Source organism: Aotus nancymaae, unplaced genomic scaffold (assembly GCF_030222135.1).
Source record: "Aotus nancymaae isolate 86718 unplaced genomic scaffold, 86718_ANA_hifiasm-v0.15.2.pri h1tg000058l, whole genome shotgun sequence".
Classification (NCBI taxonomy): domain Eukaryota; kingdom Metazoa; phylum Chordata; class Mammalia; order Primates; family Aotidae; genus Aotus; species Aotus nancymaae.
The window spans coordinates 2,390,804-2,462,892 of record NW_026988472.1 but is presented as its reverse complement, the minus strand read 5'-3'; the positions used below and the strand labels follow the sequence as shown (position 1 = coordinate 2,462,892).

The 72,089-nt window shown below is 37.1% G+C and overlaps 1 pseudogene; it reads left to right on the top strand.

The window, feature by feature from the left end:
• The first annotated feature begins 47,949 nt into the window (after window positions 1–47,949).
• Window positions 47,950–48,155, top strand: LOC135269888 (putative zinc finger protein 56; annotated as a pseudogene).
• Window positions 48,156–72,089: the final 23,934 nt, after the last annotated feature.

Sequence of the window (72,089 nt, the reverse complement as noted above, 5' to 3'; positions counted from 1 at the left end):
TGGAGGCAACACGCTACCTGACTTCAAACATACTACAAGGCTACAGTAATCAAAACAGCATGATACTGGTACCAAAACAGAGATATAGACCAATGGAACATAACAGAGGCCTCAGAAGTAACATGACACACCTACAACTGTCTGATCTTTGACAAACCTGACAAAAACAAGCAATGGGGAAAGGATTTCCTGTTTAATAAACGGTGTTAGGACAACTGGCTAGCCATGTGCAGAAAGCTGAAATTGGACACCTTCCTTACACCTTATACAAAAATTAACTCTAGACGGATTAAAGATTTAAACATAAGAACTAACACCATAAAAACCCTAGAAGAGTATATATCCAAAGGATTATAAATCGTTCTACTATAAGGACACATGCACATGAATGTTCATTGCAGCACAGTTTACAATAGCAAAGACCTGGAACCAACCTAAATGCCCATCGATGATAGACTGGACAGGGAAAATGTGGCACACATACACCATGAAATATTATGCAGCCATCAAAAACCATGAGTTTCTGTCCTTTGTAGGGACATGGATGAACCTGGAAACCATCATTCTCAGCGAATTGACACAAGAACAGAAAATCAAACACCACATGTTCTCACTCATAGGCGTGTGTTGAACAATGGGAACACATGGACACAGGGAGGGGAGAACTACACACTGGGGTCTGTTAGGGGGAAATAGGGGAGGGTTCAGCGTGGGGTGGGGAGTTGGGGAGGGATATCATGGGGAGAAATGCCAGATATAGGTGAAGGGGAGGAAGGCAGCAAATCACACTGCCACGTGTGTACCTATGCAACAATCTTGCATGTTCTTCACATGTACCCCAAAACCTAAAATACAATAAAAAAAGTAAAAAAAAAAAAAAACACTAGAAGAAAAGTTAGGCAATACTATTCAGCACCATAGGCATAGGCAAGGACTTTATGACTAAAACACCAAAAGCAATAGCAACAAAAGGCAAAATAGACAAATGGGATCTAATTAAACTTAAAAGCTTCTGTACAGCGAAAGAAACAATCACTAGCAAGAACCAGTAACCAACAGAATGAGAAACAAATTTTGCAAGCTACCCATCTGACAAAGGGCTAATATCCAGAATCTATAAAGAACTAAAAAATGTTTACAAGAATAAAACAACCCCATCAAGAAGTGGGTGAAGCATATGAACAGGTACTTTTCCAAAGAAGACATTGATGAAACCAACAAACATGAAAAAATGCTCATCACTGGTCATTAGAGAAATGCGAATCAAAACCACATTGAGATACCATCTCATGCCAGTTAGAATGGCGATCATTAAAAAATCTGGAGACAACAGATGCTGGAGAAGATGTGGAGAAATAGAAATGCTCTAACACTGTTAGTGGGAGTGTAAATTAGTTCAACCATCATGGAAGACTATGTGGCGATTCCTCAAGGATCTAGAAATAGAAATATCATTTGACCCAACAATCCCATTACTGGGTATATACCAAAAGGATTACAAATCGTTCTATTATAAAGACACATGCACATGTATTTTCATTGCACCACTGTTTACAATAGCAAAGACTTGGAACCAACCCAAATGCCCATCAACGATAGACTGGATAAAGAAAATGTGGCACATATACACCATGAAATACTATGCAGCCATAAAAATGGGTGAGTTCACGTCCTCTCCAAGGACATGGATGAAGCTGGAAACCATCATTCTCAGCAAACTGACTCAAGAACAGAAAACCAAACACTGCATGTTCTCACTCATAAGTGGGTGTTGAACAATGAGAACACATGGAAACAAGGAGGGGAACATCACACACTGGGGTGTGTTGGGGAGGTGGGGTGTTAATGGAGGGATAGTAGGGGGTGGGGAGATTAGAGAGGGATAACATTAGGAGAAATACCTAATGTAGGTGTTGGGTGGATGTATTCAGCAAACCACCATCACATGTGTATACCTATGTATCAATCTTGCAAGATCTGCACATGTACCCCAGAACTTAAAGTAAAATAAAACTAAAAATAAAGACTGGAAACTATGAAACTAAAAGTTAACATTGTTGAAATAGTCTGGGCAAAGATATGTTAGATAAAACCTCAAAAGCACAGTCAACAAAAGCAAAAATAGAGAAATGAGATTACATCAAACTAAAAAGTTTCTTCATAACAACAGCAAAAAAAAAAAAAAAAAAAAAAAAAAAAATCAAGAAAACAAAGAGATAACCGACAGAATGGGAGATAATAATTTCAAGCTATCCATCTGACAAGGAAGTAATAACAAGTATCTATAAGAAACTCCAACAACTTATTAGCAAAAAGCAAATAAATAAACTGACTTAGAAGTGAGCAAAATATCTGAGTAAACATTTCTCAAAAGAAGACATATATATATAGCCAAGAAGTATATAATAAAATGCTCAACATCATTATTCATCAGGAAAATGTGAACTCAATCCACGATATTATCTTCCCTCTTAGATTGGCTATTAACAAAAAGACAAAAAGTAACAAATTCTGGAAAGGATGCAGAGAAAGATGAACACTTCTACATTGTTGGTTTAAATTTAAATTGATACAACCACTATGAAGAAGAGTGGGTAGGTTTTTCAAAAGCTATAATTAGAACTACCATATGATTCAGAAATTGCACTTCTGGGTATATATTTAAAGTAAAGGAAATCAGTATGTCAAAAATAAATCTGCACTCCTATATTCATTGCAGTACTAGTCACAAAAGCCAAGATATGAAATAAATCCATGTGTCCATCAATAAATTCATGAAAAGACAAAATATGGTATATATGCACAGTGGAATGTACTTCAGTTTAAAAAAAACAAAAATCTGGTCTTTTGCAGCAACTTAGATAAAACTAAAGGTAATTGTTAAGTGAAATACGCTAAACACAGAAAGACAGTTGTTGCATGTTTTTACTCATATTATGGAGCTAAAAAATTAAATCTCATGGAAGTAGAGAGCAGAATCATGATAACCAGAGAGTGGAAAGTGAAGGGGTATGGCCAATAAAGAGAAGTTTCTTAAGGGGGTACAAATACAGTTATATAAAATAGATAAGTTCTAGTATTAAATAGTACAACAGGAAAATTACGGATAACAATAGTTTATGGTATATTTCAAAATACCTGAAAGAGAAGAATTGTTACATTTCCAATACAAAAAAATATAAGTGTTTGTGGGAATGGGCATCCCTAGTACCTTATTTGATCATTACACATTGTAAACAGATATTAAAATGTCTCCTGAACCCCAAAATATGCACAAATATTATATAACAATATTTTTAAAAGACAGGAAAAACTTTTTTGTTAAAAGGAGGAATAGTAAGGATAATCATCCCTTTTCTAAATAGGTGTTACATAATGGATTTCACTTTTAAAGGCCCTGTTTCCTTCTCCTTGAAGCATATTATCTATTTTAATAAGAGGACATCCATGGTTCTTATTTTTCCAAGGTAATTTGTAAGTGTCAAATCTGTAATTTAGTATTATTATTTATTGGATCAGGGTATCTATGACAACTGTGGGATATATTAGGGCAATGGGTGCTATGACCATGGGTAATTTAGGCAGGATTATAATTTCTGTGATTAACTTGAGGCACACTTGATTGTCTTCTATTATATCCTCAAAATTACAGTAATTTCATTGTTTAAATTTAGTGGGATCCAAAGGTATAATTGTAATATGAGTCTTAGTGTCAATTAAGGTCACAAAAGTTTGCCAGTTGATGCATTTTTAATGAAAGTTAAAGTTAACTCAAAACTTATGTTTTAGTGGTGCAAAATCCAATAAGTGTCCTTTTATCTTTTGTTGTATTCATTCTTTTATATATTTGAATTTCCAATTTGATGAGCTTAATTTATTTTCTTGCCTCCTCCACTATATCCAATTTTCCCTTCCTTCCTTCCTCTTTCTTTTGTTCTTTTCTTTTTTCTTTCTTTCACTCTCTTTCCTTCTTTGTCTCTCTTTCCCTTCCTTATTTCTTTCCTTTCTTCCAGCCTTCCTGCCTTCCTTCTTTCCTTCCTTCCTTCCTTTTCTCTCTTTCCCTCTTTCTTTCTTTCCTTTTTTCACTCTTTCCCTTTCCTTCTTTCTGTCTCTTTCCCTTTCTTCCTTATTTCCTTCCTTCCTTCCTTCCTTTCTTCCTTCCTTCCTTCCTTCCTTCTTTCCTTTCTTCTCAGGTGCTTCACATAGAAACAGAAGCAACACAGAAATCCCAAATCTATAGTAGGAGCTGGCAGACTTGAAAACCAGGAGAGATGATAGTGCAGTTCCAGTCCAAAGGCTGTCGGCAGAGACAGGAGAGTTGATAGTGCAGATGAAGCTGAAAGCCAGTCTATTTGAAAATTGCCTCTTGTTCAGGAAGACTAGTTTTTTGTTTTTGTTCTATCTAGGCCTTCAACTGATTGGATGAAGTACACTCAAATTATAGACAACAATCTTTTTACTCAAACTTCACTGATCTAAATGTTAATATCATCTAAAAACACCTTCCATCTTGACATATAAAATTAACCACCATACTGTCTTTCTCTTCCTCCTACTGTTTTTTGATAGTTACTGGATATATTTTGGGGAAAATTCCTTTCTGTTTGATTATAAGTTTCTTACTTTAGAGAGCCTAAAATTAATATTGTAAAGGTTAGGGGATTCCCTCATGGGAAGGGTTGAATAACTCATTGTTTGTGCCACAAGGATGCCATGAATAGTTTTCCATGTAATCCTGAGGATCTTTTTTATATATGAGATATATGCAGCCACAACAGCAGCAAAGGTATTTTGTTGGGTCCTAGTGAGCCATCTGTCTTTAGGAGTATGGATTTAAGTAATTAAAATGTTCAAATAATAATCTATCTTCCAAATAGTGACTTATCTTCCTACACATGGGTCACTATCTAATGGGTCAGTATATTACACAGAGTACAGTCTTTCCACTGAGTAGAAAGAAGGGAGTGCAATACTTGTTTGAAACAGACAATCAGTCAGTCATAGGGTAAGAAGTTTTCCCCTGATATTTTTGTCAGTATGACTCAGGGACACTTTAAGGAGGAACCCAGCCCCATACTCCTGCCCATAAGTGCCAATTAATTATCAAAAGTTCCTACTTAGATCTGTTAAATCAATAGTAGAAGTGAAGAAGAACTGAGAAAATGTAGGATAAAGCATCACAGCTTTACGCTACAAGACAGACAAAAGGTAGAAGCTCAAAGTGCATGATGACCATCAGGCAGTAGAAAGGGGCAATTAGCAAGCCAAAGCAAGATATGAAAGAGCCCTGTTGGTGGTAGCTATCACTTAGACTATCCTGCTCACAATACAAATTGTTGTAGCCACGCTATATAGACAGAATGGAACTCCACCAAACATTTGGTTTGAATATCAAAATGATGATGCTATATACACACCAAGAAGATATGCGAAAGCTGATTACTTACATAATGGAAAATGCCTCTGAAGGTGGTCACAAAATGGTTTGATAGAGTAGAAAAAGATGACTGACTTTGGGTTTTTATGATGGTTAAGACGTAGGGCAGGGGTTAGGGTTCCTATGTGCAGTCAAATGTCAAAAACTAAAGTCAAACTCTTTCTTACCACTTATTATTAAAAGATATTGAGTGTGTTTTTATGGGGTTCTTGTTTCCAGCTAGGCAGAAGATTGGGAAAAATGATATTAGAAGTGTTTTTAAGTAGCCTCAGTTGTTATCTGGTACTAAGTATTAGGATATTGTCTTGAGACTTGCTTCAAGCCTTTCTCATTACTGAGGTTTCAGTTTCTACATCCAAAACTGAGTGATGTGTTAGATTCCAAGTTTTTTCCAGCATTAAGATCTTAAAATCCTTTTCACAAACTGTGGCAAAGACAAATAATGTGTGTTCACCACAGCTTCATTTTTGTCTTAGTCACACAAGAGGACTAGATTAAAATTGTCCCTAGCATCTAGATAAGGCAATGCAACTTATTTCTGGCCAATGGAATGTGTTGAAAGTGATGTGTATCCCTAAACTTCTTCATGTAATCTTCTGTCCACATCCTCTTCTTCATATCTGCATGGTTGGAAGCTAAGTGATGGAGTTACATAATGGAAGAAACCCCTATCCTCAGTTCACAGCTGGGAGTAGGGCCATCTAAAAGTGCTTTCTGATAATGTATATTCATATCAGACTTTCAGCAAGTGAGAGATCCATATAATGATAAGGCACTGCAATTTTCAGATAGCTTTTACTCCGGTTAATGGGCTTTATCTTGGCTAATACAAAAACATTAAGTAATATCCACTGTCATAAATACTGATAGTAATGAGAGGAGTTAGCTAGTTGCTTTAGGTAGAGAGTAAAGGAAGGGTCCCTGGAGATCTTATGACCCATTGGTCAGTGCCTCATTCCCACATAACATAAAAAGCAGCCTGGGGAAAAAATCAAGCTGTGGGCACTGATAAAGGAACTAGCACAGGGGTTTGTGCCTAGAGACATGCCCACAGCTGCACAGATAGGAGAGCCTCCAGCACACTCAGATAAAAACTTGCACAAACCTCCAGCTCACTCAAATAAGGGAACAAGAGCCAACATAAAAACGCCTTTTTCTTTTGTATAATCAGTGGGCTTCCAGGAAAAAGTTTCTTCTTCTTTTGTGGGCATAAACACGGTGGGCTCCAGAGGGTTCAAGTGAGCAACTTCCTTTCCTTTTTGGACTTTGAGCTCAGCCTCTATGAATCATCACTTCAGCTGCTGATTGGTTCTGGGCCAAGGTTCTGAGCCAAGCTTTCACTTCAGCTCCTGATATATCCTGTGCCAAGCTGAGTAGCTCCTATGAATCATCACTTCAGCTCCTGATTGGTCCCAGACCAAGCTGAATCACTTTCTTCAAGACAGTCCACAGATTAAGCACATTCTTCCAATTCCCAGGTGGTAAAAACCCTGGATCCCAGCATCATAGGGGGCAATCCATTTGAGCCCCAACTCTCCACTGGTGAAGAGCTTTCTTCTTTCACTTATTAAACTTTTACTCCAACATTACCCTTGTGTCTACACTCCTTAATCACCTTGGAAGTGAGACAAAGGACTCCAGGCATTATCTCAGACAATGAGAGACTGTTACATCTCAGTGCTTTGCTGAAATGACAACAGTTAGAAACAGAACAAATGATGTATAATTGTCAGGGAACTTAAGTTGGTGTATGTAATCTTTATGTATTTTAGGTACAACCAAGCTTTAGAAAAAAAATCAAATATATGGTAATGCCAAAAATAGCAAACAGCATCTGGTTATTTTATTTAAAACTTGGTTTATATTGTAAGTTTTATAAATTCAAATAATTATATTGTGAATTTGTATCAAAAGAGAATAATTTGTATTTTAAAACTAGCTGTCCTTGTGTGAAATTAAAGTAGGCTATATTAAAGTATAAAGTACAGACCAAGAACGTTTCGTACATGTACATGATTTTCAAATATATCATAAACTAAAAATTGAAAGTTATGCCAAATTTTCTACAAAGTTTTCTCTTAAAAGGTATTCTTACACGTAAAAATTGGAATTCTTATTCCCAGTAATGGGATATATTAGGATATATTTATCATTCTCATTTTTCTTTGTTTCTATTTAAAATTTTATAAAATTGATGAATTTAATATTAATATTAATAGTAAATAAGCTATATTTTATTATATTAATATTAATATTAAATTAATATTAATATTAATATTAAATAAGCTATACAAAATAACTTTGAAGTGCCATTTTATAATCTCTATAAAACTTCATATACCAAGAAATAGAAATAATTTAGAAATAAAATTTACTAGTATTTATTGTATAAAATAATATTAAAATCACAAAATAAATATTGAAGTTCAACTAAGTCTTACATTTGTTAATGGGAAAATAGGGGTTTATTTCACTTCTTATTTTCATTTATGTTGGAAAATTTTCTTATGAAAATGTTTCTTAAAAAAATGTTATTTTTGACTATCACCCTGTGGTATATGATGGTATATGATATACCATCATTTGGTATATGATGAATCTTCTGACATATACCAAAGTGGCCCTTGAGCAGGATTACCAAATGACTGACCTACAGAATGCCCAGTTTAATTTTGGTTTCAACCCAGCTTCTCTCACCTCTTCTTGCTTATAGTTTTCAGAATAACTGTATAATGTGTTAAAAATGCAATGCCAGGAGAGTGAGAAATGGCCCAAAGAACACAAATCTTGTCCACATCTCTTACACAGCATGTAATCTTTTAAGACAGTGAGACCAAATTGAGACAGCCCAGGCTCTGTTTGTCTCTCCACTAGAAATATGATATTCTTCAACACTTTAGTCCAGATCAACATGTAAATCCTAGTGTATATAATGCAGGACAGGCTACCTTTCAGAATCCTTTAGCTGTGGTACAACTGAGGCATGTGCAGTCAAGACTCCATCCATGACAGAAAGTTTTCCTGAGTCTTGGGTAAGTGACTAACAATGAATCCTAGACTTCTATTGTCCCTTGTTGCCTGTCTGTACATAATAAATACACTTCACATGACTTGTTCCATATGAGTGTGTTCTTTCTCACCTGTATCAGGAAAGTTGCAAAACTGCAATCCAAGATGCAATGAACAGAAGTGTTCAGACTCCTATTCCTGGTGGTTGCATAGTGATAATCTTTGCTGTCATCTATGTAGTGGGAGTTCTCCCTTGAGATATGTAATCATTGAACAGGTTTCTTATAGACAAAGTTTACACAATAAATGACTTGGGAGCAATAAACATACATTTTATTCAGAGCTAAATTAAATCATTCATACGATATATCTCTTAGAGTTATGGCCATATAAACTTAGAAATAAAAATTATTAGAGCTGGACTCCTCCTAAATACAGGTTGTGTAGACACTAAGGAGTATATTGGAGAAGTGCAAATAGGGGTGAGTTTTGCGTCATTGCTTTGTGTCACAGGACTGACATATTACAAATGAGATCTCTGGACATCAAGAGGGAGCTTGAGGTTAGGGTTGTGTCTCATGTACACACTGATAAGTTGTTTTGCCGAAAATAATCAATAGCTGAACACCGAAGTAAAAATAATTCATTAGCCTATGCTCTCCAAGACAAACAAATGCCAGCCAAGAGTTTTACCATAATGCTGGCAAAATTCACCCATTTCTTCATTCCACAGGTTCTCCTTGCTTTCAAACTATCTGCTACTCTGATTTACCTTTTTCACACTCTAGCAATTTTTCTCTGTAAATGGATCCCCATCACTTAACTTTGTTGAGTTATTTTACCTTTCTATGCCCTCCTAGACTTCTGGGCCTGTGATGGGAGAGGGTACCACAAAGGACTGTGGAATGCTTTTAAGGTCTTGTTTCCACTGTCTTGGTTATAAGCATTTGGCTCCTTCTTAGTTATGCAAATTCCTCTAGCAAGTGATTGCTCTACAGCCTGCTTGAATTTGTACTCTGAAATTGGGCTTGTCTTTTCTACCACATGGTCAGGTTGCAAGATTTCCAAACTTTTATGTTCTGTATTCCTTCTGAATATATGTTCCAACTTTAAGTAATTTCTTTGCCACTGCATCTGAGAATAGGCTGTTAGGCAACATCTTGAACTCTGGTGCTTAGAAATTTCTTCTGTCAGATACCCTAAATTATCACTCTAATGTTCAAACTTCCACAATCCCTAGAGTATAAACACTATGCAGTGAAGCTTTTTTTTGAGGCATAACATGCATGACCTTTGCCCCAGTTCTCAACAAGTTCCTCATTTCCATCTGAGACCTTGTCAGCCTGGATTTCAGTGTCCATATCACCCATCAGCGTTTTGGTCACAATCATTTAACTAACCACTCAGATGTTTCAAACTTTCTCTAATCAACCTGTCTTCTGAGCCCTCCAAACTCTTCCAACTGCAGCCCATTACATGGTTTCAAAGCTGCTTTCACACTTTCAGGTATCTTTATAGCAATATCCACTCCTGGTACCAATTTTCTGCATCAGGTTATTCTTGTGTTGCTATAAAGAAATACTCAAGACTGGCAATTTATAAAGAAACAAGGTTTAATTGGCTCACAGTTCAGCAAGCATTACAGAAAGCATTGTGTTGGCATCTGCTTGGAATCCAAAGAGGTCTCAGGGTGCTTAAACTCAAGGCATAAGGTGAAAGAGGGAATAGGCATGTCACATGGTGATAGCAAGAGCAAGAGAAAGAAAGAGTTGGGGGAGGAGGTGTCACACTTTTAAACTACTGGTTCTAGGCTGGGTTTGTTGGCTTATGATTATAATCCCAGCATTTTGGGAGGCTGAGCCAAGGCAGGTAGATCACTTGAGGCCAGGAGTTTGAAACCAACTTGGCCAACATGGCAAAACACCATCTCTACTGAAAATACAAAAAGTAGCAGGGCATGGTGGTGCATGTCTGTAATCCTAGCTCCTTGCAAGGGTGAGGCATGAGAATCACGTAAACCTGGGAGCCAGCGGTTGCAGTGAGCTCAGATTCTGCCACTGCACTCCAGCCTGGGTGACAGAGCAAGACTCTGTCTCAGAAAAATAGAAAATTTAAAAAAATTTTTAAATCCTGCCAGGCACAGTGGCTCACACCTGTAATTTTAGCACATTGGGAGGCCAAGGTGGGTGGATCACTTGAAGTCAGAAGAAGTTCGAGACCAGCTTGGCCCACATGGTGAAACCCCATTGTATTTTCAGTCTCTACTAAAAATACAAAAAAATTGCCAGGCATGATGGTGGGTACCTGTAATCCCAGCTACTTGGGAGGCTGAGGCAGGAGAATCTCCTCAATCCAGGAGGTACAGGATTGCAGTGAGCCAAGACTGTGCCACTGCACTCCAGCCTGGGCAATGAGAGTGAACCTCCATCTCAAAAAAAAAAAAAAAGAAAATTAAAAAGAGACTAGATCTCATGTGAACTCTCAGAGTGAGAGCTCACTGTCATCATCACCAAGGGGATGGCCCAAACACCTCCTACAAAAGCCTACCAGCAAGACTGGGGACAACATTTCTACAAGGTACTTGTGTGGGGACAAATATTCAAAGTGTATCAGGGAGTAATTCCCTACTTCTAAAGAACAAAGAAGACTTCCATCCACAAACATTTTCACTTGAATAGAAGTGCCAATAAATGTTCTGCTCAAACAGAAAAAAAAAAAAAAAACAGGAAGAAATCCAATAACAGAAAGCAACTCTCTGTTATGCTACAACAGACAAATATCCAGAGCACTGGATTAGGAGTTGTGCTTTACCATCATAAATCCCTATTTCCCAGCCAAAAAGACACAAAGGGTCTAAAATGCCACATTTATACTGGGTAATAACAATGAGGTGCAAGGGTTGGTCATGGCTCCATTAGAGATAAAGCACGAGAAAACTGTCAAATAAAAATAATTTCCAACATAGGGAATAAGCTTATTCAGGAGAAAGTCTATTGCAACAGGGAGAACACTTCAATCTTGGAAATCTGCAAGGGTCTCAAAATGTAATAGAAAAAGATTTTCTTTTATCAGGTAAGGAGAAAGAATCAAAGATTTCTGTAACTTTTAAAAAGACATTGAGCAAGTAAGGGGAAATAACCAATGGAATCTGACAAGAAAATTGCCTCTCTGTGTTAAGTGATTGCCAGAAAAAAACCTGAGAAATGTGTACATTCTAGTTTTTGGTGCTTGCCTAGACTTGGGGGCAAGCAAAGTTAAGGGGCCTGAAGGAAGGTGACAAGCTTGACTCAATCTGGATCAAAGACAAAGTAGAGGGTAAGAAATGAGAAACTGTGACTATTTGGTTAGATCAATATCATCATACAGCTCAAGAATACATATGTTTCCCTGATTATTAGTAATGTTGAGCTCCCTTTCATGTGCCTGTTGCTCATTTGTATCTTCTTCGATGATATTTATTCAAGTTATTTGCCCATTTTAAAAATCAGGTTATTTGTTTGACCTATCAACTCACATCTGTTACAATGGCTATTATAAATAGACAAATAAAACCCAACAGATAACAACTGTTGGTGAGGATGCAGAGAAAAGGGAACCCCTGCACACTGTTGGCAGGAATTTATAAATTGGTGCAGCCACTATGAAAGACATTGTGGAGATTCCTAGAAATGTAAGAAATATAGTTAACCATTTGATCCAGCTATCTCATTTCTGGGTATATATTCAAAATAACTGAGGTCAGGATTTCAAAGGTATAGTTCTACTTCGATGTTCATTGCAGCATTATTCTTAAGTTTGGATCATAATCCCTGAAGACAAAATCCCAAACACCCTAATGTTAAATGTTGAAATCTCAAAAGATTAAAATTCCTAATGTCTAAATCCTGAAAGTCTAAAATGCCTAATGTCTAGATTTCTGAAAATCAGAATTACAGGATATCAGCATCATGTTAAGCAGAAATATTACCTTTTTATTTCCTTTATTTGGAAATTAAGTATGGTTTAAAGACACGCCATGGTGGACTTAAGTTTAGGTATCAGGTTATCTAGATTAAGAAATACCTAAAAACCTGGTAAAAATTATTTTGGGTCTATCTATATTAGGGTATTTCCTGAGGAGATTAGTGAGTCTGAGTGGAATAAGTGGGGAAGACTTGCTCTCAATGTTAATGGGCATCATCCAGATAGCTAGGAGCCCAAAAAGAACAATTATAGAAGGCAAATGGGTCTCTCTCTGAGAGCTGGGATAGACTTCTTTTTGCTGTATTTGACATCAGAACTGCAGGCTCACTGACCTTTGCACTCCAAGACTTACACCATTACTTCCTGGGATTCTGAGGCTTTCAGCCTAGGATTCAGTGTTACACCATTGGCTTCCCTTTTTCTCAATGTAAAAATGTTGAAATTTCTTTAATAAATAAATATACATCCTTTTTGCACATCTGTGTTTGCAAAAGACAAAATACCTAGATATCGCAGCTGTTTTGGGCCACTGAAAATGCAGTGGTGACCCATTATGGTTTTTGATCAATCTAATCAAAAGACTTAGGTTGCTCGTCACTGATGGAGCAGGGGCACTGTCATCTCGGATGAACAATGCCATTTTAAATTCCAGCTCCCTTTCTAGCCTCATGCATTTCAATGAAATCACTTCTCTTTATTTATTTATTTATTATTTATTTATTTATTATTGTACTTTAAGTTCTGGGGTACATGTGCAGAGCGTGCAGGTTTGTTACGTAGGTATACATGTGACATGGTGGTTGGCTGCATCCATCACCCCATCATCTACATTAGGTATTTCTCCTAATGCTATCCCTTTCCAAGGCCCCCACCCACCAACAGGCCCCTGTGTGTGATGTTCTCCTCCCTGTGTCCATGTGTTCTCATTGTTCAACTACTAATTGTGACTGAGAACACTCGATGTTTGGTTTTCTGTTCTTGTGTTAGTTTGCTGAGAATTATGGTTTTCTGCTTCATTCATGTCCCTGAAAAGCACATAAACTCATCCTTTTTTATGTCTGAATGGTACTCCATGGTGTATATGTATTACATTTTCTTTATCCATTCTATCATTCATGGGCATTCGGGTTGGTTCCAAGTCTTTGCTATTGTGAACAGTGCTGCAATAAATATATAAAATTTATAATATATAAATATATAATATATAAAATTTATAATAGAATGATTTATAATTCTTTGGGTATATTTCCAATAATGAGATTGCTGGGTCAAATGCTATTTCTACATTCTAGATCCTTGAGGAATTGCCACACTGCCTTCCACAATGGTTGAACTGATTTACACTCTCACCAACAGTGTAAAAGCATTTCTGTTTCTCTACATCCTCTCCAGCATCTGTTGTCTCCTGACTTTTTAATGATCCCCATTATAACTGGTGTGAAGATCTTATCTCAATGTGGTTTTGATTTGCATTTCTCCAATAACCAGTCAAGATTAGCTTTTTTTCATATGTTTGTTGGCTGCATGTTTAAGTTCTTTGTATATTCTGGATATCAGCCCTTTGTCAGATGAGTAGATTGCAAAAATTTTCTCCCATTCTGTAGGTTACCTATTCACTCGGATGATAATTTCTTTTGCTGTGCAGAAGCTCTTTAGTTTGATTAGATCCCATTTGTCTATTTTGGCTTTTGTTGACATTGCTTTTGGTGTTTTAGTCCTTGAAGTCTTAGCCCATGCCTATGTCCTGAATGGTATTGTCTAGGTTTTCGTCTATGGTTTTTACGATTTTCGGTCTTACCTTTAAATCTTTAATACATCTTGAGTTAATTTTTGTATAAAGTGTAAGGAACGGATCCAGTTTTAGCTTTCCGTATATCACTAGCCAGTTTTCCCAACACTATTTATTGAATGGGGAGTTATTTGCCCATTGCTTATTTTTGACACATTTGTCAAAGATCAGATAGTTGTAGATGTGTGGCATTATTTCTGAGGCCTCTGTTCTGTTCCATTGGTCTATATATCTGTTTTGGTACCAGTGTCATGCTGTTTTGATTACTGTAGCCTTGTAATATAATTTGAAGTCAGGTAGCGTGATGCCTCCAGCTTTTTGTTTGTTTTGTTTTTGCTTAGAATTGTCTTGGCTATTCAGGCTCTTTTTTGGTTCCATATAAAATTTAAGATTTTTGTTTTGTTTTCTTTTTGTTTTTGTTTTTTTCCAATTCTGTGAATAAAGTCAATGGTAGCTTGATGGGGATAGCACTGAATCTATAGATTACTTTGGATAATATGGCCATTTTCATGATATTTCTTTTGCTGTCAAAATACAGGTAAAGTAAAATCTATTAAAACACAAGTAAAATAAAATTTATCTCCAAAGGTAAAATAAAATGACTTTCAGTCTATGTGTGTAAAGCACATAAGAAACATAAACAAATTTATTGTTCAAATTTTGGTCTCATCCCTAAAGTATATAATTATGTATATGCAACTATTTCAAGATCCAAAATATTTAATAATCCAAAAATACTTCTGATTCCAAGCAATTCAGCATTTCAGATAAAGGGACACTCAACCTGTATATATATGGGGGTGTGGGTGAATATATACACATGTGTGTATGTATAAAATAAAATGTCATTCAGCCTTAAGAAAAGAAAATTGCGTCATTTGTGACAATATGGACAGACCTTGAGGAGATCATGCTAAGTAAAATAAATCAGAGAGGACAAATAATGCATGATCATATTTTTATGAGGACTCCCAAAAAGTCAAAAATAGTCAAACTCATACAAGAGAGTGAATAGTGGTTACCAGGAGCTGAGGAAAGGAAGAAATGAGGAGGGGTGAGTTCAAGGGCAAGAAGTTTCAGTCATGCAAGATGACTAATTTCTACAGATCGATTGTATAGAATAGTGCCTATAATTAACAATACTACATTGCATACTTAAAATTTTGCTGAGAATAGATTTTATGTTATCACAAAACAAAACATTTTTAAAATTAAATAAATAAATGGAGTAAGAGAAAATTATTGGAGATAATGGATGGTTCATGGCTTTGTTTATAGCGATGATTTCACAAGTATGTACTTATCTTCAAGCTAATCAAGTTTTATGTATTAAATATGTTCAGCCTTTTGTATATCAATCATGCCTCAATAAAGTGGCCTAAAACAAGACTGTCTATAGAAAATGGCCATATCAGGGGTGACAAATTGACAAATAATTTCACTGGATTCTAGTGTATCCCACATTGTCAATGTAAACCATAGTGGTTCTATTCATAGTCTAAGTCATGCAATATTTAAACTTCAGACCATTGGCATTTTACAACAGGAATTCAGGGTTAGTCTGATTTTATTTTGTACTATTATCTCTAGCCAATAAATCAGTTTTCTTAGCTTGGGTAATTATATTTCACAAGGGGTGGAAGCAAGACATCAATTTATTAGTTTTCCAACGGTTCTTCTTTGCTGTAAAGCCAGCATCCATTCCTTAGCAACGATTTATTCACCTTGTTGAATATTAGCATTTTATTAAACATACATTTAAATTAAGAATTTAATATGTTGGAATTATGGCAATAGGTAGATTAGTTCAACTACTGCAATTGCCTGACCTATATTAACTAGTGGTATATGGAGAGCAAAGGGATCAACATAATGAACTCATTATTCTGAAGCAATGATGAGTGGCAAAACTTAACAGATTCTTTTTGCCTTTGAATATTTTCAATATATTAATAAAGCAACAATGATCCACTACTGTACATGAGTTGCTGATCCCAGGGTGGAAAAGGGTCATTGTTATCATTCCAGTATTGCCCTGATTTCCTGGGATTGCCTTAAAATGATGCTTTGGAAAAATACCATTTGGTTTCCAAGCCCCATAAGTACCTTTGGCTATTTTTTTTTAAAGAAAAATTCATAAATGACTTCAGTCATCCAAAATATAATGGAATTTAAACTATAGTAAAACTATAGGTAAATTCAAAAGTTATTTGAAATGTATCCTAGGGCTATTAAACTTGAGTTAGAAATAACCTCAGTGGCAAAAATCAGATGAACAGGAGTGTGTACCAGATGTCTTTGTAACGTCACCTAGAAAATTGGTTATGTGATAACAAATTTAAGAAAGACCAAAGAAATTCATATCACATCTGACTAAGGTTAAGAAAATGAACTCTCCCCCACAACTTATTTGCAATGATTGTTGAATTTTGTCTGTATCTATTACTTAGCTTTTCCCTTCCTACATCTTTCTTACCACCCAACTCGGAAAACACAATTGCTAAATCCTTCTTCATTTTGGGAGAATCACAACTCCACAATAGGTCTAGAGTGTCATATCCTCATCATTTTAAATATTAATAGTTTAGTCTTCTTCACAAATGAATAAATTTTTTAAATGCAAATGTTTGATAAAAATTCTAAGTAGCTGATTTTCTGGTTGTAATTTTTTAGAAGCAAGTATAATGAAAACAGACATAAATGTTTTTTAAGTATGCAAATGTTTTTAAGTTTGCAAAACAGATAAAACAGACAAAAATATTACAGTAGAGTCATCATTAGTATATCCACAAATGTCTGTCTTTTAAAAATGTATTTATACTAGAGAAACATAAACTCATAAATAACATCAATATAGTATGACGGCAGAGTGTATTATATCATTCCAATATAATTTAATATCAAACCAGAAATTTTTGTTTACTCCTGAACACATTAAGTTGTAACTTCAGACTGAAATGTAACTTCCACATGCAGTGACATTAATGGTATGGAATGTGAAGGTAAATAAATTACCCACTAAAACTGCTCTGAGCCCTATCTGTAGCCTTTGTTTTCCGCCTTGTGTACTTTAGTAAGCTTAAAAATGTTTTTGACTAATTAATCACTAGGCTATAACCAAAAAGGAAGGGGCACAGTCATTAAGCATCACTTGATACAATTAGTGGAAACTCTTTTTCTCCATGGCTTTCCACTATAAAAATCTGTTTTTCTTTATTTTCATTTAAATTCCAGCTTTTACTTTAGATAGAGAGGGTACATATGCACGATTGTTAAATGGGTATATTGCACTCAGGTTGTGAGCACAGAACTTAATAGGTAGTTTTTCAAACTCCCCTCCCTCCTCCTTCTAGCAGTCAGCAGTGTCTATTATTCTCATGTTTATGTCCATATGCACTCAGTGTTTAACTCCCACTTATAAGTGAGAACATGTGGTACTTGGGTTTCTATTCCTGTGTTAATTTCCTTAGGATTATGGCCTGCATATCCATCCATGTTGCTACAAAAGACATGATTTCATTTTTTTTTTTTTTTTTTGAGACGGAGTTTCACTCTCGTTACCCAGGCTGGAGTGCAATGGCGCGATCTCGGCTCACCGCAACCTCTGCCTCCTGGGTTCAGGCAATTCTCCTGCCTCAGCCTCCTGAGTAGCTGGGACTACAGGCACGCGCCACCATGCCCAGCTAATTTTTGCATTTTTAGTAGAGACGGGATTTCACCATGTTGACCAGGATGATCTCGATCTCTTGACCTCGTGATCCACCCGCCTCGGCCTCCCAAAGTGCTGGGATTACAGGCGTGAGCCACCGCGCCTGGCCTGATTTCATTCTTTTCATGGCTGCATAGTATTCCATGGTTTATATGTACCCCATTTTATTTATTCAGTCCACCATCGATGTACACGTAGGTTGAGTCTATGTTTATTTTTTCTATTGCAAATATGACAGTGATGAATATATGAGTGCATTTGTCTTTTTGGTATAATTATCTATTCTCCTTTGGGTATATGCCCACTAATGGGATCACTGGATCAAGTGGTAACTGTTTTAAGGTCTTTGAGAAATCTCCAAACTGCTTTCCACCATGGCTGAACTAGTTTACATTACCATTAAGAGTGTACAAACATTCCCTTTTCTTCATAGCCTCACCAGAATGTGTTGTTTTTTGACTTTCTGGTAATAGCCATTTTGATTGGTGTGAGATAGTGTCTCATTGCAGTTTTCATTTGCATTTCTCTGATGATTAGAGATTATTCATTCTCCCACTCCTCCTTATTGCTTCTTTTCTCTATTTTGTACTTTTTCTTCTTCTCCTCCTTATCTGGGATGTCAGTATTTTTCAAACTTTTGTTTGCAGCCAATTAGTAAGTCATTGTTGTCTTCAAGATTTCTGGACCCTGGTATATGCACATCTTTCCCACGTTATTAACAAAAATACTAATTTAAATACTGCAGTGAAGGAAGCTGGCAGCTGGTTTAGCCTGACCTAATCAAGTGAGCCCAATTAGGCTTTGCTTGGTGAAGACATTCAAATCTAGAGATACTTTCCTGCTAATTTTGAAAGAGAAAATATCCATTGTTTTAGAGAGGGCTATCTGTCAAAGAACAGTGGATGATCTCAGGAGCAAATAGCAGACACCAGTTAGTTGACAGCTAGCATGAAACAAGAACCTCAGTTACACAACCACAATTAACAAAATTCTGCATACAAAGAAAAACCAATGCATTTGAAAGAAGACTCTGAGCCTCAGATAAGATCATAGCCTTTGCTGATACCTTGATTTTCAGCCTCATGACTCCTGAGCAAAAAGCCCAGCTTAAACTATGCCCAGACTTCTGACCTAATGTGATATACCGAATAGTTGTTGGTTTAAGCTACTAAGTTTTGGATGATTTTCTATGTAATAATAGAAAACTAATGCAAATTTTGGTAACTGAAATTTTGGCTACTGTAACAAAACCTAACAATATGAGAATAATTATGGAAATGGTCAGTGATCACAGGTTAGAAGAATTTTGAGAAGCACAATAGTAGAAGCCTATGAGAGAGTTCAAAATATACCACTCTGTCATATAGACTAAGTTAAGGGCATCTGAAAAACAACAGGAGAAAAAAGATTACTATGACATTAATATTGTTTCTTAAAAGCAAAATATGAAATTCTTATGTGAAAGATGTAACAGTCTTAATCATCAAGAATGAGAAAGTTGAGGCCAAAGTCATTCTGCATAAACTAGCCTTGTTAAACTAATCCTTATCTTCCTAGCTACTTCTCTATGCAATTAACTTCTCTATACAATTAACTACCGTAGCTCAAGCCCCTTTGCTTATCACATTTTCACAGTCTACTTTTTCCTGTACAATTCAGTATATAAGCAATATATAAGAAACTATTTCTTCGTGTCTTCATTTCCCTATGAGGACTTCCATGCCACTTGAAATATGTAAATAAATTTATATGCTTTTCTCCTATTAACCTACATCATGTCAACTTAATTCTCTGACCTTGCCAAGACCCTACGGGGCTGGAGGTGGATTTTGTCACACCTATATCTTGAATAGACTGTTAATATAAATCTGGACTTTAAGGACAATACTGGTTAGGGCTATCAGACTGCTAGAATAAATCTGGATGTGAAGGGTGCTGCAAATGAGGGCACACAAGGAATTGAGGGACTTGCTATTGAAAAATGCTACATAGTAAAACAATTATTCATAAAACTTAAATCTTCCCATTATTTGGAAAGCAGAACTTGTAGACAATGAACTTGGCTATTTAGTTGAGGATGTTTCCATACAAATTGTTGAAGGTATGGCCTAATTTCTTCTTGCTGCTTCTAGAAAAACACATGAGAAATAAGTTAAGGGAAGAACTGTTGAATACTGATAAAAATAAACAAAGACATGTACTAGTAAACATGGTACAAACAGATTTAATCACTAATAACTATTGCAATAGGAAAAACAGTTCAGTGCGAAGTAAACTCAACTTCTATTTGTACTAAAGTGACAAGAATTTTAAAGGGAGAACAAGGGAGCAGGGAGTGGGGCAAGTGGAGATATAGAAGAGTCTGAAAATTTAAAAAAAATTACAAAACATAGGATAATTGGATTTGTCTATGTGAAACCCATTTGGTTTCCTACGCTCTCTATACAAACTGAGTTTAAGGTGTTGGCTGGAATAAATAGTAAACTCTTTGGAGCCTCTACTTTTTTCAGGCAGGTGCTTTGAGGGAACTTGGGGTCAAAAGATGCAACCTTAAGCTATTAGAAACTGTTAGTATTCAGAGTTTTTATAGGCCAAGGTGGAGGCCTAGTTGAGAAAAGGGCTTAGAAGAGCCTAGCTAATTTGGTCAAAAGAAGAACACTTGTCAACACAAAGAAACAAGGACCAATGATTTTGAAAATTCTTAGCCTCTCCAGATGGAAAACAAAACACTAAAATTAAGAGATTGTTTCCCAAAGTGTATCATAGAGGAAAAGCTGAGGATGTGGCTGTACAAACTTCCTGAAAGCTCAGAAGGATAAAGCTACAAGTGTGTTCAGTAACACAAAAAAGGCTCCTTCAGGAAATAAAAGGTGTACCTCACAGGTCTTTTCAACCAAACCAGAGAGTCTCTCAGAAGCTTAAGGGTGCTGTTCTTGAGCTGTCCTTGAGTCTCAGCAGAGGTCAATGATAGAGAAGGTGTTATATCAACAATAATTGTGGGTGTGGCTTTTGTCTAATTGAGTGAATACCAGTGAAATCTATAAAGACCCATAAGGTTAGTTATTTAGATGAGACATTGTGCTTGAGCTGATGAAATTTAGATAAAATATTTATTTAAGTGTAATGAAATTAAGCTTTGGGGGATACTAGAATGAGGTGAATGTATTTTATAATATGGGGGTTGTGTTAGACAAAATTCTATGATGACTTCCAATATCCCTGGCCTCTTGTTTACAAGCCCTGCATAATTTCAGAGACAGTGACTATAATAGATTTTACTCTCATTATTAGTGTATGTAATAAGGCACAGGTGACTTTAAGAAAGAAAGATTATCTAGGACAAGCCTGACCTAACCAGATAATCCCTTAAATGCCATGGGGCTTTTCCTGAAGTCAGAGATTAGAACTGTGAGGACTGCAAACAAAGATTCTCCATTACTGGCTTTGAATATGGAGAAGCTCATGTGGTAAGCCAGGAACATGTAATACCAGCCTTTGAGACTCTGAGCAGAGAATCCATCCACATTGTGGCTGGACTGTTATTTCACCTTCAAAAGTGAAACAACAAATGGGTGTTGTTTTAAGTTGCTAAATTAGAAATCAATATAGTAATAAAATCAATTTATTGGGACATGCTTATTACTTCTTTTAAAGAAAGTATACTAGAATAGAATAATAAAATGGAAATAGTACTTTTTAGAGTCCATGACTTTTGGCAAAATTAAATATTGTTCCATAAAAGTCTTGATTTCTGTGTGTTATTCCTAGGTCACTATGTAAAATACATTTTAAAAATAAAAGACAGCAGCAGTATGCATAGCCTGGCTCCATGGGGCTCAAGAGGTTGCATGCTGCAGAGAATTAATATTATCACAGCAAGGTGTCAGGGAGCCTGGGATTGCACTGCTGTTCCATCACCAAGTAACTATGTAAACTCAGTCTTATCCTTGAATCTGTCCTGGTTTCAGTTTCTTCATCTGTTAAACAAGAATGGATATATTTGTCTTTCTTAGTGAATACAATGATCATTAGGTAAAATTTTTAATGTACATTAATTTTCTTCAATTCTCCTGAGTGTTAAATAAATATAAGGTGCTATATGCATATATATATATATATATATATATATATGGTGTTTTATATATATAAATATAAGGTGTTTATATATATATATGTATATATATCTGTACTACATATACTGGTACAAATAGCCAACTATTCGGAAAAATCTGGGTAAAATACATATTATTTTAAAGATTTTATCAGAACATTAGTCTTATTGTAGCTCCAAATTAAACTAAAAATATTTTTATAATACTGATTATAACATAGCATGGTCTCTTATCCCATTTAGATTAAAACTTTGCTACTTTTCTCTCTAAAATTATGCTTCACAAAAATTATTTCTTCTAAAAGTGGATTAAAGAATCCTGTAGTTCTAAGTTTTTCTTCACATCTGTGTATCACTTCACAGGTTTCAAATAATTTTATATACATCAAATCTTTATTGACTCTGCAAAGCTAGTTTTTATTTCCCAGTTTCACACATGGGAAATGTATAAATAAAGCTTAGACAAGTAAAGTGGTTTGCTCAAGGTCCTATTATGAATGAGAAGCGGAGCCACAGTTTGAACCCAAGACATTGGGCACCTAAGATTTGGTTATGAGAGTGATTAAGAGTTAGTCTGCTTTAGTGATGTCACCAAAATAGTGGAATAGAAGCAATATTAGTTTTTACTCTTCCCTCCTCTTCTGTCCCCCAGGACACCAAATAAACTATCCAGTGTCAAGATTGTTTCCACCAATATCCCAGAACTTAAAAGTGAGGCTATGGCAATCCCTGGTGCCACAGGAAAATTCTAAAAAATGCATGAAGAAGGTAAGAGAAACGAACTTATCTATCTGCAATGCTCCTCTCCCAAGCTTCCAGGCACCATGTGAAAAAATACCTCTGGACTCCAATTATTTACAATAGAAAAAGGGAGACTGAGGCAGATAGCAATTGTCCCCATCACCTTGGATTCCATCACAGGAAAGCCATTTATGTCTCAACCCACAGGAATCATCATGAGTCTCTTTAAGGAGGAAAAAAAAAAACACTGAGACAGCAAGAGACAAATGGTAGAGGCGGGAATGGCAACCCCAGTGTGCAAAACTCATGAGTGCTCTACATCTCAGCCAAAGGAGATGCCAAATCAGAGAAGTGATTTAGCAGCACCATGCTGCATTATAATTTGGATGTTTCTCCCTTCCAAATCTCATGTTGAAATGTAATTCCCAATGTTGAAGGTAGGGCCTAATGGGAGGTGTTTGGGTCTTGGGGGCAGATCTCTCATGAATTGTTTGGTGCCATCCTCGTGGTAATCAGTTCTCTAGTAGTTCATGCAAGATCTGCTTGTTTAAAAAGGAGTCTAGCAATCCCCGTCATTCTCTCACTCCAGCTCTCACCATATGCCGGCTCCTCCTTTGCCTTCTGCCATGACTGTAAGTTTTCTGAGACTCTCATCAGGAACAGATGTCAGCCCATGCTTACTGTACAGTCTACAGAACTGTGAGCCAAATAATCCCCTTTTTTATTATAAATTATCCAGCTCAGGCATTCCTTTATAGTAACACAAGCAGGCTAGCACACTGCAGAAGGCATGTGCCACGGATCCTCTGGGCAAAAAGCTCCTAGACAACTTTCTAACACAGCTGGAGAATCTCCTATAGTATACTTCATCCAAACTGGGATGAGCATCACTCTGAACTTTTGTGAAAAGCACAGCAGGTGTACAATTAGGGAATCATTTACTTCTGAAAAGGAAGTGGTGATTCAAGGCCAAGGGAACTCAACAGGCAAACTACACAGAACCACAAAACACACATGTGCTAGACAGACCTAATTAAGCCAGATAGAGGAGACTGGAAAAAATAATTCTTCAGTGTGAAGACATAAACATACTTTCATAGGAAACCACAGTAAACATGGAATCATGACCTCCTCACCCCCACCAAAAAAAAAGCAAGGAGACACTGACTAACCCTAACTTGATGGTGATGTGGAAACTCTCAGATCAAAAATTTATAATAGAAGTTTGAAGAAACTCAGTGAATTCTATGATAACACAGGAAAGTAATTAAGAAATTTATCAGAGAAAATTAACAAAGAGATGTAAATAATTTTGAAAATCAAACAGAAATCCTGGAATGGAGAATTATATTGAATGAAATAAAAGAAATCCATCAGAGGTTCTCAAAACCAGAATTAATCAAGCAAGAAGAAAGAATCAGTGAGCCCTAGGACACAATATTTGAAAACACAACATCAGAGAAGAAAAAAATTATTAAAAGGAAAAAGAACAGCTATGAGATATAGAAAACAGCCTGAACAGAGCAGATTTAAGGCTCATTGGCTTTCAATAGGGAGTTAAGGTATATCAAGGGGTAGAAAGCTTATTAAAAAATAATAACAGGAAACTTTCTGAATCTACAGAAAGGTATACATATATAGGTATGCAAAGGTCAAGACATCTTTAAAAAGAATAAACCAAAATAAGACTGCTCCAAGATACAGAATAATCATATTCCCAAAGCCAAATAAAAAATAGGACCCTAAAAAAAGCAAGCAAAAAATTATTAATACATAATGAAGTTCCAATTAATATGGCAACAGGATTCTCAGTAGAAATGATACAGACCTGGAGGGAGTGAGGTGACATTTTCCAACTGCTAAAGAAAAAAATTCAACTGAGGTTACTGTAGGAAACAAAGCTATTCTTCAAAAATGAGAGCGATAAAGAATTTCCCTGAAAAACAAAAGCTAAGGGAATTAATTACTACTAGATTTTATTAGAAAAAAAAGATAAAGTTCTTCAATCTAAAAGAAAAAGGGAAAGTGTGCAATAATAAAGCATCTGAAGATAAAAACCTCACTGGTAAAAGTAAGTACACAGAAAAATACAGAATATTCTAATATTGTAATTGTGGTATGTAACCACTCATATCTCTAACATGAATAAAAAAATAAATGTATGAAAGATAATACTACAAAAATTTGGTAAGAGATAGGCAATATAAAACATATATAAAAGGCGAAAATAAAAAGCCAAAATGTGGAGGGCATTTAGTTAAAGCATTTTTTGTTTCCTTGTTTCTTTTTTTTTTGTAGTGATTAATGTTAATTTGTATTCTACTCACCTTATTAAAAATGCATCTTTTTCAACTTTTATTTTAGGTTCAGGCGTACATGTGTAGGTTTGTCATATGGGTAAATTGGGTGTTGTGGGGGTTTGGTGCACAGACTACTTCATCACTCCAGTAATAAGCCTAGTACCCAATAGGCAGTTTTTGATTCTCGCTCTCCACTTTCAAGTAGGCCCTGGTGTCTGTTGTTCCCTTCTGTTTATATGTATTCAATGTTTAGCTCCCATTTAAAGTGAGAATGTGTGGTATTTGGCTTTCTGTTACTGAATTAGTTTACTTATAATAATGCTCTCCAGCTCCATGCATGTTGCTACAAAGAATATTATCTCATTTTGAAGGCTACATAGTTTTCCGTTATGTATATGTATCACACTTTCTTTATCCTGTCTACTATTGGTAGACATTTTGGTTGATTCCATGTCTTTGCTATAGTGAATAGTACTGCAATAAACATATGTGTCATGTGTCTTTATGGTAGAGCATAACTGCTCTGAGTATGTGCTCTGGTTCAAATAGTCATCTGTTTTAAGCCTTTTGTGAAATGACCAAACGGCTTTCTACAAGACTGAACTAATTTACATTACCACCAGCAGTATATAAATGTACATTTTTGTCCACAATCTCATCACTACTTGTTATTTTTTTGACTTTTAACTAATAGCCATTCTGACTGTTGTGAGATGGTATCTTATTTTGGCTTTGATTTGCATTTCTCTAATGAATAGAGATGTTGAGAATTTTTTCATATACTTGTTGGCTGCGAGTATGTCTTCTTTTAAAAAGTGTCTGTTCATGTCTTTTGCCCATCTTTTAATATGATTGTTTTATTGCTTGTAAATTTGTTTAAGTTCTTTATAGATTCTGGATATTATACCTTTATCAGTTGCATAGTTTGCAAATATTTTCTCCCATTCTATAGATTGTCTGTTTACCTTGTTGATGGTTTCTTTTGCTGTGCAGAAGTTCTTCAGTTGAATTAGGTCCCATTTGTTTATTATTATTATTACTATTATTGTAATTCCTTTTGGTATCTCCATCATAAAATACTTGTCAAGTCTTATGTCCAGAGTAATATTTTCTAGATTATCTTTGAAAAAAATTATAGTTTTAGATTTTACATTTAAGTCTTTAATACATTGTGATGGTTAATATTGAGTGTGCCAACTTGATTGGATTGAAGGATACAAAGTATTGTTCCTAGGTGTGTCTGTGAGGGTATTGCCAAAGGACATTAACATTTGAGTTAGTGGACTGGGAAAGGCAGACCCACCCTCAACTTGAGTGGGCACAACCTAATCAGCTGCCAGCAAAGCCAGAATAAAAAGCAGGCAGAAGAACATGGAAAGACTAGACTGGCTGAATCTTGTAGCCTCCATCTTTCTCCAGTGCTGAATACTTTCTGCCCTCAAACATCAGACTCCAAGTACTTAGGCTTTAGGACTCTTGGACATTTGAACACAGACTGAAGGCTGTGCTGTTGACTTCTCTATTTTTGAGGTTTGGGGACTCAGATTGGCTTACTTGCTCCTCAATTTGCAGATAGCCTATTGAGGGACCTCACTTTGTTATCATGTGAGTCAATACTTCTTAATAAACTCCACTTTATATATACATCCATCTTATTAGTTCTCTCACTATAGAGAAGGCTAATACATCCATCTGGAGTTGATTTTTTTATATGGTTTAAGGAACTTATCCACTTTCAGTCTTCTGCATATGGCTAGCCAATTATCCTACCACTATTTTATTGAATAGAGTGTTTTCTCTGTGTAGATAGTTGTAAATTGGTGTCCATACAGATATACAACTGGTGTAGCCTTCAATCCTATCATCTTGCACTGCCTCCTTTTGCCTTTTATGGTCTGTTGTTTTAAAATCTGTTTTGCCTAAAATGAGAATAGCAACCCCTGCTCTCTTCTGTTTTCCATTTGCTTGGTAGATTTTTCTCCATCCCTTTACTTTGAAATCTTTGGGCATCATTGCTTCTGAGATGAGTCCCTTAAATACAGAATACCACTGGGTTTTGCTTCTTTATCCAACTTGCCACTCTGTACCTTTTAATTAGGGCACTTAGGCCATTTACACTCAAAGTTAGTATTCATATGTGCAAATTTGATCCTGTCAACATTTTGTTAACTGGTTACTATGCTGACTTGTTTGTGTGATTGCTTTATAGTGTCACTGGTCTATGTACTTAAGTGAGTTTTTGTAGTGGCCAGTAATGGTGTTTCCTTTCCATATTTAGCACTCACTTCAGGACCTCTTGTAAAGTTTGTGTTATGGAAATGCATTCCATTAGCATTTGTTTGTCTGAGATGGTTCTTATTTCTCCTTTGCATATGAAGCTTAGTTTGTCTGGATAAGATATTCTCAGTTGAAAATTCTTCCCTTTAAGAATGCTGAATATAGGCCCCCATCTTTTATGGCTTGTAGGGTTTCTGCTGAAATGTCCACTGTTGGCCTGATGAGGTTCCATTTGTACGTAACCTGCCTTTTCAGCTGACTTTATATTTTTTCTTTTATTTTGACCTTGGAGAATCTGATGATTATTTGTCTCGGGGGTGGCTGTCTTGTATAGTATCTCACAGAGGTTCTCTTCATTTCATAAATTTGAATGTTGTATTCTCTAGCAGAGAAATTCTTCATGGAAAATATCCTAAAATGTGTTTTCCAAGTTGCTTGCTTTGTCTCCTCTTTTAGAGATACCAATGAGTCATAAATTTGGTCTCTTCACAAAATCCCATATTTCTCAGGTTTTGTTCATTTTTATTTATTCTTTTTTATTTACTTTTGTCTGACTGAGTTATTTCAGACAGCCAGTCTTCAAGCTTTGAGATTCTTTCCTCAGGTTGTTCAATTTTGCTGCTAATACTTGTGATTGTATTCTGAAATTTTTGAAGTGGATTTTTCAGTCCTATTATATCAAATTTTTCTTATAATGTTCATTTCAACTTTTATTTCCTTCATCTTATTGTATTTTTTTCCTTAGAAACCTTGTGTTGTGTTTAAATGTTCTCCTGAATATCAATGGTCTTCATTTCTAGTGATATCCTATTTCTGTCATTTCAGCCAGTTTAAGAACCATTGCTGGGGATCTAGTTCAGCCATTTGGAGTTAATAAGACATGCTGGCTTTTTGAGTTGCCAGAGTTCTTGTGCTGGATCTTTGTCATCCTTGTGGTTGATGTTCTTTCAGTCTGTGAATTTGCTGTCCCTTGGATGGGATTTTTGTTTTTCTATCCTCTTTAATGTCCTTGGGAGTTTGATTATATTATAAGGTGGGTTTAGTCAACTGGCTACATTTCTGGAAAATTTTGGGATGCCAAGGGTGAGTCTCAGGATGCCTGCACTTCATGCTTTAACTCTGGGGATGCTAGTATCAAGCCTCTGGCTTTGTTTTCTGGCCAGTTAGAAATCCGTGATGCGAAGGAACCCAGGTATTCCTGGACCACTATTCACAACACTTTGATGGGTGGTGCCAGGCAAATTGCTTTGTCATGTGGTATTAGCTAGGTCCATGCTCATTTTAATGTGCCAGCAGCAATGGCAATGTGGTGGTGTGCATGCTCACTGTCTGAGGTGGGGCACTGGTGGGCACAGGGTTGTTGTCCATCATGTGGGTGTTTGCAGTGGCAGTGATAACAGCACTGTGATGGACGGGTGGGCAGTTGGGAACTGTAGGCATCTGTGTGTGCATTTGCACCAGTGGTGATCAGGGAACTGGTAAACACAGGGATGGCAACCTCTGTGTGCATGTTCATGCCAGTAGCAACAGCCACACATGATGGGGGATGGGGCCGCTGGTCTCTGTGCATGGGTTCATGCCTGTAACAATATTAGCATGGGAGCAGGGCACTGATGGAAATGGAGCTGGCAGTCTCTGTATGCATAAATATGCCAGTGATGATGATGGTGGCAAAGGGAATGTGAAGCTGCTGATCTCCTTACCCACCTTTACATTAGCAATGGGAGCACAATTGCGGGGAGGGGAGGGTGTGCTTATGCCAGCAGCAGTGGCTTAGTGCAATGTACATGTGTGCCAGCAGGGAGAGAGAGTTGAAGTTCACCCATGTGTACATGTACCAGCAAAGTAATGTGAAGGGTGTCTGTGGGCCAGTGCATGCCAGCAAGGCAGCACAGAGGAAACAGCAGTGGGATGAGGGCAGGGGTGGGCTGGTGTGCATCTGTGGAGGACATTCTGCTGGAGCTTTCCAATGATGAGGCATAGTCTGCCAGTGCAGAAGCTATGATGTGGGTCTCTGTGTGGCACCTCAACTGCAGATCTGAGGCTGCACTGTAAGACATAATGACCAGAATGGTGCCCTGGGAGAGACTAGCAGACAGGAGGGCATTCAGGTCAGACTAGCCTCATTTCATGGGCAAGATTGCTCTGCACTATGCAGGTCCAGCAGTTCCCCTAAGGCTAAGGTCTGCTATGGGAGCAGGATAAGCCATGGAGGATGGGCATTCCTGACCATGCTCCACAACATACTCTCCCACACCAAACCCTCCAGGCTCTGCACCAGATGGAGTTCTGTCCACATAATCCCTCCAAGCAACTCTCTCTACCAGCTCAATTGTCCACAGGGGTCATGCCATCTCCTGCTGCCAGAATTCCAGAGGTTTTTGGTGAAAGTACACCACCACAAGCTTGCTCAAGTCACCCCCTGTTCAGGAGCTGTTGGGAGCCAGGAACAAGTCCTCATGCACAGTAGACCCATGAAGGGTCCAAACTTCCTTCCCCTTCAGCCCAGCACCTGTGTTTTCCATTCATCCACTCTCAGTGCCTTACTCTATGTTTCCTATATAGTGGTAATCACAAAGCAATAACTTATAATAGATACACTAAATATAAAAAGCAAGGTATTAAATATGCTGCGAACTGGAAGAAGACAAAAATGCCTACTCTCACCGCTCCTACTCAATATAGTATTAGAAGTCCTAGCCAGAACAAACAGGCAAGAGAAAGAAATAAAAGACATCCAAATAGGAAAAGAAGCCAAACCATCGCTCTTTGATGACAATATGATTCTATATATAAAAAACCGTAAAGGCGCCACTGAAAGAGTCCTAGAACTGGTAAAGACTTTAGTAAAATTTTAGGAAACAAAGTCAACATACAATATAAGTAGCATGTCTATACACCAATAACATTCAAGCTGAGATTTAAATCAATAGCACAATCCCAATTACAGTAGACATAATATAAATAAAATATCTAGGAATACAGATAACCAAGGAGCTGAAAGACTTCTATAAATATAATGACAAGACATTGTTGAAGAAAATTAGAGAAGACACAAATAAATGAAAAAAAAACAAAAACAAAAACAAAAAAAACACTTCATGCTCATGAATATGAAGTTTCAATATCATGAGAATGGCCACACTGCCCAAAACGGTTTACAGATTCAATGCTATTCCTATCAAATTACCAATGTCATTTTTTAGAGAATTAGACAAAACTATTCTAAAATTTATATAAAAACCAAGAAGAGTCTTTATAGCCAGAGCAATTCTAAGCAAAAAAAACAAAGTCTGAGGCATCACACTATCTGACTTTAAGCTAGACTACAAGGCCACAGCATGGTACTGGTACAAAAACAGATACTATAGACCAATGGAACAAAATAGAGAACCCAGAAACAAAGCTACACACCTAACACCACTTGATGTTCAAGAAATCTGACAAAAAAGCAATGGGGAAAGAAATGGTTATTCAATAAATGGTGTTGGACTAACAGGTTAGAGATATGCAGAAGAAAGAAACTGGAGTCATGTATTTTACCACATACAAAAATTAACACAAATTGGATAAAATATTTAAATGTAAGACCACATACTATAAAAATCCCAGAAGAAAACCTATGAAATAACCTTCTCAACATCAGCCTTGGCAAAGAATTTTTAGCTAATTATCAAAAGCAACTGCACCAAAACAAAAATTGACAAGTGAGATATAATTAAACTAAAGCACATTCAGCAAAAGAAATCAACAGAGTAAACAGACAACAAAATGGAAGAAAATACTTGTGAACTATCCATCTGAAGATGAACTAATATTCAGAATCTATAAGGAACATAAACAAATCAACAAGCAAAACCAAACCCATTTAAAAAATGAACAAAAGACATGAAAAGACATTTCTCAAAAGAACACATATAAACAGCTAACAAACATGAAAAAATGCTTATCATCATCAATCATCAGAGAAATGCAAATCAATACTATAATGAGATACTATCTCCTACCAGTCAGGTGGATAATATAACAAAGTAAAAAAAAGTAACAGATGTTGGCATGGCTGGAAAGGAAAATAAACGCTTACACTGTTAATAGAGATGTAAATTAGTCCAGCCACTATAAAAGCAGTTTTGAGATTTCTCAGAGGACTTAAAATGAAGCTACCATTTAACTTACCAATCTCATGACTGGGTATATATCCAAAGGAAAGTAAATTGTTCTACCTAAAAGATACATGCACTCCTATGTTTATTGTAGTGTTATTCATAATAGCAATGATATAAAATCAGTCTAGGTGACCATAAATGGTGGACTGTATACAGAAAATGTGGTACTTACCCAACGTGAAATACTTCACAGCCATAAAAAAGAACATATGTCTTTTGCAGCAACATAGATCAGGTTGGTGGTGATTATCCTAAGGAACAGAAAATCATATAGTGGATGTTCTCACTTACAAGTGGGAGCTAAACATTGAATACTATGGACATAAATATGAGAACAATAAATACTAGGGACTATTATATGGGGAGGAATGAAGGTGAGCATGGGTTGAAAAACTATCCTGTTGGGCACTGTGCACACTATCTGGGTGACGAGGTTTGGGGTATCCCAAACCTCAGCATCATGCAATATCTTCATATGTCAAATCTGTACATGTACTAGCAAATCCAAAATAAAAGTTGAAATTATTTATAAAATACTACCAGAATAAATAAGTTAATCATAAAACAAGGCAGTAAGAAAGGAAGAAATCAGTAGAAAAATTTCCACAATGAACAGAATAAAATAACAAAAAGGCTGAATTAAGTCCTTATGTATCAATAATGACATTGAATATAAATAAATGTCTCCATTAAAAGCCATAGAGTGGCTGAATGAATTAAAAACAAAAACAAAACCTAAGACCCTACTACAGACTGCCTACAAGAAACTCACTTCACTTACAGATGCACATATAAACTGAAAATGAAGAAATAAAAAAGTTTATTCCATTTAAATGGAAACCTAGAAAGAGCAGATGTAGCTATACATATATAAGATAAAATTTACAAGTGAAAGACTGTAAAAAGAGACAAAGTAGATCACTATGTAATAATAAAGTCATCAATCCAGCAATCGACTATAACAATTATAAGTATCTATGTACTCAACATAGGAACACCCAAATATATATGAAAACATTGTATCTAAAGGGAGATTAAAAACTATAATGCAATAATAGTAGGGTATTTATTTTTTAATTTTTAAGGTCAGTAGTACATGTACAGATTTGTTACATAAGTAAACTGGTGTCATGGGGGTTTGTTGTACAGACTATCTCATCACCTAGGTATTAAGCCTAGTATCCATTAGTTGTTTTCCTGATCCTTTCCCTATTCCCACCCTCTACCCTCCGACAGGTCCCAGTGTGTTTTATGTGTCCATGTGTTCTCATCATTTAGCTCCCACTTATAAGTGAGAACATGTGTATTTGATTTTCTGTTCCTGTGATAGTTTGCTAAAGAAAGAACATCTTTATTTCTGCCTTCATTTCATTGTTTATCCACTCGACATTCAGGAGCCAGTTTTGTATGGTTCTGAGTTAGTTTCTTAATTCCGAGTTCTAACTTGATTGCCCTGTGGTCTGAGAGACTGTTTGTTATGATTTCCGTTCTTTTGCATTTGCTGAGGAGTGTTTTATTTCCAATTATGTGGTCAATTTTAGATTACATGTCATGCGGTGCTGAGAAGATTGTATATTCTATGGATTTGGGGTGGAGATTTCAGTAGATGTCTATTAGGTTCACTTGGTCCAGATCTGAGTTCAAGTCCTGGATATCCTTGTTAATTTTTGGTCTTGTTGATCTGTCTAATATTGATGGTGGAGTGTTAAAGTCTCCCACCATTACTGTGTAAGTCTAGGTTTCTTTGTAGGTCGTTAAGAACTTGCTTTATGTACCTGGCTGCTCCTGTATTGTGTTCATATATATTTACAAACATTAGTTCTTCTTGATGTATTGATCATTTAGCATTATGTAATGCCCTTCTTTGTCTGTTTTGATCTTTGTTGGTTTAAAGTTCATTTTATCAGAGACTAGGATTGCAACTCCTGCTTTTTTTTGCTCTCCATTTGCTTGGTAAATCTTCCTCCATCCCTTTATTTTGAGTCTATGTGTGTCCTTGCAACTGAGTTAGGTTTCCTGAATACAGCACATTGATGGGTTTTGACTTTTTATCCAATTTGCCAATCTGTGTCTTTTGATTGGGGCATTTAGTCTATTTACATTTAAGGTTAATATTTTTATGTGTGAATGTGATCCTGCCATTTTGATGCTAGCTGGATGTTTTGCCCATTAGTTCACACATTTTCTTCATTATATTGATGGTCTTTACCATTTGCCATGTCTTTGGAGTGGCTGGTACTGGTTGTTCCTTTCCTCATTTAGTGCTTCTTTCAGTTGCTCTCATAAGGCAGGCCTAGTGGTGACAAAATATCTCAGCAATTGCTTGCCCATAAAGGATTTTCTTTCTCCTTTCCTTATGAAACTTAGTTTGGCTGGATATGAAATTCTAGGTTGAAAGTTCTTTTCTTTAACGATGCTGAATATTGGCCCCCATTCTCTTCTGGCTTGTAGGGTTTCTGTGGAGAGATCCACTGTGAGTCTGATGGGCTTCCCTTTGTGGATAACCAGAACTTTTTCTCTTGCTGCCCTTAGCATTTTTGCCTTCACTTCAACCCTGGTGAATCTAACGATTATGTGCCTTGGGGTTGCTCTTCTTGAAGAATATCTTTGTGCTGTTCTCTGTATTTCCTGGACTTGAATGTTGGTCTGCCTTTCTATGTTGGGGAAGTTCTCATAGATAATATCCTGAAGAGTGCTTTCGAGCTTGGATTCATTCTCTCTGTCACATTCAGGTACACCTATCAAACGTAGATTAGGTCTTTTCACAATCTCACATTTCTTGGAGGCTTTGTTCATTTCTTTTCTTTTTCTCTATTCTTGCCTTCTCCTTTTATTTCATTGAGTTGATCTTCAGTCTCTGATATCCTTTCTTCTGTTTAGTCGATTCTGGTATTGAAACTTGTGTATGCTTCACGAAGTTCTTGTGCTGTGTTTTTCAGCTCCATCAAGTTATTTATATTCTTCTCTAAGGTCTTTATTCTAGTTAGCATCTCATCTAACCTTTTTTCTAGGTTCTTAGTTTCTTTGCATTGAGTTAGCACATGTTCTTTTAGCTCTGAGAAGTTTGTTATTACCCACCTTCTGAAGCCTGTTCCTGTCAATTCATCAGACTGATTCTCCATCCAGCTTTGATCCCTATCTGGTGAGGAGTTGTGATCCCTTGGCGGAGGAGAGGTGTTCTGGTTTTTGGTGTTTTAATCCTTTTGCACTGGTTTCTTCACATCTTAGTGGCTTTATCTGCCTGTGGTCTTAGTAGTTAGTGACTTTTGGACGGGGTCTCTGAGTGGACGTCCTTTTTGTTGATATTGAAGCTATTTCTTTCTATTTCTTAGTTTTCCTTCTAACAGTCAGGTCCTTCTGCTGCAGGACCACTGGAGGTCCACTCCAGAACCCGCTCACATGAGGATCACCCACGGAGGCTGCAGAACAGCAAAGGTTGCCGCCAGTTTCTTCCTCTGCTATTCTCATCCCAGAAGGGTACCCACCAGATGTTAGCCTGAGTTCTCCTTTATGAGGTGTCTCTTTGGGTATATGTGGGTTGGGGAGTTTCTTGTGGAGACAGTCTGTCCCTTATAGGAGCTCAAGTGCTGTTCTGTGAGCTCCATTGTTCCATGCAGAGCTGCTGGGCAGGTACCTTTAAGTCTGCTGCTACATAACACATGACCACCTCTTCTCCCAGGTGCCCCGTCCTAGGAAGGTCGGCTTCATGTATAGGTTCCTGTCATGCTGCTGCCTTTTTTCACAGATGCCTTGCCCTGCATGGAGTAGTCTAGTCACAGTCGGCCAGCAGAGGTGGTGCTGAGCTGCCACAGGCTCTGCCCAACTGCTGTGTGAACTGCCTCGGTAGTGGGGGACACCCTTTCCCCCACTGAGCTGGACTGTCCTGTGTCCAGGTACACTTGCTGTGAAACTCTCAATCTAGAGTGTTTCAGATTGCTTGTTTTGGGGTGTGGTACCAGCTGAGCCAGATCACCTGGCTCCCCGTCTCTGCCCCCTACCTTTCAGTTGAATGGGTGGTTCTGTCTCCTGGTATTCCAGGCACCAGTCGAAACGGCCGCCCAGACTTGTGTGAGTTTCTGTGCACTGACCCAGCACTCCCATGCTGTGCTGAAAACTGGTGGCACTTTCTGGCCTGGGAATCTCCTGGTCTGTGGGCAGTGAAAACTTTTTTGGAAATGTGGTGAGCACTCACACACTGCACTGTTCTAGCTGGCAACTGCACTCTGGAGCAGTTTGGCCATCTTGGATCCTTCCCCTATGGCCAGTTTCTTTAAGACCTGTTTATGATAGGCTTAGGGGCTTTCATTATTTTCTCTCATTCTGTAGGTTGTCTTTTCACTTTGTTGATTGTATCCTTTGCTCTGTCGAAGCTCTTTAACTTGATGTGATCCCATTTGTCCATTTTGCTTTGGTTGCCTGTGCTTGTTGGGTATTGTTCAAGAAATATTTGCCCACAAAAATGTCCTGGAGATTGTCCCCAGTGTAGTAGTAGATTCATAGTTAAGTTCTTAGATTTAAGCGTTTAATCTATTTTGATTTGATTTTGTATATAAGAAGAGGGGTCTACTTTCATTTCATATTTTTTTCTTCTTTCCTTTTTGTCTTGCTTATGGATATTCAGTTTTTCCAGCACCATTTATTGAAGAGACTGTCTTTTCCCCAGTGTATGTTCTTGACACCTTTTTCAAAAACGAGTTCATTGTAGGTGTGTGAATTTTTTTTTTTTTTTTTTTTTTTTTTTTAGTTCTCTATTCTCTTCCATTGGTCTATTTGTCTTTTTTTTTTTAATGCCAGTGCCATACTGTTTTAATTACTATAGCTCTCTAGCATAATTTGAAATCAGGTAATGTGATTCCTCCAGTTTTGTTCTTTTTGTTTAGGATAGCTTTGACTATTCTGGGTCATTTGTGATTCCACGTAAATTTTAGGATACTTTTTCTATTTATGTGAAGAATATCACTGGTATTTTGACAAAGATTGCATTCAATCTGTAGATTGCTTTGTGTAGAATATATATTTTAACAATATTGATTCTTTCAATTCATGAATATGGAATATCTTTCCATGTTTGGTGTCATCTTCTGTTTCCTTCATCAGTGTTTTACAATTTTTATTATAGAGATCTTTCAATTTGGTTAATTCCTAGGTGTTTAGTTTTATGGACAGCTATTGTAAATGGGATTTTTTATTTATTTTTCATATTGTTCACTGTTTGTAAATAGAAATGCTGCTGATTTTTGTATGTTAACTTGGTATCCTCAAACTTTATTAAATTTTGTTATCAGTTTTAATAGTTATTTTCTGGAGTTTTTAGGCTCTTCCAAATATAAGGTCACATCATCTGCAAGCAAATATGTTTTGACTTCTTTCTTTACAATTTGAATGCCCTTTGTATCATTTTCTTGCTAATTGCTCTAGCTAAAATTTCCAGTTCAGTATTAAAGTGGTGACAGAGGGCACCCTTCTTATGCTCCAGATCTTAGAAAAAAGGCTTTTTTTTTTTTTTTTTACTATTAAGTATAATACTAGCTGTATGTCTGTCATACATGGCTTTTATTATGCTGAGGTAATAAAAGGAGTAATAATAAAACTCCTACACAGTTTTTTGAGGTCTTTTATCATAAAGGGATGTTAAATTTTATCAAATGACTTTTTAGCATCAGTTGAAATAATCATGTTTTTTATCCTTCATTCTGTATTTTGTTGATTATCATCCTTGCATCCCATGGGTAAATCCCACTTGGTGATGATGAATGATCATTTTAATGTATTATTTCATTCAGTTTGCTAGTATTTTGTTAAGAATTTTTAAAAACCAAAACTTAAAGTATAATAAATAAATAAATAAATAAATAAATAAATAAACAAATAGTTTTTTAAAAAATCAATGTTGATCTGCAGAAATATTGGCCTGCAGTTTTCTCTTTGATATTTCCTTGGTTTTTGCATCAGGGTAATACCGGCCTTGTAGAGTAAGTATGGAAGTTTTCTCTAATTTTCAGAATACTTTGAATAGAATTCGTATTAGTTCATTTTTAAATGTTTGGTGAAATTAGTCATGAAGCCATCAGGTCTCAGGCATTCTTTTACTGGAAGACTTTTCATTATGGCTTTGATCATATTGCTTGTTATTGGTCTTTTTAGGCTTTAGATTTATTCCTGGTTCAATCTTAGTAGGTTGTATATATCTAAAAATTTGGCCATTTCTTTTAGTTTTTTCAATTTATTGTCAAATAATTTCTCTTAGTAGCAACTAATGATCCACTGAATTTCTGTAGCATCATTTGTAATGTTTCCTTCTTTATCTGAATCTTTTCTCTTTTGTTCATAGTCTGGCTAAAGGTTTGTCAATTTTGTTTAACTTCTCAGAACCAACTTTTTGTTTCATTGACTTTTTCTGTTCTTTTATTTCAATTTCATTTTTCTCTACTCTCATCTTTATAATAGTTTTGCATTTGGTTCTCTTGCTTTTCTATTTCTTTAAGATGCATTACTAGATTATTTGAAGTTTTTAATCTTTTTTGATGTAGGCACTTATAGCTATAAACTTCCCTCTGAGTATTCCTTTTTCTGTATTCCCCAGGTTTTGTTATGTTGTGCTTCCATTATCATTTGTTTCAAGGAGTTTTAAAGTTTTCTTCTTAATGTATTCATTGACCCATTGGTCATTCAGAAGCATATTGTTTAATATCCATGTATTTGTATAGTTTCAAAAATTCCTCTGTTATTAACTTACAGTTTTATTCCATTGCAGTCAGGGATGTTTTAAGACTTCTTTTGTGACCTAACATATGATATATCCTTGAGAATAATACATATGCAAAGAGAAAAAATGTGTATTCTGCAGCTCTTGCATAAAATGTTCTGTAAATATCTTAAACTCCAGTTGTTCTATAGTGCAGATTAAGTCTCATTTTTTTGTTGTTGTTGATTTTCTATCTAGAAGGTTTGTCCAATCCTGATAATGGGGCATTGAAGTTTCCAGCTATTATTGTGTTAGGGCCTATCTCTCTCTCTAGCACTAATAATATTTCCCTTATATATCTGGGTGCTCCAGTATTTGGTGCATACATATTTAAAACTGCTATATTCTCTTGCTTAATTGACCCTTATCATTATATAGTGAATTTCTTTTTCTGTTCTTATACTTTTTGTCTTAAAACGTGTTTTGTCCAATGTAAGTATAGTGACTCCTGCCCCTTTTTGGTTTCCATTGGCATGAAATACCATTTTCACCTCTTTATTTTCTGTCTATGTATGTCTTTATAGGTAAAGTGTCTTCTGGGTAAGCAGCAGATCAATTGGTTTTTCTTTTTCATCCATTCAGCCAGTCTATGTATTATAATTGAAGAGGTTAGTCCGGTTACACTCAATGTTATTATTGATAAGCCAGGACTTACTCCTGCGATTTTGTTGTTTCTTTTCTGGTTGTCTTGTGGCCTTCTCCCCCTTGTTTCTTGCCTTCCTGTCTTCCTCTAGTGAAGATAATTTTCTCTGATGATACGATTTAGTTTATTGCTTTTTATTTATTTGTGTGTGTGTGTGTATGTGTGTATCAAAAAATGTATTCCTATTCTCAGCACATGGGACATTATCCAGGATAGGTCATATGTTAGGCCAAAGAATAAATCTGAACAAATTCATTAAAATTTAAATTATATCAAGTGTCTTTTGTGAATACAATGGACAAATACTAGAAATTAATAATAGAAAATTTGATTTATTACAAATACATGAAAATTGCAAAACATGCTTGCAAATGACAAATGAATTAATCTACAAATTAAGAAAAAAATTTTAAACCTGTTTTGAAATGAACAAAAATGAAAACTCAACAAGTCCTATGGGATACAGTAAAAGTAGTATTAAAAAGGATACTCTATAGCAAAAAAAGATTACATTACAAAGTAAAATACTTTTAAATGAACATCCTAATAATGCATCTCCAAAAACTAGGAAAGCAAAAGCAAATGAACCCTAAATTATTAGAAGGAAATAAATAATAAAATATCAAATCAGAAATAAATGAAACTGAGTAAAAATAAATACCAAAGTTTAAAGAAAAATGTTGTTTTTTAAAAAAAGAAAAATAAAATTAGCAAACTATTAGCTAGCCTAATTAAGAAAATGAGAGAAGATTCAAATAAATAAAAGTGGAAATGAAAAAGTAGAAATTACTACTGATACCAAATAAATTTGAAGTATTATTAGGGACTATTATAAACAACCATATGCCAATAAATTGGAAAACCTAGAAGATATAAATAAATTCCTAGACACATACAACCCACCAAGATTGAACCATGAAGGAATATTAGGCCTGAATAAACAATAACAAGTAGCCACATTAAAACAGTAATAATTCTCCCATTGAAAACAAACTGAGAACCATATGATTTCATTCCTGAATGTTGACAATCATTAAAAAAAGTACTAATCCCAATTCAACTAAACTATTCCAAATAATTGAAACCAAAATAATAATTTCAAACTTATTCTACATGTTACCAGGATAACAAAACAAGACAAGGACAAAACAACAACAATTTACAGGCTAATATCCCTGATGAACATACACACAAAAATCCTCAGTAAAATACTTCAAAACTGAAACTAACAACACATTAAAAAGACCATTCACTGTGGTGCAGTAAAATTCATCCTATGGGTACAAGGATGTTCCAACATATGCAAATCAATAAACATGATATACTGTATTAATACAATCAAGGACAAAAACCATACCATATAATCATTTCAATATAATGAAAAACCACTTGATAAATTAAATATTCCTTTATGACACAAACTTTGAACAAATCAGTTATAGAAGAAACACACTGTAAAACAATAAAGGCTATATATGGCAAGCCCACAGTTAATATATTGTATCAGAAAAAATTGAAAGCCTTTCTTGTAAGATCAAGAACAAGACAAGAATGCCCCTTTTCACCACTTTTATTCAACACAGTATAAGAAGTCCTATCCAGAGTAATTTAGCAACAGAAAGAACATCCAAATTGAAAAGAAATAAATCAAATTATCTTTGTTCACTAATGGCATAATCTTATATTTAGAAAGGCCTAAAGACTCAACCAAAAAAACAATTAGGACTGATAAATTCATTAAAATTGCAGGATTCAAAATCAACACAAATTTGGTGGTATTTATGTTCCACCAAGAGAGAAAATCTCAAAAAAATCAAGAAACTATTCCATTTGCAATGGATATCAGATAAAATAAAATGCCTAAGAATAAATTTAACCAAATAATTGAAAGATCTCTACAAAGAAAAGTGTAAAACACAAATGAAAAAAATTGAAGTCTAAACAAAATATGGAAAGATATCCCATGCTCAAAGATTGAAATAATGTTATTAAAATAACCATACTACCAAAAGGGATCTATAGATTCAATACAATCCCTATCAAAATATCAACAGCATTCTTCACAAGAATAGAATAAAGAATCCTCTAATATATATGGAATCACAAAATATCCCAGATAACCAAAGCAATCCTGAGCAAAAAGAAGAAAGCTGGAAGCATCACATAACCTAACTTCAAAATACTCTACAAATCCATAGTAAACAAAGCATCATGGTACTGGCATAAAAACATACACATAGACCAATGGAATAGAATAGAGAATGCAGAAGTAAATTCATGTATTTATAAACATTCATTTTTGACAAAGAAACCAGGAACATACATTGAGGAAAGAAAAGTCGCCTCAATAAATGATATTGTGAAAACTGAATGTCCATATATGGAAGAATAAAATTAGAATCCTATATCTCACCATATACAGAAAAAAAAAATAAAAATGAATTAATGATTTAAATATAAGACCTGAAACTCTAAAACTAGGCCAAAAAAAAAAAAAAAAAGCCAAATGGGATTACATCAAGGTACAAAGTTCCTGCACAGAAAAGAAAACAATCATGAGTAAAGAGTTAAACCTATGACATTGATGAAAATATTCACAAACTATCCACTCAACAAGGAATTAATAACCAGAATGTATAAGAAACTCAAACAACTCAATAATAGTCATCAAATATAAATGGGCAAAGGTTCTGAATAGATATTTATCACCAAAAAAAAAAAAAAAAAATACACGTCAGCAATATGACCAACTAGTAGCTACTAGTGCTCATCCTTTCTACAAAGGCACCCAAAACTACAAATCAACAACTAAATATTAATGCAAATAACTAAATAAGAATGTTGGAATACATTAAAAGTATATCAGAAACCTTAGTGAGCACATAGACTTAGGATAACCAGAATGGAAGGAAACATGGGGAATTTATCACACCATCCTCGAAATGGTATCAGCCAGGAATGAGAAAGAACTTCTCTCTATTGCAAAATGCTAGGCAAAAGGATCCCAGCAGCTCCAGCCAACACCTTGGACACCCACAGTTACCACTATTGTGATCCCTTGCAGTCCTCACAGGCACTAAGACCAGCTGAAGATGCTGCATAGAGATCACACAGCTGAGCTCCCCCCAGAGAAAAAGCTGAAACTACTCTGCCACTTGTGGCCCATGTGGCTCCTGCTCTACAGCATACCAAAACAGAAAGTACTGAAAAACTGTCTTGCTCTGGGGTAAGTAGCCATGGCACCCCTTATCCTTGTGGCTAAGCCACTGCCAAACCACCCCCACTTTGTGGTCTGACATTCCCAATCCACATTCCTGGGAGCTGCTTCACCCTTCTCCATGAAACCAAGTAGAAGTAAAACTGTTTCACCTACCTCTCATTCTGCCCCATCAGGAGAACTTGAAAACTACAGTCTTTACCACTGAGATCCCCTGTAATCCTCACAGGCACTAGGTCCAACAAACAGAGTTGCCTATAAGCGACACAGCTATCCCTACCCCAGAGAAAGGACCAACACTGTGCCTTGCACCTTGTCCACACAGCTACTATGTCAGATTGGAACTAGAACATATTCTGGAGTGTCAATTGCTCTAGAGATGAGTAATCATAGCAGGGCTACATCTTGAAGCCAAATCAACATTAAATCACCCCTGCCTGATGACTTAACATCCCCAAGCTGAAGTGCAAGCAACCATTACACTCTCCCAGTAGGGCCAAACAATGGTAAAAGTGTTCAACTTATGTTTCCTCTCCCAACTCAGACCAAAGCTAAAATTTTCACTTCCTCCTGGTAAAACTGCTTTGGCAGAACAACTCAATCTACCCCATTAGTCATAGCTGAATTCTGGACATAGTGGCCTGAACGGAACTGTGCACTGCCACTGAAGGACATGGTGCTTTGACAAAGCCCTGCTTCACTTCACTGAAAAACAATGTCTGGGATTCCCAAAACAGTCACACACCTGAGACTGAACTGAAGCAGCACAACACCTCTTGGGTAATTAGGTCTAAGCCAAGCTGAGCAGTTGTGCATCTCAGGGCTGGGCTGATATGGTACTACACATCTCAGAAAAAGAGAGTAGTGTCTGAGCAGAGACACCCCAACATACAGGCCAAACAAGTCTAGTACTCTGCTTCATTGGAGCTAAAATAGTACTGTAGAGTGAAAGCTACTGAAACACCCCTCTCTCTAAGGAGTGGGGTCATCTCTATATTGTTCCCTACCTGCAAGGGCCCAAATGACAATTGCGCTCAGCCATTCTGGGGTAGTTGCTGCTGCTGAATTTGGCCTTACAATTTGGTATACTGCCAAGTCTCACCATCCCAGGGTCTAGAGCACCCTACATGGTGCCTCATCCCCAGGTGCCTGAGTTGCCCTGAGTCCTATTGGCCCAGACTCCTCAATACAGCTATATCCTGTGTCCCAGGCTCAAACCTCCAGAGCATCCTTTTTTCTATAGAGTCAGACCAGAGCTGTGTCCTGCCCCCAGGTGTGAAATTACAGCTACAGCCCAAACTACTAGACCCAAGCCACTAGGGTGTGCCTCTGAGTCACAGATCTTGGTTCTGTGGTAAACCTACATACAACTCTGCCACAGAGAGAAAACTCAAACTCCAAGACCCAGATGCCACAATATGTTCAGAATACCCTGAGCCTAGGACCCTAATCCCACAGGCTGCCACAAGCATCTGCATCTGAACCCAATTATGAGGTAGTTACATGTAGGCCATGTCAGACCTAACACCAAGAAGGATCCACTCAGCTAAGTCTCCCATTGTGTGAAAAACTAGAACAAGACTACCCCAAATCCTTTGCCACCAAAAAAATTAACCACCTATGGAAACACTGCCACTAACAAAATCACATATAGTTTAAGTCACTGAGTGCAAAATTATTGCTGACATTGAACACAGCCAAAGAAACTGCATGAAGATAATACCACTGCTTGTACCCAAAAACAAAGTCACCACACACTTCCCAAACAGTACACAAAGACTCAACTGCAGGTGAAAGTCTCTGACTATAAAAGTAACTCTAGGAATGTCGGAAGAGGCAATGATTCCACCAGATGCACAGACATCAATGCAGGGGCACAAGATAAAATGGCAATAAAATATGATATCACTAATGAAATAATAATTCTGTAGTGACAGACCTTAATGAAAAATAAACAAATTGCCAGAAAAAAATAAAAATAATAATCATAAAAAAACTCAATGAGATACAAAACATGAAGATACTTCAACAAAATCAGGACAACAATTCAAAATACAAGTGAGAAGTTAAACACAGAGATAGATATCATGAGAAAGAATCAAACACATCCCACAGCTAAATAATTCAGTAAATGAAGTAAAAAATGCAATTGAGAGATTCAACTTCAGACTTAAACAGAAAAAAAAAAATCTCTGAACTTGAAGACAAATTGTTTGAAATTACCCAGTCGAGGATTTAAAAGAAACAGAAATAGGAAAGAATAAAGAAAAGCTACAAAAATTATGGGACACAATTAAGTGAACAAATGTTTTATATTATGTGAATTCCAGAGGAATAAGAGATGAAAATGGGCATAGAAAACCAATTTTACAAAATAATATATGAAATCTTCCCAAGTCTGGGAAGAGATACAGACATCCAGATCCAGGAAACTTAATAATTCTGAAATTGATTCAACAAACGAAAGTCCCTCCCTGAAGCACATTATAATCAAAATGTCAAAAGTGGAAGACAAAGAGATAGGTCTAAAAACAGAAAGTAAAAAATGTCAAGTCAGAGATAGAGACTTTCTGAGCCAAAACCTTATATGCCAGGAGAGAATGGGATAATATATTCAAATAAATCAAAGAAAAAAAGGGAGTCAACAATACTATATCTGGCCTGGGTATCCTTAAGATATGAGAGAGAAATTGTTATTTAATGATAAGTAAAAACTGAAATAATAGATCATAACTGACCTTACGAGAAATGCTCAAGTGAGTCTTGCATATGGAATTGAAAAAATGATAACCATTACCATGAAAATATGATTAGGTATAAAACTCACTCGTAGAACAGATACACAAAGGAGAAAAATAAACCGACCTTATCACTATAGAAAACCACCAAACCATAATCACAAACAATAAGGAAGAAACAACAAAAAATATATTAAAAAACAGGAAACAATTTATAAAATGATAGAAATAAGTCCTCTCCTATCAACAATAACCTCAAATATTAATGCATTATATTCTCCAATTAAAAGATATAGACTGGATTAATGAATTTAAAAATGTGATCTAATGATAAGCTGTTCACAGAAAACTCATTTGACCTGTAAAAACACCTATAGATTGAAACTTAAAATATGGAAAAAGATATTCCATCCAAACACAAAGCAAATGCAAGCAGAAGTAGCTATACTTATAGCATATAAAACAAACTTTAAGTAAAAAGAAAAAAAATCTACAAAAAGAAATCAATACAGTTATTATATAATGACAATGAAATTAATTCAGTAAGAGTACCTAACAATTCTAAACATATATGCACCCAACACAGGAGCAGTAAGATTTATAAAGAAAATATTAGAGGCCTAAAGGGAAAGATAAACTTCAATACGATAGTAGTTGCAGGCCTTATATCCCATTCTCAACATTGAACAGATCACCTAGACAAAAAGTTAACCATAAAACATTGGATTTAAACAGAAATTTGGTCTAAAGAATTTTAACATACATTTACAGATTTTTAGCATTTCATCTAACAGCTACAGGATACACATTATTTTCATCAGCATATGAAACAATCTTCAAGATAAACCAAATGTTAGATGAGAAAAAGGGGGGGTGAATGTACTTTTTAAAATGAAAACACAGCAAGTACCCTCTCTGAGCAAAATGAAATAAAACTAGATATCGATAACATGAGGTGTTGTTTAAAACTGTACAAATACATGAAAATAAAACAACATGCTTCTGAACTACTAATAGATCAACAAAAAAATTAAAAAGGTAATTTAAGACTTTCTCAAAACAAAAATATAGCGAAAGCCACAGAATGCAGCAAAAGCGTATTAAAAGGAAAGTTTACAGCAATAAATGCCTACATCAAAAAATAGAGAAGAGGGATAAGATGGCTGACAAGACACAGCCAAGAAGTCATTCTCTAAACGGGAGAAACCAAAATATTGAGTAATCTATCACATTTCAAAAACATATTTGGAGAGAAAACACTGAAATATGATAAAGAGTTGACACAGACACCAAGGCAGAAGAGGTAGGAAGCTAGAAATCTTGCACAGAGTTGCCAAGTGCCAGGAATGGCTCCTGACCTTGAACAGGTACTAAGAAAGAGATGAGTGAAGGAACTTTAGGGCAACATACTGCCATGGTCCTCTGGCATCCTAATTACTAGAGATCTCATGTCCCCATAGGCATTTGAATTGGCAAAGGTAATAGCCTGGAATGTAGGCACAGGCATAATTCGAGCCAGAAGCTTTTGAGTACAGAACAGCTGCAGCAAAAAATAACCATGGATGCCCATGTCTCAAAGCTCTCTCTTATTCTGAGTAGCTTTTGCCCCTGCTAACTGCCAGGCCAGGGGGAGAAAGACTGTCTTTTCCAAGAAACTAAAGTGCATCTAATCTGAATTCTACCTGCCTGCCCCATGGTCCCTCACAAGGCCATCCCTGCCTGCTACTTCAAGAACAGGCACAAATTATAGCATCCAATGACTGCCCCACCTGAATCCTTTGCTGACAGCATAGGAGGATTTCCCCCCACCAGAACAGCCAGCACTCAACTCTAAGTGGTCAACGCACAAAGCTGACTGGGCCTACTTTCAAGGCAGATGCCAGAGAGAGAACAGTCAAGTTAGAGGAATATAAGCTAGGGGGCTCCCAAAGCAGTCTACTGGGGAAAAAAAAAAAAAAAAAACTCTGAAGCATGGGTACTACACCAATTGCACACCCATGGCAACACCACCCCATTCAGGAATCCTCCACCCTTGTCCCACTGCATCAACAGGTCACCTGCAGACACACCCCACAACACACTCTGACTCTGCCAAGCACAGAGGACCAGTGAGTCACAGGTGATTTGTGTCTCCTGTTGACCTAGCCTTCAGCTGGAGCTGCCCCTAAATGAGGGGAAAGTGTAGCATTCCAGGCCCCTCTTGGGCCTAAGACAATGCCATGGCACCAGCAACTGGATGGGACTCTATCAAGGTCTAAGAATGAACTTGGTGAGAGATCATCTCTCCCTCACCAATCACTTCCATCCCAGAGCACTACTACAAATGCACTGAAATACAGAAGAGGAGTATGGCTGAGTAACAACATTTCCATCAGACCTCAATTGTTAAGAAAATTCAGGATTAAAGCCTGAATTTCACCACTGTCAAAAAAATTATCTCAGCACACTTGGCCAGTAAAACCCAATGAAGGAACTAGCCACAGATAGAGACCCCACACAGAGCCTTGGCCCTCTAAAAGCACCCAGAAGTGAAGCCAATTGATTATACGTAGCATAAACCACAGTTGAACTCTCTAGGGAAATAAAAAAAATATAAAAAAATAAAAGCCCCACCCAAACAACAGCAACTCCAAAAAGATAAAAGGACACCAGTCCTCTCAGATGAGAAAAAATTAGTACACAAACTTTGGCAATTCAAAAAGCCACCAATCACCCTAGTTCCCCAGCAATGTTTCATAAACAGATTGAAATGGCTGAAATGAAATAGAAGTCAGAATCTGGAAGGCAAGGAAGATCAACAAGATTCAGGAAGAAGTTGAAACCCAATCTAAAAAGGCCAGAAAAATTATAAAAGAGTAAAAAGATGACATAGCCATTTTAACAAAAGAACCAAACTGAACTGGAATTAAAATTTTCTCTTGGGGAATTTTATAATACAGTAGGAAGCAGTCAAAACAGAATATATTAAACATAAAAAAAAATCTCAGTGCTCATCTTCACTGTTCTGTGTCCTTTTCTTATAGAGGCCCAGTCTCTGTGGCCCTGTGACCTGCTGGTACTGGAGATCCACAGCTAAGATGCCAGGACCCCCTTGAAGCATAGAAATGGAAGTGTTGACATTTAGGGATGTTGTCATAGAATTCTGTCTGAAGGAGTGGCAATGCCTGGACACTGCACAGTAGAATTTATATAGGAATGTGATGTTAGAGAACTACAGAATCCTGATCTTCCTGGGTATTGATGCCTCTAAGCCATACCTGATCACCTCTCTGGAGCAAGGAAAAGAACCTTGGAATGTGAAAAGACATGAGTTGGTAGCCAAACCCCCAGATTTTTTGTGCTACAATAGACCATCTTGAGCATTTTTAAAGATAAATTTGGGTCACTGGGTGAAGATGGCCGAATAAGAACAGCTCTTGAGCTCAGTACCCAGTGAGAGTGATGTAGAAGGTGAGTGATATCTGCATTTCCAACTGAGGTACCAGGTTCATTTCAATGGGACTGGTTGGACAGTGGGTGTAGCCCAAGGAGGGCAAACCAAGGTAGGGCCAGTTGCTGCTTCACCCAGTAAGAGCAACTGGCAGGAAAATCAGGGGTGCTTCCCCTCTAGGACTCTGGTTCAGATGCTGTGCTTCTCCCATGGCCTTTGCAACCCACAGACCAGGAGATCCCCACAGTGCTGAAAAGTGCCATGAGTTACCAGCACAGATCTGAGTGGCAGCTCCACTTGGCACCATGGGTTGTCAACATAGATCTGGGGAGACGTATTGACTAGTGCCAAGAGCACCTGTGGGACGGAGCTACCCACTCCCCAGAAAGAGTGAGAGCTGATAGCAGAGAGACAGATGATACAGTTTGGTGGGTCCCACCACAACAAAGACCAGCAAACTGGAGCCTTCTCATTGGAGAGTTTCAGAGCCAGCACATCAGTTTGAGCTCCACCTGGGATGATTGAGCTTGGTGGGGGAAGGGTGTCCACCATTGATGAGGTGGTTCTAATCTTACCTGCGTAAACAAAAGCCAGAGGAAGCTTACAGAGCAGTTGGACTGAGCCCATGGCAGCCCAGCAGCATCTCTACAGGAAGACAAGGGACGGGCTGCCTCCTCAAGCAGCTACCTGACCCCGGTATAACCAAAAGGACACTTCATATAGAAGAGCTCTGGCTGACACCTGGCAGCTACCCTTCTGGGAAGAAGGAACCAGGAAACATCAGGCAGCAATCCTTGCTAATCTGCAGCCCCCATGGGTGATTCCCAAGCAAGCAAAGTTTGGAGTGGACTTACAGCAGTCCTATAGGAGATGGGCCTGACTGTTAGAAGGAAAACTAAAGAACAAAAAGAAATAGCTTCAACGTCAACAGAAAGGACATCCACTAAGAGAACCAAAGCAAAATCACCAACTTCAAAGATCAAAGGTAGATAAATCCAAGAAGATGCAAAGAAACCAGCACAAAAAGGATGAAATCATCAAAGGCCAGAATGCCTCTCTTCCTCCAAGGGATCACAGTCCCTCACCAGCAAGGGAAGAAAACAGGATGGAGAATGAGTTTGATGAACTGACAGAAGCAGGCTTCAGAAGGTGGGTAATAACAAACTTGTCTGAGCTAAAGGAACATGTTCTAACCCAATGTAAAGAAACTGAAAAGGTGGAAAAAAGGTTAGACGAAATGCTAACTAGAATAACCAGCTTAGAGAGGAACATAAATGACTTAATGGAGCTGAAAAACACAGCACGAGAACTTTGCAAAGCATACACAAGTTTTAATAACTGAATCAATCAAGCAGAGGAAAGGATGTCAGAGATTCAAGATCAATTCAATGAAATAAAAAGCAAGATTAGAGAAAAAAGAGTGAAAAGAAATGAACAAAACCTCTGAGAAATATGGGATTATATGAAAAAACATAATCTATGCTTGACCAGTGTACCTGAATGTGATGGAGAGAATGATTCCAAGCTGGAAAACACTCTTTGGGGTATTATCCAGTAGAACTTCCCCCACCTAGCAAGGCATGCCAATATTCGAATCCAGGAAATACAGAAAACACCCCAAAGATATTCCGCAAGAAGAGCAACCCCAAGGCACATAATCATTAGAATCACCAGGGCTAAAGTAAAGAAAAAATGCTAAGGACAGCCAGAGAGAAAGGTCGGGTCACCCACAAAGGGAATCCCAACAGACTCACAGCAGATCTCTGGGCAGAAACCCTACAAGCCAGAAAACAGTGGGTGACAATATTCAACATCCTTAAAGAAAAGAACTTTCAACCCAGAATTTCATATTCAGCCAACTAAGCTTCATAAGTGAAGGAGAAATAAAATCCTTTACAGACAACTGAACGCTGAGATTTCATCGCCACCAGACCTGCCTTACAAGAGCTTCTGAAAAAAGCACTAAACATTGAAAGGAACAACTAGTATTAGGTACTGAAAAAAATACCACATGGTAAAGACCATGACACAATTAAGACACTGTGTCAACTAACGAGCAAAACAACCAGCCAGTAAAAAAATCACAGGATCAAATTCACACATAACAATACTCACGTGTGTACCTATGCAACAATCTTGCATGTTCTTCACATGTACCCCATAACCTAAAATGCAATTAAAAAAAATACTAACGTTAAATGTAAACTGGCTAAACGACCCAATCAAAAGACACAGACTGTTAAATGGGATAAAAAGCCAAGATCCATTGGTGCATTGTATTCAGGAGTCCCCTCTCAAGTGCAAAAAAACACATAAACTGGAGAGATCCAAGATGGCCGGTTAGGAGCAGCTCAGGATTCCAGGTCCGAGTGAAAGCGAAGAGGGACTGCAGGGAAGTTGACATGGCAGCTGGGCGGAGCCCACAGCAGCTCAGCGAAGCCTCTGCAGGCTGAGAGTGACTAGGCTGCCTCCTTGTGGGCAGGGCAGCCCTGAAGAAAAAAAAAAAAAAACAGGCAGCAGCACAGCGGAAACTCGTAAAGCTCTAACTCCCCAGGACAGAACACCTGGGAAAAAAAAAGGGGTTTATGAGTTCTGCTGCTGCAGACTTAAACTTACCTGCAGAGCAGCTCTGAATGAACAACGGGGTTCACAGCTCAGCACTTGAGCTACTATAAAGAACAGACTGTTTCCTCAAGCAGCTCCCTGACCCCCATATATCCAAAGAGGCACCTCATAAAGGAGAGCTCAGACTGACATTTGGCAGGTATCCTTTAGGGACAAAGCAGAAGAAACTGGTAGGAACTTTTACTGTTTGGCAGCCGCTGCAAGTGATCCCCAGGCAAGCAGGGCCTGGAGTGGACCTCAGCAGTCCTACAACAGAGAGCCCAGACAGTTAAAAGGAAAAATAAGAAACAGAAATAACTTCATCATCAACAAACAGGATGTCCACTCAGAGACCCAATCAGAAAGTCAACAACTACAAAGTCGACAGGTGGATAAATCGACAAAGATGGGAAGAAACCAGTGCAAAAAGGATGAAAAGAACCGAAACCAGAACACCTCTCCTCCTACAAGGAATCACAACTCCTCACCAGCAAGAGAACAAGGCTGGATGGAGAATGAGTGTGATGAAATGACAGAATCAGGATTCAGAAATAAAACAAGAAGGCAAGATTAGAGAAAAAAGAGTAAAAAGAAATGAACAAAGTCAACAAGAAATATGAAACTACGTGAAAAGACCTAATCTACGTTTGATAGGTATACCTGAATGTGACGAAGAGAATGAATCCAAGCTGGAAAATACTCTTCAGAATATTATTCAGGAAAACTTCCCCAACCTAGTAAGGCAGGCCAATATTCAAGTCCAGGAAATACAGAGAACACCACAAAGATATTCCTAAAGAAGAGCAACCCCAAGGCACATAATCGTCAGATTCACCAGTGTTGAAATGAAGGAGAAAATGCTAAGGGCAGCCAGAGAGAAAGGTCGGGTTACCCACAAAGGGAAGCCCATCAGACTCACAGCAGATCTCTCAGCAGAAACCCTACAAGCCAGAAGAGAGTGGGGGCCGATATTCAACATCCTTAAAGAAAAGAACTTTCAACCCAGAAATTCATGTCCAGCCAAACTAAGCTTCATAAGTGAAGGAAAAATAAAATCCTTTGTGAACAAGCAAGTACTCAGAGTTTTCATCACCACCAGACCTGCTTTACAAGAGCTCCTGAAAGAGGCACCACACATAGAAAAGAACAATTAGTACCAGCCACTCCAAAAACACACCAAATGGTAAAGAGCGTCAACACAATGAAGAATCTGCATCAACCAATGGACAAAACAGCCAGCTAGCACCAAAATGGCAGTATCAAATTCACACATAACAATATTAACCCTAAGCATAAATGGACTAAATGCCCCAATCAAAAGACACAGACTGGCAAATTGGATAAAAAGCCAAAACCCATCAGTGTGCTGTATACAGGAAACCCATCTCACATGCAACGATACACAAAGGCTCAAAATAAAGGGATGGAGGAAGATTTACCAAGCAAATGGAGAGCAAAGAAAAGCAGGAGTTGCAATTCTCATCTTTGATAAAATAGACTTTAAAGCAACAAAGATCAATAGAGACAAAGAAGGACATTACATAATGATAAAAGGATCAATGCAACAAGAAGAGCTAACGATCCTAAATATATATGCACCTAATACAGGAGCACCCAGATACATAAGGCAAGTTCTTAATGACTTACAAAGAGACTTGGACTCCCACACAATAATACTGGGAGACTTTAACACCCCATTGTCAATATTAGATCAACGAGACAGAAAATTAACAAGGATATCCAGGACTTGAACTCAGACCTGGACCAAGCAAACCTAATAGACATTTACAAAACTCTCCACCCTAAATCCACAGAATATACATTCTTCTCAGCACCACATCACACCTACCCTAAAATTGACCACATAATTGGAAGTAAATCACTCCTCAGCAAATGCAAAAGAACAGAAACCATAACAAACAGTCTCTCAGACCACAGTGCAATCAAGTTAGAACTCAGAAATCAGAAACCAACCCAGAACTGCACAGCTTCATGGAAACTTAACAACTTTCTCTTGAATGTTGAATGGATGAACAATGAAATGAAGGCAGAAATAAAGATGTTCTTTGAAACCAACAAGAACGAAGACACCACATACCAGAATCTCTGGGACACATTTAAAGCAGTATCTAGAGGAAAATAGCAATAAGTGCCCACATGAGAAGAAAGGAGAGATCTAAAATTGACACCCTATCGTCAAAATTGAAAGAGCTAGAGGAGCAAGATCAAAAAAACTCAAAACCTAGCAGAAGACAAGAAATAACTAAGATCAGAGCAGAACTGAAGGAGATAGAGACACGAAAAACCCTTCAAAAAATCAATAAACCTAGGAGCTGGTTTTTTGAAAAGATCAACAAAATAGACAGACCACTAGCCAGATTAATAAAAAAGAAAAGAGAGACTAACCAAATAGATGCAATAAAAAATGATAAAGGGGATATCACCACAGATTCCACAGAAATTCAAACCATTATCAGAGATTATTACAAACAACTTTATGCACATAAACTAGAAAGCCTGGAAGAAATGGATAAATTCCTGGGCAGTTGCCTCCTCCCAAGCCTAAACCAGGAAGAAGTCGAAACCTTGAATAGACCAATAACAAGGTCTGAAGTCGAGGCAGCAGTTAAGACCCAACCACCCAAGAAAAGCCCAGGTCCAGATGGGTTCACAGCCGAATTCTACCAGACATACAAAGAGGAACTGGTACCATTCCTTCTGAAAGTATTCCAAATAATCCAAAAAGAGGGAATCCTTCCCAAATCATTTTATGAGACCAACATCATCCTGATACCAAAACCCGGCAGAGACTCAACAAGAAAAGAAAACTACAGGCCAATATCCATGATGAACATAGATGCAAAAATCTTCAATAAAATACTAGCAAGCCGATTGCAACAGTACATCAAAAAGCTTATCCACCATGATCAAGTAGGATTCATCCCGGGGATGCAAGGCTGGTTCAACATACGCAAGTCTATAAACATAATTCACCACATAAATAGAACCAAAGACAAAAACCACATGATTACCTCAATTGATGCAGAGAAGGTCTTCAACAAATTTTAACATCCCTTTAGGCTAAAAACCCTCAATAAACTAGGTATTGACGGAATGTATCTCAAAATAATAAAAGCTATTTACGACAAACCCACAGCCAATATCATACTGAATGGGCAAAAACTGGAAGCATTTCCTTTGAAATCTGGCACTAGACAAGGATGCCCTCTCTCACCACACCTATTCAATATAGTACTGGAAGTTCTAGCCAGAGCAATCAGGCAAGAAAAAGAAATAAAGGGTATTCAATTAGGAAAAGAAGAAGTCAAATTGTCTCTATTTGCAGACGACATGATTGTATATCTAGAAAACCCCATCGTCTCAGCCCAAAACCTCCTGAAACTGATAAGCAACATCAGCAAAGTCTCAGGATACAAAATCAATGTGCAAAAATCACAAGCATTCCTATACACCAATAACAGACTTAAAGAGAGCCAAATCAAGAATGAACTGCCATTCACAAATTGCTACAAAGAGAATAAAATACCTAGGAATACAACTAACAAGGAACGTAAAGGAACTTTTCAAGGAGAACTACAAACCACTGCTCAACGAAATAAGAGAGGACACAAACAGATGGAGAAACATTCCATGTTCATGGTTAGGAAGAATCAATATCGTGAAAATGGACACACTGCCCAAAGTAATTTACAGATTCAATGCTATCCCCATCAAGCTACCAATGACCTTCTTCACAGAACTGGAAAAAACCACCTTAAACTTCATATGGAACCAAAAGAGAGCCCGCATAGCCAAGTCAATTCTAAGCAAAAAGAACAAGGCAGGAGGCATCACACTACTGGACATCAAACTATATTACAAGGCTACAGTAATCAAAACAGCATGGTACTGGTACCAAAACAGAGATATAGACTAATGGTACAGAACAGAGGCCTCGGAGGCAACACAACATATCTACAACCATCCAATCTTTGACAAACCTGACAAAAACAAGCAATGGGGAAAGGATTCCCTGTTTAATAAGTGGTGTTGGGAAAACTGGCTAGCCATATGCAGAAAGCAGAAACTGGACCCCTTCCTGACACCTTACACTAAAATTAACTCCAGATGGATTAAAGACTTAAACATAAGACCTAACACCATAAAAACCATAGAAGAAAACCTAGGCAAAACCATTCAGGACATAGGCGTAGGCAAGGACTTCATGACCAAAACACCAAAAGCATTGGCAACAAAAGCCAAAATAGACAAATGGGACCTAATCAAACTCCACAGCTTCTCCACGGCAAAAGAAACAGTCATTAGAGTGAATCGGCAACCAACAGAATGGGAAAAAATTTTTGCAGCTTACCCATCTGACAAAGGGCTGATATCCAGAATTTACAAAGAACTAAAACAGCTTTACAAGAAAAAAACAAACAAGCCCATTCAAAAGTGAGTGAAGGATATGAACAGATACTTTACAAAAGAAGACACACATGAGGCCAACAAGCGTATGAAAAAATGCTCACCATCACTCGTCATTAGAGAAATGCAAACCAAAACTACATTGAGATACCATCTCACACCAGTTAGAACGGCAATCGTTAAAAAATCTGGAGACAACAGATGCTGGAGAGGATGTGGAGAAATAGGAACACTTTTACACTGTTAGTGGGAGTGTAAATTAGTTCAACCATTGTGGAAAATAGTGTGGTGATTCCTCAAGGATCTAGAAATAGAAATTCCATTTGACCCAGCAATCCCATTACTGGGTATATATCCAAAGGATTATACATCATTCTACTATAAGGACACATGCACACGAATGTTCATTGCAGCACAGTTTACAATAGCAAAGACCAGGAACCAACCCAAAAGCCCATCGATGATAGACTGGACGGGGAAAATGTGGCACATATACACCATGGAATATTATGCAGCCATCAAAAACGATGAGTTCGTGTCCTTTGTAGGGACATGGATGAACCTGGAAACCATCATTCTCAGCAAACTGACACAAGAACACAAAATCAAACACCACATGTTCTCACTCATAGGCGGGCATTGAACAATGAGAACACATGGACACAGGGAGGGGAGCACTATACACTGGGGTCTGTTGGGGGTAAATAGGGAGGGACAGCGGAGGGTGGGGAGTTGGGGAGAGATAGAATGGGGAGAAGTGCCAGATATAGGTGAAGGGGAGGAAGGCAGCAAATCACACTGCCACATATGCACCTATGCAACAATCTTGGATGTTGTTCACATGTACACCAAAACCTAAAATGCAATTAAAAAAAAAAATCACATCAAAAAGTTGTCTAAGGGCAGGAACATACAATTCTCAAAATAAGATATACAAATGGCCACCAAATATATGAAAAAATGCTCAACGTCACTAATGATCTGGGAAATGCAAATCAAAACCACAGTGTGATACCACCTTGCTCCTGCAAGAATGGACAAAACCAAAAAATCAAAAAAATAGTAGATGTTAGTACAGATGCAGCAATAAGAGAACACTTCTACACTGCTGGGGGAATGTAAACTAGTACAGCCACTTTGAAAAACAGTGTGGAAATTCCTTCAAGAACTAAAAGCAGAATTACCATTTGATCCAGCAATCCCACTACCAGTTATCTACCCATAGTAAAAGAAGTCATTAGTTCAAAAAGATACTTGCACACACATGTTTATAGCAGCCTATTCACAACTGCAATATATGGAACCAACCCAAATGCCCATCAATCAACGAGTAGATAAAGAAACTGTGGTATATATAAATGAGGAATGCTACTTAGCCATTAAAAAGGAATGAATTAACAGCATTTGCAGTGACCTAGATGAGACTGGAGACTATTATTCTAAGTGAAGTAACTCAGGAATGGAAATCCAAACATTGTATGTTCTCACTGATATATGGAAGCTAAGCTATGAGGACACAAAGGCCTAAGAATGAAACAATGGACTTTGGGTATTTGCGGGGAAGAGTGGGGGTGTGTGAGAGATAAAAGACTACAAATGGGGTGCAGCGTATACTGTTTGGGTGATGGGTGCACCAAAATCTCACAAGTCACCACTGAAGAACTTACTCATGTAACCAAATATCACACATCCCCCAATAACTTATGAAAAATAAAATGAAATGGAAAGAAAGAAAGAAAGAAAGAGAGAAAGAGAGAGAGAGAGAAAGAGAGAGAAAAATTGGGAATCTGCGAGAAAGTTAAAGTGGAATGGTTCTTGTTTTTCAATAGGATATCCTGATTTCTCTCAAAAAAAAAAAAAAAAAAAAAAAAAAAAAAACACATAGACCAAAGTAAAGGGATGGAAAAAGATTTACCAAGCAAACGGAGAGCAAAAAAAAGCAAGGATTGCAATCCTAGTCTCTGATAAAACAGACGTTAAACCAACAAAGGTCAAAAGAGACAAAGGGCATTACATAATGGTAAAAGGATCAATGCAACAAGAAGAGCAAACTATCATAAACATACATACACCCAATACAGTAGCACCCAGATACACAAAGCAAGTTCTTAACGACCTACAAAGAAACTTAGACTCCCACACAATAATCGTGGGAAACTTTAACACTCCACTGTCAATATTAGACAGATCAACAAGACAGAAAATCAACAAAAATATCCAGGATGTAAATACAGATTGGGACCAAGCAGACCTAATAGACATTTAAAAAACTCTCCACCCCAAATCCACAGAATGTACATTCTTCTCAGCACCACATCGCACCTACTCTAAAATTGACCACATAATTGGAAGTAAATCACTCCTCAGCAAATGCCAAAGAATGGAAATCATAGCAAACAGTCTCTCAGACCACAGTGCCATCAAATTAGAATTCAGGATTAAGACACTCAAAATCGCACAAGTAGATGGAAACTGAACAACTTGCTCTGAATGATGACTAGATAAACAATGAAATGAAGGCAGAAACAAAGATGTTCTTTGAAACCAATGAGAACGAAGACACAACGTACCACAATCTCTTCGACGCATTTAAAGCAGTGAATAGAGGGAAATGTATAGCAATAAATGCCCAAATGAAAGGAAGGAAAGATATAAAATCAACACCACATCATCAAAATTGAAAGAGCTAGAGGAGCAGGATTAGACAAATTCAAAAGCTAGCAGAAGACAAGAAATAACTAAGATTAGAACTGAAGGACATAGAGACACAAAAACATCTTCAAAAAATCAATAAATCTAGGAGCTGATTTTTTGAAAATATCAACAATATAGACAGACCACTAGGCAGACTAATAACAAAGAAAAGAGAGAAGAATCAAATAAATGCAATAAAAAAATGATAAAGGGGACATCATCACGAATTCCACAGAAATAAAAACTACCATCAGAGATGGTACACACAACGTTAAGCACATAAACCAGTAAATATGGAAGAAATTGATAAATTTCTGGACACTTACACACTCCCAACACTAAACCAGGAAGAGATTCAATCCCTGAATAGACCAATAACAAGATCTAAAGTTAAGGCAGCAATTAATGGCCTACCAACCAAAAAAAGCCCAGGTCCAGACATGTTCACAGCCAAATTCTTCCAGACATACAGAGAGGAGTTGGTACAATTCCCTCTGAAACTATTCCAAACAATACAAAAAGAGGGAATCCTCCCTAACTCATTTTATGATTACAACATCCTGATACCAAAACCTGGCAAAGACACAACCATAAAATAAAATTTGAGCCAATACCCATGATGTATATCAAAGCAAAAATCTTCAATAAAATACTGGAAAACTAAATGCAACAACACTGACGAACTGAATGCAACACCACATCAAAAAGCTTATCCATCACGATAAAGTAGGCTTCATCTCAGGGATGCAAGGCTGGTTCAACATGCAAATGTATAAATGTAATCCATCACATAAACAGAACCAACACAAAAACCACATGATCATTTCAATAGATGCAGAGAATTCAACAGCCCTTTATGCTAAAAAAACTCTCTATAAACTAGGTATTGATGGAATGTATCTCAAAATAATAAAAGCTATTTATGACAAACCCACAGCCAATATCATACTGAATGGGCAAAAACTGGAAGTATTCTCTTTGAAAACTGGCACTAGACAAGGATGCCCTCTCTCACCATTCCTATTCAATATAATACTGGAAGTTCTAGCCAGAGCAATCAGGCAAGAAAAAGAAATAAAGGGTATTCGATTAGGAAAAGAGGAAGTCAAATTCTATTTGCAGACAACATAATTGTATATTTAGAAGACCCTATCATCTCAGCCTTGAATCTCCTTAAACTGATAAGCAACTTCAGCAAAGTCTCAGGATACAAAATCAATGTGCAAAAATCACAAGCATTCCTGTATACCAGTAACAGACAGAGAGCCAAATCATAAGTGAACTCCCATTCATGATTGTTACAAAGAGAATAAAATATCTAGGAATACAATTTACAAGGGAAGTGAAGGATGTCTTCAAAGAGAACTACAGACCACTGCTCAAGAAAATAAGGGAGGACACAAACAAACGAAAAACATTACATGCTCATGAATAGGAAGAATTAATATCATGAGAATGGTCATACTGCCCAAAGTAATTTATAGATTCAGTGCTATCCCCATCAAGCTAACATTGACTTTCTTTACAGAATTAGAAAAAAACTACTTTAAATTTCAAATGGAACCAAAAAAAGAGCCCACGTAGCCAAGAACATCCTAAGCAAAAAGAACAAAGCTGGAGGCATCATGCTACCTGACTTTAAACTATACAAGGCTACAGTAAGCACAATAGCATAGTACTGGTACCAAAACATATCTATATCTATATATCTATATCTACAACTATATCTCTATATTGTATCTATAGATATAGACCAATGGAATGGAACAATGACCGCAGTAATAACACCATGCATCTACAACCATCTGATGTTTGACAAACATGACAAAAACAAGCAATGGGGAACGGATTCCCTATTTAATAAATGGTGTTAGGAAAACTGGTTTGCCATTTGCAGAAAACTGAAACTGGACACTTTCCTTATACCTTATACAAAAACTAACTCCAGATGGATTAAAGATTGAAACATAAGACCTAAAATCATAAAAACCCTAGAAGAAAACCTAGGCAATACCATTCAGGACATAGGTATGGGCAAAGACTTCATGACTAAAACACCAAAATCAATGGCAAGAAAAGTAAAACTTGACAAATCAGATATAATTAAAGAGTCTACACAGCAAAAGAAAAAAACAAACAAACAAAAAAAACAAAAAAAAACTATCATCAGTGTTAACAGGCAACCTACAAAATGGGAGAAAATTTTTGCAATCTATCCATCTGACAAAGGGCTAATATCCAGAATCTACAAAAACATAAACAAATTCACAAGAAAAAAACAACCCCATCAAAAAGTTGACAAAGAATATGAACAGACACTTCTCAAAAGAAGACATTTCTGCAGCCAACAAACATAAGAAAAAGCTCATCATCACTGGTCATTAGATAAATGCAAATCAAAACCATTTTGAGATACCACCACACAACAGTTAAAATTATGATCATTAAAAAGCCAGGAAACAATAGATGCTGGAGAGAATGTGAACAAATAGGAATGCTTTTACACTGTTGGTGGGAGTGTAAATTAGTTCAATCATTGTGGAAGACAGTGTGGTGATTACTCAAGGATCTAGAACTAGAAATACCATTTGACCTAGCAATTCCATTACTGAGTATATACCCAGAGGATTATAAATCATTCTACTAAAAAGACACATTCACACATATATTTATTGTGGCACTGTTCACAATAGCAAAGACTTGGAACCAACCAAAATGCCCATCAATGATAGACTAAATAAAGAAAATGTGGCACATATACACCATGGAATACTATGCAGCCATAAAAAAGAATGAGTTCATCTACTTTGCAGCACTAAGGATGAAGCTGGAAACTATCATTCTCAGCAACCTAACAGAAAACCAAACATTGCAAGTTCTTACTCAAAAGTGGAAGGTGAACAATGAGAACACACGGACACAGAGAGGGGAACATCACACACAGGGGCCTGTTGGGGAATGGAGGGCTAGGGGAGGGATAGCATTAGGAGAAATACATAATGTAGATGATGTGTTGATGGGTGCAGCAAATGACCATGGCACGTGTATACCTATGTAACAAACCTGCACATTCTGCATATGTACCCCAGAACTTAAAGTATAATAATAATGATAACAATAATAATAAACAAATAAGAATTAGAAGACGACAAAGATGACTATTCTTCCCACTCTTACTCAATGTGGTGCTGGAACTCCTAACCAGAGCAATTAGACAAGAGAAAGACATAAAGGATATCCAGATTGGAAAGAGAGTCAAATTTTACCTGTTTACAGATGACATTATCTTATATACAGAAAACCATAAAAACTTCCCCCAGAAAACCTATTAGAGTCGATTTAAAACTTCAGTAAATTTGCAGGATACAAAGTTAACATGCAAAATTACTAGTGTTTCTATATAGTAGCAAAGAATTGGGGGGAAAATCAAGAAAGCAATTAACTAAGCAAAGAAAGTGAAAAATGATTTTTTAGAAAAAACCTATAAAAAACTGACAAAATTAATTCAGGTGGTTAAAAAAATGGAAAGACATCACATATTTAAGGATTAAAAGTATTAACATTGTAATAATTACCATAAAGCCCAAAGAAATCTACAAATCCAATGTAATTCCTATTAAAATGCCAGTGACATTCTTTACATAAATAGAAAAAAAAATTCAAAATTTCATATGGAACCACGAAAGACACCAAATAGGTAAAGAAATCCTGTGCAAAAAGAAGAAAGCTGGAAGCATCACATAATCTAACTTTAAAATATACTACAAGGTATGGCAACTAAAACACCATAGTACTAACATAAAAATAAACAAAGAAACAGAAAAGACAGAATACAGAACACCAGAATAAATCTATGTATATACAGATGAATGATTTTAGACCAAGTTGTCAAGAACTGTCTCTAGGAAAAGAACAATCTCTTCAATAAAAAGTGCTAGTGGAGAGAGATCCAAGATGGCTGATCACTAGCAGCTCAGGATTGTAGCTCCCAGAGAAAGCACACAGAATGAGAGGACGCCACACTTTCAGACAAATTTTTGTTACCCACAGACCGGAAGATTCCCAGTGGAGGAGCCCCACGGGTTGCCAGGGCGACTCTTGTGGCTGGCGTCGCAGTTTTGCCAGCACCCTGGCACGACGTTTCTTGGTGCAGAGTAAACGGGACTGGGTCCCCTTTTGATCAACGTTTGGAGCTCCAGGAAGGCAGAGTCGCCCATTTACCTTATTGAAGAAGGGACTCAAGAGGGAAGCCAGACTGGAGATTCCTGGGCAGAAAAGCACCACGAATCTTAATGCCACTGTTTTGGCTGCACAGTGGGTTGCTCAGATTTCAGCACCGGGAATCAACAAGTTGGAGGTCCACTCAGAGACCTAATTCGAAAGTAGGCAATTACAAAGACGATAGGTGGATGAACTTACAATGATGGGAAGAAACCAGCATAAAAAGGTTGAGAATACCCAAGATTAGAATGCCTCTCCTTCTACAGGTGATCACAGTTCCTCATCAACAAGAGAACAAGGCCTGATGGAGAACGAGTGCATTCCAATAACAGATTTAGGCTTCAGAAAGTGGATAATAAGGAACTTTAGTGAGCTAAAAGAACATGTTCTAGCCCAATGTAAAGAAACTAAGAACTTTGAAAAAAGGTTTGATGAAATGCTAACGAGAATTGACAACTTAGAGAGGAATATAAGTGAATTAATGGAACTGAAGAACACAATATGAGAACTTCACGAAGTATGTACAGGTTTTAACAGTCAAATTGATCAAGCAGAAGAAAGGATATCAGAGGTCAAAGACCAAATTAATGAAATGAGAAGACAAGATTAGAGAAGAAAGTAAAAAGGAATAAGGAAAATCTCCAAGAAATATGGGACTATGTGAAAAGACCTAATTTATGATTGATAGGTGTACCTGAATGTCATGAAGAGAATGAATCCAAGTTGGAAAATATTATTCAGGATATTATTCAGGAAAACTTTCCTAATCTAGTAAGGCAGGACAATACTCAACTCCAGCTAATCCAGAGAACACCACAAAGATATTCCTCAAGTAGAGCAACTCCAAGACACATAATCGCTAGATTCACTAGGGTTGAAATAAAGGAGAAAATTCTAAGGGCAGCTAGAGAGAAAGGTCACATTACCCATAAAGGGAAGCCTATCGGACTCACAGCAGACCTCTCACCAGAAACCCTACAAACTAGAAGAGAGTGGGGGTCAATAATCAATATCCTCAAAGAAAATAATTTTCAACCCAGAATCTCATATCCCGCCAAACTAAGCTTCATAAGCAAAGGAAAAATAAAATTTTTCGCGAACAAGCAAGCACTCAGAGATTTCATCACCACCAGGCCTGCTTTACAAGAGCTTCTGAAAGAAGCACTACAAACAGAAAGGAACAACCAGTATCAGTCATCCCAAAAACTTACCAAAACATAAAGAGTATCTCTATAATGAAGAATCTACCTCAACTAATGGCCAAAATAGCCAGCTAACATTAAATGACAATATTGAACTCACAAATATTAATATTAATTCTAAATTTAAATGGATTAAATGCCCCAATCAAAGACACAGACAGGTAAATTGAATAAAAAGTCAAAACCCATTGGTACACTGTATCCAGATCTATTTCACAAGCAACGACATACAAAGACTCAAAACAAAGGGATAGAGGAAGAGTCACCAATTAAATGGAGAGAAAAAACAAACAAACAAAAAAACAGCAGTTGTAACTTTGGTCTCTCACAAAATAGACTTTAATAGTAACAAAGACTAAAAGAAACAAAGAAGGACATTACATAATGGTAAAAGGATCAATGCAACAATAGGAGTTAATGATTATAAACATATATGCACCCAATACAGGAGCACCCAGATACATAAGACAAGTTCTTAATGACTTATAAAGAGACTTGGACTTCCGCACAATAATAGCAGGAGATTTTGACACCACATTGTTAATATTCAGTGGATCAACGACATAGAAAATTAATAGGTACATGTACGATTTGAACTTAGACCTGGAATAAGTAAACTTACTGAATATTTATAGAATTCTCCACCCCAGGTCCACAGAACATACATTTTTCTCAGTATCATATTACACCTATTTTGAAAGTGACTACATAATCGGAAGTAAATCACTCTTCAGCATTTGCATAGCATTTCACAGACCTAAATGAAATATTGGTTGGCTGTTATTTTCTTCCCTTATTCCTTCCTGTCTCCATTGTTAAGCACAATTATCAGCATAAAAGAGGTTTTTAATACCTATTTTTAGATTGCATTCCAGCCCAGGCAATAGAGCAAGAATCCTGTTCTCTCTTCCCCTTTTCCTTTCCTTTCTTTATTTCTCTCATTAAAAAAAAAATAAATAAGATCAATAATATAATTTAGCAATCTTCTAAACCTAAGGTAGTAACAATTGTGAATTATATGCATCATGAAATTTAGATGGATAATCTAGCTATGTGATCAGCTTTTAAAAAGCTTATATGAAGAACTGTGTAAATACTGCTATATACTGAACTTCCCAGCGAATGAGGTGCTTTACCTCTGTGGATTTTTCTTAACAGCCAGAGTAAACATTATATATATAAAAAAACCAAAATAAAACATTCATTTTATTTCAAAGATGAACTGCTTTGCTATATTTAAGGGACATATATTTGATTCTGTCACTTTTGCTTTACTTTTAATTCAGTTATCAGTTTTGATGCATTATTTGAATATGTTAAATTTAAATTGGAGTTGTAAATAAGACATAATTGGTTAAAAATTAGGAATATTGAGAATTGAGTAAGTATTTATGAATTGGTTTATTTATAATCACAAATCTTGCATTAGAGAATACCATATGCATGTCTATTTCTACAATATAGTTAACTTTCTGTGATGTCAGAAAAGTTTCCTAGTGATGTACTTAATAAGGTGAATATAAGAAAAATTTCTAATTCAGAAGGGATTATGCCCTGTTAGAGTATTCTTTAGGCAAATCATGGGCTTTATAGCAGTGTGTTAGTCAGTGTTTTACAGACAGATAAAACCAATAGGATAAATGGGTAGATGAATAGATAGATGAATAGATAGACAGATGATAGACAGCTAGATAAGGGGGCTATTTATTAGGAAAATTTGCTTTTTCAATTATGGAGGCTGAGACATCTCACAGAAAGCTGTCTAAAAAATAAATAAATAATAAAAGGTGCTAGTATTACTGGATATCCACATGTGCTCAATGCTTACTTCCCACTTATAAGTGAGAACATGTAACATTTGGTTTTCTTTTCCTCTGTTAATTCACTTAGGACTATAGCCTCCAGCTCCATCCATGTTATTGGAGAGTACATGATATCATTTTTCTGTGTATGGACATCCAGTTATCCCAGCATAGTACTCCATCACTCCATAGTGTATACGTCCCACATTATCTTTATCTAATCTACCATTTATGAGTACCTAAGTTGATTTCATGTTTTTGTTATTGTGACTCATGTAGCAATAAACATATAACTTCATGTGTCTTTCTGGTAGAATGGCTTATTTTCTTTTGAGTACATACCTGGTAATGGGATTGCTGGGTTGAATGGCAGCTCTGTTTTAAGTTATTTGATAAATCTCCAAACTTCCTTTCACAGTGGCTGAAACTAAACCCCTATCCCTAACCATATACAAAAAAAAATAAAGTCAAAATAAATTAACAGTGTATGTGAACAGAGTAAATGAACAGAGTATGTGAAAGTATAAAATTATGAGACAAAAACATTGGGGAAACACTTCAAGACCTTGACCTGGGAAAGATTTTTTTGAGCAAGACCATAAACTCACAGAAAACAAAAGAAAAAATAAACAAATGAGGTTATATTAAGCTGAAAAAATAAAATAAACCTTCTGCAAAGCAAACAGTCAATAGAGCAAAGAGACAACCTACAAAATAGAAGAAAATATGTGCAGACTATTCCTCTAATAAGAGATTAACTGGAATATATAAGAAAATCAAAGAACACAATAGTAAAAAATATAAGTAATACAATTTTAAAATATGCAAATAATATTAACAGATGTTTCTCAGAAAAAGACCTAGAAATAGCAAATAGATATACAAAAAGTGGTCAACATCACTAATCATAAGACAAATAACATTTAACTCACAATGACATATCAACTCACCCTAGTTAAAATAGGTACTATGAAAATGACAAAAAATAACAAATGCCAGTGAGAATATGGAGAAAGGAGAACACAGATAACTGTTAGTAGAAATGTACACTAGTAAACAATTACGGAAAATAGTATGCAGGTTCCTCAAAACACTAAAAATAGATCTATCATATGATCCAGCAATCCCAGTGCTGAGTATACATACAAAACCAAGAAAATAAGCTATACAGCTAACCAAGAAGGTAAAAGATGTCCAGAAAATGAACTACAAAACACTACTGTAGGAAATCAGAGATGACTCAGAGAAGTGGAAAAACATTCAATGCTCACAAACTGGAAGAATCAATATTATAAAAATGGTCAAAAAGCCTGAAACAATTTACAGATTTGATGCTATTCCTATCAAACTACCAATATAATTCTTCAGAGAATTAGAAAAAATTACTCTAAAAGACATATGGAGCCAAAAAAAAAATGCCTGAATAGCCAAAGCAACCGTAAGCAAAAAACAAAGCTGGAAGAATCACACTACTTGACTTCAAACAATACTATAATGGCACATTAACCAAAATAGCTTGGTACTGTACAAAACCAGACACATAGACCAATAGAACAGAATATAAAACTCAGAATTAAATCCATACACCAATAACCATCTGAACTTCAACAATGCTGACAAAAACAAGCAATGGGGAAAGGTCTCCCTATTTAATAAATGATGCTGGGATAGCTGGCTAGCAATATGCAGATCAATGTTGGACCCCACCACCCACCTTTCACTATATACAAAAAATAATAATTTAAACTTAAGATCTCAAACTATAAAAATCCTATAAGATGAACTGCAAATACTATTCTCAACATGGGCCTTGGCAAAGAATTTTTGGCTAAATCCTCAAAAGCAATTGCAACAAAAACAAAAATAGACAAGGGGGGCCTAATTAAACTAAAGAGCTTCTGCATGACAAAAGAAACTATTAATAGAGCAAACAGACAACCTGCAGAATGAGAGGAGATATCTGCAAACTATGCATCCAACAAAGGCCTAGTGTCCAAAATCTATAGGAAACTTAAATCAAAAAGCAAAAACCAAATGAATCCGTGGAAAAGTGGGCAAATTACATGAATGGACAATTCTCAAAATATGTGCAATTACTATGTATCAATTTTAAAAAGCAGCCTTCAAGATGGCTGGCTGGAGGTGTCAGAGCTCACTTTTTCCACAGTGATGGACTCAAACAACAAGTAGATAACCACATGTTGACTAGAGCTTTGGAACACTGGAATTCCATATAGAAGTGACAGGTAACCTATGAGGTATAAAAGGAGAAAAAAGCAAAGTAGCTGGCCTGGATTGATTCAGAGTCAGGAGGAACTCCCTTTTGCAAGGAAAAGAGAGAGATACCCAGTGGTCCACATTCTCAGTGTGGACTCCTACAATCTTAGCCACAGAAAAAAAAACTTGATCTACTTGGGTCCTGAGAACCATTTAGGAAGATGCCTGGTGTGCATATGATGGCATTTGTCCAGAAAGAGTCCATGTTGGGTCCCACAAACACACTGAGATTCAAGTAGCTGGAACACCGTATAATTCTGAGAGCCCAGCCCCCACTAGACTACATCCTGCCCTGGAACCTAACATCTCCTGCATCTCCAACATCCCTGGAACCCTGTTGATATTCCCCTATGTTCAATCAGAGGTCTACAGCAATACAACACCAGCTGGACCCAGCTGTGTGGGTGGTTCCTCAGCAGTCTAGCCTACACAGTGTCCAATATTCCAGGGAGCAGGCAGTGGAATACACTACAAAGTCCTCCCACAGTACACCAGGAGCCAAAACTTGCACTTCCCATAGCCTTACAGCTGCCTGTGTCGGGTTATTGCTAATAGCAGCAATCCTATCCCTTCCAGCAGCTGGGCCACTACACTTCTGCATGCATATTCAGGGAATCTGAAGACCGAGCCACTGATGCATTTACTGAGGCCCAAGGAAAGGCCTACCTCACCCACCACCACTGGCACCCAGGCACGCCATTGTGGGGCTAAGGACAAGCCTGCCCCACTCATTGCTACTGCCTTAGCACATGAGCATGCTGTATGAAGGACTACAGCAGTACATGCTCCGCCTATCATATTCAGCACACATGCAAACCATCAGGAAACCTGAGAACAGGCTCTTCCCTCCTCCCATTGCCACTAATAATGCCCACACATATTATCAAGGGGCTGAGGGTTATCCCATTCTGTCTACCACTGCTGGTACCCTACAGTAAGGGGCCTGAGGGCAGGCCCTTTCCACCTGCCACAGTTGGTACAGAAACTAGTGCCCCCACAGTGTCTAGTGACCTGGGAAATGACTCACCACACCCCACACACCATCCTGGATACTTAGGACAGGCTTATGTACACACATCACCACCATGGATGGTACCCCACATACACCGCCCTAGGGATTGACAATAGACCATGCCTGGTCTATTGTCACCACTACTAGTAACCCAGAACCATCCTGCTTGGCATGCCTGTACCAAACAAAGCTTTGTCGTAGCCTCCACTAACAACTGTACCTCAGCTCAAATAAATCATATGGAGACTATGATTCTGGGCTCACCCAAAATCAGAGCCAAAGAATCCCACCCAACCAAGACTATAGATACATCTTTAGGAAAAAGATAAACCATAAAATTGAAAGGAATGACTATTATACCAGATGTGCAGATATCAACATAAAGACACAAGAAACATTTAAAAAGCAAGAAAACATGACACCTGTAAAGGAACACAATAATTCCCATGAACAGGTTTCAAATAAAAGAAAATTATGAAATTCCTCAAAAACAATTCAAAATAATAGTCTTCATACAGTTCAATTAAGTAAAACAACACACGTGAACAATATAAAGAAATAGGTAAAAAATTCCTGATCTGAATAAAAATGCCAAAAATATCATAAACAAAAAAACCAGAATCCCTGTTACTAAAGAATTCTATGACTGAAATAAAAGTACAATCAAGAGCTTCAACAAAAGACAAGAACTGAAGAATTTTTGAACATGAAAGACAGATCTTTTGAAATAACCTTGTCAGATAATTTTTAAAAAGAAGAAAAAAGAAGAATAAAAGCCTATGTAACATATGGGATACCATAAAGTGGTGAAATATTTTCTTGAGGTCTAGAAAGTGAAGAGATTAGAAAAGGAATAGAAAAACTATTTAAAAAAATAATAGCTGAAAACTTCCCAACTCTTGTTAGAGATGTAGACATCCAGATATAGGAAGCTCAACAATCCCCAAATATATTCAACCTAAAAAGTCTTCTCCAAGATGCATTACAGATAAACTATCAAAAGTAAAAAACAGACTCCTAAAAACAGCGAGAGAAAAGTGTCAAGTAACATATAAGGAAATCTCCATCAGACAAATAATGTATTTATCACCAGAAAACCAATAGGCCTGTGTTAGGCCATTCTTGCGTCACTATAAAGAAATACCAGAGACTGTGTAACTTATATGAAAAGAGGCTTAATTGGCTCACAGTTCTGCAGGCTGTATAGAAAGTATGACACTGGTATCTGCTGAGCTTCTTGAGAAGCCTCAGGGAGTTTTTTTTTTTTTTTTTTTTTTTTGAGACGGAGTTTCGCTCTTGTTACCCAGGCTGGAGTGCAATGGCGCAATCTCGGCTCACCACAACCTCTGCCTCCTCGGTTCAGGCAATTCTCCTGCCTCAGCCTCCTGAGTAGCTGGGATTACAGGCACGTGCCACCATGCCCAGCTAATTTTTTGTATTTTTAGTAGAGACGGGGTTTCACCATGTTGACCAGGATGATGTCGATCTCTTGACATTGTGATCCACCCACCTCGGCCTCCCAAAGTGCTGGGATTACAGGCGTGAGCCACCGCGCCCGGCCGCCTCAGGGAGCTTTTACTCATGGCAAAAGGTAAAGCAGGATAGGGCATATCACATGGCAAAAGCATTAGCAAGATGGGGAAAAGAACATGTCTAGTGAGAACCCACTCACTATTACAAGGACAGCACTAAGACATTCATGGAGAATCTGCTCCCATAATCCAATCACCTGCCACCAAAGCCCAAGTCCAATATTGGGGATAAGATTTTAACATGAGATTTGGGTAAGAACCAACATCCAACTATATTATTCTGCCCCTGGTCCCTCAAATACCATGTTTCTCTCCCATTGCAAAATACAATCATCTCTTCCAAATAGTTCCCCAAAGTCCTAACTCATTCTAGTATTAACTTAAATGTTCCAGGTCCAAGTCCAAAGTCTCATCTGAGACTCATCCCCTTTCACTTATGTGCCTGTAAAATTAAAAAAAAAAATTACTTCAAAAATGCAATGGAGATGCAGGCATTAGGTAAACATACCCATTCCAAAGAGAGAAACTGGCCAAAAGAAAGGGGCAATGGATCCCATGCACATCTGAAACCAAGAAAGAGAGTCATTAAATCTGAAAGCTCCAAAATAATCTCCTTTGACTCCACATCTTGCATCCAGGGTACACTGGTGCAAGGGAGTGAGCTCCCAAGGTCTTGGGCAGCTCTGTCCTTGTAGCTTTTCACACTAAGTTTGTAATCTGTCAGTGGATCTACCATTCCAGGCACTGGAATGTTGCAGGCCCCTTCCCACAGCTCCATTATGCAGTGCCCCAGTGGTGACTCTGTGTGGGGTATCCAACCACACATTTTCCTTTGGCACTGTCCTCACAGAGATTTGCTGTGATGGCTGTGCCCTGGCAGCAGACTTCTACCTGGGCACCCAGTCTTTCTTATACATCCTCTGAAATCTAAGTAGAGACTGTCAAGCCTTCACTGTTGCACTCTGCATGCCTGGTGGTGTAATACCACATGAAAGCTACCAAGACTTAAGACTTGCATTCTCCAAAGTGGCAGTTCAAGCTGTCCCTGGGCCCCTTTGGCCCCTGGCTTGAGCTGGAGTGGATAGGATGTGGGAAGCAGTGTCCTGAAGCTGCGCAGTGTAGGCCCTATGAAATCATTCTTTCCTCCTAGGCCTCTGGGATGGCAATGGGAGTAGTTACCATGAAGTTCTCTGAAATTCCTTAAAATTCTTTTTCCTGTTGTCTTGGATACCAACACTTGCCTCCCTTTTAGTTATTCAAATATCTATAGCAAGTGTTTGTTTCACAGCCTGCTTAAATTCCTCTCCCAAAACGAAAGCATTTTTCTTTCTTTGCTATATGACTACCCTGCAAATTGTCCAAACTTCTATACTCTGCTTCCTGTTTAAATATGAATTCTAACTTTAAGTCATGTATTTTCTCCCACAACTGAGAATATGCTGTTAGAAGCAGCCAGGCCACATCTTTAATGCTTTGCTGCTTTGAAATTTCTTCCACCAGATACTCTGTCATACTGAAGTCGAATTTTCCACATATTGCTAGGGCATGAACACAATGCAGCCAAGCTCTTGACTAAGGCATAACATGGGTGACGTTTGCTCCAGTTCCCAATAAGTTCCTCATTTCCATCTAAGACCTTGGCAGCCTAGACTTCACTGTCCATTTCACTATCAGCATTTGGTCACAACCATTTAAGCAGTTTCTAAGAAGTTCCAAACTTTCCCTCATCTGCTTGTCTTCTTCTGAATGCTCCAAACTCATTCAATCTCTGCCTGTCACCAAATTCCAAAGCTGCTTCCATATTTGCAGAGTTCTCTATAGTAATGCTTCAACCTTTAGTACCAATTTTCTGTGTTAGGCCATTTTTGCATTGCTATTAAAAAAAAAAGTCTGATACTGGATAATATATAAATAACAGAAGTTTAATTGGCTCATGGTTCTGCAAGCTATACAGGAAGCATGGCACCAGCATCTGTTTGACTTCTAGGGAGGCCTCAGGAAGCTTTTATTCATGGCAGAAGGTGAATCAGGAGAAGGAATAC